This window comes from Drosophila virilis, unplaced genomic scaffold, assembly GCF_030788295.1.
Source record: "Drosophila virilis strain 15010-1051.87 unplaced genomic scaffold, Dvir_AGI_RSII-ME tig00001170, whole genome shotgun sequence".
NCBI classification, from domain to species: domain Eukaryota; kingdom Metazoa; phylum Arthropoda; class Insecta; order Diptera; family Drosophilidae; genus Drosophila; species Drosophila virilis.
The window spans coordinates 2556725-2628813 of record NW_027212828.1 but is presented as its reverse complement, the minus strand read 5'-3'; the positions used below and the strand labels follow the sequence as shown (position 1 = coordinate 2628813).

At 38.4% G+C, this 72089-nt stretch overlaps 1 protein-coding gene and 2 long non-coding RNA genes across 5 annotated transcripts; 1 reads left to right on the top strand and 2 right to left on the bottom strand.

Annotated features, from left to right (window-relative positions):
- Positions 1 to 40372: 40372 nt before the first annotated feature.
- On the bottom strand, positions 40373 to 47197 carry LOC116652332 (uncharacterized). The gene is made up of 2 exons (XR_011417119.1): positions 46794 to 47197; positions 40373 to 41197 (listed from the first exon to the last, which is right to left on the bottom strand). It is a non-coding gene; the product is annotated as an uncharacterized lncRNA (long non-coding RNA).
- Positions 47198 to 48554: 1357 nt separating this feature from the next.
- On the top strand, positions 48555 to 66652 carry Tim17b (Translocase of the inner mitochondrial membrane 17b). The gene is made up of 4 exons (XM_002058728.4): positions 48555 to 48694; positions 48755 to 48913; positions 60369 to 60546; positions 66391 to 66652. The coding sequence occupies exons 2-4, from the start codon at positions 48770 to 48772 to the stop codon at positions 66585 to 66587; spliced, it is 519 nt and encodes a 172-aa protein (XP_002058764.1). The 5' UTR covers positions 48555 to 48694; positions 48755 to 48769; the 3' UTR covers positions 66588 to 66652.
- Positions 66653 to 67904: 1252 nt separating this feature from the next.
- On the bottom strand, positions 67905 to 69115 carry LOC116652331 (uncharacterized). Of its 3 annotated transcripts, XR_004305310.2 has the most exons (4): positions 68902 to 69115; positions 68810 to 68829; positions 68360 to 68707; positions 67905 to 68225 (listed from the first exon to the last, which is right to left on the bottom strand). It is a non-coding gene; the product is annotated as an uncharacterized lncRNA (long non-coding RNA). The 3 variants fall into 3 exon arrangements; XR_004305309.2 differs by having other exon boundaries at positions 67915 to 68225; positions 68810 to 69115; XR_004305308.2 differs by having other exon boundaries at positions 67915 to 68225; positions 68360 to 68829.
- Between the last annotated feature and the right edge of the window lie 2974 nt (positions 69116 to 72089).

Genomic DNA, 72089 nt, shown 5'->3' with positions numbered 1-72089 from the left:
TGTTACCACGAAACCAAGAACACCTACGCTTTTCTTAAAAAAATGCGATTTTTCCTTGGAGATTCTTATATTTGCCAGGCTCTTTAAGACCCTCTCTACATGTTGGACATGAGAATTTTCGTCTTTTGAGTGGACGATGTGATCCTGATAATGGCCACAACTGATTTGTTATAGGGAAGTGCTTCTTCCGGATCCGCAAAGGCCTTATGTTTTGTTTTTTAGCATCTACAGGAATGCATATTTTTCAGAATCGGGCGCGTCGGCGCAGTCAACATTGGTAAAGTTAAAATCCGCACACCTGTGGAATTCGATTTGTTCAATTTCTGCGCTTCATTTGAGTTCGCCAGAAGAAAGACAAAGCGACACTCCTGCTTGCGTGAGCAAGTCGAGCTCCACGATGGGCGCCAATTAAGATGCAAATAAGACGTCCCCGCGGATTTTCGTTATAAAACTTTCTTTTGATGTTTTTATTATTTTTTATTATTTATAAAACACAGGGCCGAAACGCCGTAGTGAGTAAGTTAATTTATGCGCGAAGTCGCTGGGCCGATGTGCCTCAGTGAAAGCCGGATTAAAAACTATATTTACCAATGGTTGATCAAAAGTACCTATGCTATTGTGTGCTTTTCACAACGGCCGCTAGAACGCTAAGCTTGCGCCTCGTGCGCTGCCGTCGTGCAAGAACATCCGGTCCAGAGCTATGTCAGCATATGTGGCTGGTGTTGTATTGCATTTTGCTGACCTCTGTTAACACGTAAGAGCATCCGCCCAGTGCTATATTAGCATCTGGAACTGGTGTCGTTGGCCTCTGTTAATTTGCACACACAAGTGTGAATAGTTTGTACAACATTAAGCCTACCGATCAACAACAAAATTAACGGTGAAACGAAAGGTCAGAAGAATAGCGCAAAACTGCGATTTAAGGGCAAATGCCTTATTTGCGACAAGAATGGCCATATGGCAAGTAAATTCTGCAGAAAAGATGCTCAAAGAAACGAACATAAAAACAAAAAGTAAGAGGTTCTTGTCGGGAGCTCCCGACTAGGGAATACCCTGAACCCTCTTACTCCAACACCAAATAAATTATAAAAAGAAGTTCCGTTGGCAGGGTTCGAACTCGCAAATGACCGCATTACTTGCTGTCGACTCAACAGACACAAAAGCAGGAAGCAAAAAAAAATATTTTCCCCGTTAGGGCTCGAACTCGCGACAGACCGCACCACTTGCTATGCCTCTACTCAGCAGCCACCCCAATAATTAAGTACTTATGATAAGAAAAGGAACTAAAATAGCATTACAGAAAAAAGTCGCAATTACCATGCTGTTAGAATGCGAAGCAGACGCGCATGAATGTGTGTGTGTACATGTATACAGATATTCTTAAAGCTGCTGCCCCATTCAATTGCGAGGCTACATATAACTTTGGTTTTTTCTTAACCGATCTTTATAAAATTTTCTACAGTATATTTTATTGTTCCATAGAATATTTGTGTATTCTGAAAAAGTCAATTGTATTTAAATTGTAGCCTAAATTGGTTGCCAATAAAAGTTGGGTTATTTACTTGATTTATAGCTCTCCGGTGGTAGCGGGAACGTGGCGATAGGTAAAAAATGCAAAATACTTGACAATTATATAATATTCTAGAAGCAACAGATCATATTTGGTGGCTCTAGCTCTTATTATTCACACAATTTGCTCAAAAAAACAGGATGTCGATATTAATTTTTATGGATTGCTTGGAAACGGAGTAAGTTATCGACTATCGGAAACAAACTCTAGTCAAGTTAAGTTAAGTCTCTAGCTCTTATAGGTTCTTCGATCATTGCGTTCAATCTTTACGTGTCTAGAATGTCACATTGGACAAAGTTTTGAAGAGTACTGGTTTTTACAGATGTGAAAATGGAGTTTGCTTAACAGTTAAGCAGCATCATTGGTTTTAGGCATTGCAGTTTTTATGCCAAAAGTTTGTTTGGCTATTGAGTAGGGATAGTGGCAAAAAGTGTGGTCTACCGTATGTTCGAGTCCTATTGCGGGATCTTTATTTATACCCTGAACCTATACAAAATAGGTAAACGCCTCTTTACAAATCAAAGCACAAATCCGTGGACTGCACCCGGCCCGACTCAATTCGAGCGGCCTGTGGCAACTGCAAGGGCTGTGAGGCCTATCAGTATTTTGCCAAACGAAACCAACCCTTTAATCCCGAGCAGCACACAAGTATTTCGGCAATCACACAGCTACCGCACCCACGGCCATCAACCAGCCTTTTTACGTCCTCTGGCCCTTAACCTGCACCTCCACAACAGGCCACACAAACGCCCAAGTCGCCGGTGGGAAATGCTCCATGCAAGACGAGTGACCCACTGTTGGACGGTTCATCGCATCATCACAGCACCCTCGATTACGACAACAATAGCAGCAATACCAAGGCCAACAACAAACGCTCGCTTCCGCCAACGTGGTGTTCAACAACAGCCTGGTCCACAAGAGCCATCCACAAACCTCATCGAAAACTATTCTCCTATAGATCGAGTTTTCGAAGCAATCGAGATGCAGAGCTCTTTCAAGAAACAAGAGGCGAACATGCAGATGCAGAATCGCATGATCGAGCTCCCCAGCGCGCTTCTCTCAAAATGAGCACCCTCAGGGTGCTGTGCTGGAATGCGGCCGTCCATCCCTAGGGCGACGCGGCCGCCTCCTCTCAGGCCGACAACCTGATAAATAATAATATTGTAAACCTGACAGTATAACAAATTTAAACTAATGGTGCAAAAAGCAATTAGAAACCTTAAAAGCTGTTTATTAAATTTAATAATATAAAAAAAGGTGCCAATGTGTGTTACAGGCAGAAGAAATCATCTACGACCCCAAAAAATAATATTTATTCTTGATCAACATCAATAACCGAGTTGATCGAGTTGTTCGTCTACCTTTCCCTCACCGCGTACCGTCAGCTGTTAGTGGTCCTATATGTGTATCAGTTAGTATGTATTTATATAGATGTGTATTACTGAACATGAATGTGCAGCATATCTAATAAATGTACGCTTAATTTATATATAAATATTTTTATTAATCTCTGAGCATACGTTCTAGGCTTAGGCCTACCATATGCATATAACTAAACGAATAATCCTCGCGTAGTTGTTAAAGTAACCCTCATGTGTTGACACACAATATTTGAGTTCAGCGTACAGCGGTGATAATCTTTGTTATGACCAGAATACAGTATTTTGTAACCAAATTGCAATTTGACACTAATGTGTAAGGTTAGGTATTCTTGATGGCTGAAAATCTCATGTATTTAACGTTTGAGCAAACTGCACTGTTAACCTCGTTAGATAAATCACTGAATAAACACAAGGTTGATGAATCGGTACATACGGAAACTCAGCTCGAAGCCAGGCTCGAATCGCTGGTAGAAATAAACGCAGAATTTAAACGCAACCATCAGCATCTTATACGAGTGCAAGATATCGAGGAGATTAGAACAAAGTATTTTGATACGGCAGTCAGGGACGTGTTTGAAGAGACCTACATCGTGGGAGTAGCTGAGTTACGTAATGAGTTGTATAAGCACAAGGAACACTTACATCCGGCATCTACCGCATTCAATGAGACGTGTTTGCATCAGACTTGGAATGAATATTGTATAGCCCCAATGGACGAAATGAAGATGCCCACGGTTAGGCTGCCAAATTTCAGTGGTAAAGATTGGCCGGCATTTAAGGAGGTGTTCCTATACATCACTGTCAGAGACTTATTGACTTACATCGCTCCCATTATTTAAAGGATTGGCTATCAGAGGAAGCTGCTAAAGATATAGAGGACTTGACTTTGATAGAATCGAATTACCCAGTAACATGGAAAGTTCTGGTGAATTAATATGCCAATAAACGAGTTTTGTTTTTACATTACATGGATATTTTTGATCATCAATTAGCTGTTCAACATGGAGACGCCGAGTGTCTAAGGCGGTTTGTGCAGACCTGTCGCTCATGTGTGAATTCTTTGGAGAAAGCTGAAGTTGATATAAAGCAGCAATCTCAACTTTTGATATATTATATGATGAAAAAGCTGCCTAAGCTATTTAGAGTAGAATGGGAACGCTCATTATCGTCGTCGCCAGATCTACCTACATTTGAAGAGCTTTGGGTTCACCTCGAGTCCCAATATCGAAAGATGATTACGGCATCGTAGGGAAGTTGCATGGAAACGCAGCTAATAGATAGCCGCAGGAATAAAAAGCAAGGCGTATATGGGTTACGTGCAAGCCAAAAAGACGCAAAAGCTTCATTTATTACTCGATAAGCGGATATATGCATCGTCTGTGGCAAGGAGGAGCACCTCATTGGAACTGGTAATGTATTCAAGAAATTTTGTGCGTCGGATAGTAAGGCAATTGTATTGAAACATCGGTTGTATTTTAAGCAAACGGAAACAAGTGCACAGCAAGTATCTATAAATTTAATCAACGGAAAGGATGAAGGCCTATATTTTACAAGACAGGAGGTCTTGCTACCAACAGCAATGGTGCTTATCGAGTCCAAAGATAGGTACCCTTTAAAGTTTCGAGCCTTTTTGGATCAGGGCTCCCAAGCGTCGTTCATTTCGGAGAATGAAGCTCAACAACTGCGACTTACACGTAAACGGGTTCATATAAAAATCAATGGTTTAGCGAATGAAAGAATTACCGAAGCGTCTACGGGAATTGAGTTAAAAATTTGATCGCTATATGATCCACAGGTAAAGCATAAGATATTTGCGTATGTCCTACCCAAGGTGAGTCAAAGAATGCCTAATGGAAGAATATCTTCTACGAAGTGGCCAAGGATTTCCGTTTAGCCGATACTAATTCTTGTATTCCGCAAGGTGGTTATGATGATAAAGGAAACATTATCAACTACGAAGGTCCGAGTTGTGTTCGATGGCTCGAGTAAGACAAGCAATGGGAAGTCATTGAATGATATCTTAGCAACTGGGCCAAAATTACACTTGCAGCTGCCTGGAGTTATTTTCAATTGGTGTGGTCTAAGATTCATGTTTGCGGCTGATGTAGCAAAACTGTACAGGTGCATCAATATTCCAAGGGAAGATGCTTAGTATCAGCGCATATTATGGAAACTCGATAAGATCGATGAAATCGAGGAGTATGCATGCTTAACAGTCATGTTTGGAACTAGTTCAGCACCATATTTAGCTCTGCAAGTCATGCAACAGTTAGCTGTGGACGAGAAGGAGACATCTCATTGGCAGTAGATGTGGTGAAACATCAGATGTATGTTGATGACATATTTTCTGAAGCGAATAGTGTTGCAGAGGCGGCAGCTATCCAGAGTCATGTCATGGGTATGTTACGCAGTGGCACATTTGAGTTGAGAAAGTGGGCAAGTAATTGCCCAACATTATTAGAAAAGATACCTATCGAATTTCGAGAAACGAAGGGATTGTTGCCCTTGATGGCGGACACAATTCGTACGCTGGGTATACATTAGAGTGGAGGATGAATTTCGATTTCATTTAAATTTTGATTTATCAGTAGACTTACCGATGAAACGGTCAATACTGTAGACAGTTGCGAGGTTATTCGATCCTATGGGATGGCTGAGTCCGGTTGTTGTAACCGGGAAAATACTAATGCAGCGTCTATGGAAGGATAAGACTGGCTGGGATGACGTAGTGCCGTCAGAACAGAATGGGAGAAGTTTTTAACGGACTTGCCCAATATTTCAAACATTCGCATACCACAATATATAACATGGGGATTATACAACGCAGCAGCAGAACTACATATCTTTTGTGATGCATCAACTCAAGCCTAAGGAGCGGTTACATATTTATGTGTTCCAACCGGGGATCACGCATTTCTTACAGAGTTGCTGCTGTCAAAATGTAAGGTCTCGCCTGTTAAGCCACAATTAACCATACCCAGAGCCAAGTTGTGTGCTGCTCTTGAAGCTGCAAAAATGTATAAGTATTTAAAACAGAATTTGCGAATTAATATAAACTTCTGCATTACTACTTTTGATCCGACTTAATGATAGCCATCCGCGGAGGAGGTGCAAACTGGCAGGTATTTGTTTCAAATCGCATAAACAAAATTTTAGAGATATCTGAGTCGGGGAATTAGCGTATCTAAGTTGACGGCATGTGAAATGTGGTGGCATGGACTTCAGTGGTTACAAGGTCCGGAAGAAGGATGGCCTTGCAATAACATTGATCAACAGTCTCTCTCACATGTGTGTATTGAGACAAGCTTGACTTGCCACAAAATATCATTGGAAGAGGTGCCTAGCTCGATGTTCATAAGTCATTATTCATTGTATACCCGACTTCTTGGAGTATGTTAAACGTTTTATTCGAAACTGTCGCATAATAGAGTCTGAGCGCAAGCGAAGTGAGTTATCAGTAGATGAACTAGAGGAAAACCTCAAAGCAGTAATAAGATTGGTGCAAAAGGACTGTTTTGAAAACGAATGGAAGGCACTCTCTTCTAGCAAGCCGGTCCCAAGAGATAGCAGTTTATTACCTCTCAACCCATATTTTGATTTGGGGGAGCTCGTCTTACGGCTCGGAGGAAGATTACGCGATGTCTTGTTGCCAGTGAATGAGAAACATCCAAATATATTGCCCTATAAACATAATTTCACGAGTCTTGTCGTTAAGTATAGTCATGCTTGCACCTTGCATGGAGGCTCATCGCTCACACTCAATTATATAAGAAAGAAATTTTGAATCATCAATGGGCGTAACGCAGATCGTTTTGGTGTACATAAATGTGTTAAGTGTTTTAAAATGAAGCCTAAGTTTGCAAGTCATCAAATGGGAAATTTGACAGCGGTGCGTTTGCGGCCCTCAAGAGCTTTCTCATCTACCGGAGTTGACTATGCTGGACCTATTAATATTTCGCTATCTAAGGGAAGAGGACGTGTAGCACAAAAGGGATATGTTGCTGTGTTTATATGTTTGGTAACCAAGGCTTTACATTTAGAGCCAGTTGGAGATTTAACTTCAGATTCGTTTTTAGAAGCCTTACATCGATTCATGGGCAGACGTGGTCTATGTACCGATATTTACAGTGTCTGTGGTACAAATTTTATATGAGCCAACAAAAAACGACAAGCTGATAGGGAGGCATACTTCTCATACATTTCTAGATTAATCGCGCCAAAATTGCTAAATAAGGGAATCACTTGGCATTTCAACCCTCCATCAGCTCCACTCATTGGTGGATTATGGGAAGCCGGAGTTAAGGCCATAAAGTATCATCTCAAGAGAACCATCGGAGAGCCTGTGTTAACATTTATGGAAATGGCGACAGAATTAGCACAAATTGAGTCTTGTCTTAATTCTAGGCCTTTATGTCCCATTTCGAATGATCCTGAGAATTTAATGGTGTTAACCCCTGGTCACTTGCTCACTGGTTTTGCGCTGTTGTCGCCTCCTACATCTGAAGTACCTCAACTGAGTTTAGTGCATCGGTGGAGAAACTGTCAATACTATTCACAACAATTTTGGAAAAGGTGGAACGCTGAATCCTTGACACGGTTGCAGAGAAGACTAAAATGGCTGCAGATGAAGAGAAACCTAGATGTTGGATGCATGCTCTTAATTAAGGATGAACGATTCCCTTCCCATCGGTGGCCTTTGGGTCGGATTACAAGCACTCATGCTGGTGCAGATGGATTAGTTAGAGTTGTGACTCTAAAAACAAGCAGTAGTGTTATCAAACGGCCAGTAACAAAGCTCTGTCCGTTACCCATAGAAGAGAATTGGCTTGATAATAACACCTAACCATTACGTAAATGTTAAATTGCACTATTTTCAAAGAATCTGACAGTTGGCGGACGTAAATTTTATGATGAATGCTGCAATCATCAAAGGGGGACAATGTTTGGGCTACAGCCTATCAGCAAGAGCAATCGCACCAGCCTGATAGCGGATATTATAAGAGAGCGCATGAAAAGAGCGATTAACGAAAATGCATCTGCGCTTAGATTAGCCGCATTTCAGTTATGTCTTATCACTCAATAGATCACGCGCTATCACGGTTGAGTTGAGTTGAATTTAATGGTTCTCTCAAGCGCTCGAGCATTCAGTCCTGTTACTTTAAGTTATCTAATTATCTTGTATTTCGTAATTCTATTGAGCTTTGAATTTGCACGTTTAGTAACAGCGAAATTTGCGACATAAGTTGAAGTCTGTGCGCGTCAGTCCAAGTCAACGGACGTATGCGGCAATCAGCCACTGAGGCATACGAACTGTTCAGGCCATTTAACGGCAGCAGTACACATGAACGAAGTCAGAGGGTCCGACGCATTGCATGCATTTATCTCAGGCCTCTAAAAGTCTCTAAAGTTAATCGTATGTACGGCACAGCCGAAAGGCTTGCCATCCGCACTAGCTCTAGCTGGCATGTTTTCGACTTCGTACGCCACAGAATACAACAAAAATAGCCCACAAAATAGGCAGGGAAAAAACAACAGGAAGGAACGATTCTTGAAGGAAACCCTCATTTCGCGTAGCGGCAGCATAAAATTACTAGCCAAGAACAAAATAATGGAGAACAGCAAAGTCAGGCCCCGGAACCTATGAAAGAAGATTCCTCATCAAAATACAAGCAACGCACAGAGCTCGGGAAACCTCAGACTAATAATGCGCCCTCGCAAAAACGACAGAACACGTCTGAACGTATGACAGGCCCAAGGCGGCAGCGCCTTAGCAACGTTCTTCAGAACGCTTCTGACACTCAAGAAGTTAATTATGACAAGGCAGCTACATCTGAGGCTAACGAAGTAGATGATCATAGCAATTCGCCATGTGTCAACGAGCTATTAAATTTTTTAGAAAACACTCACGGCTTCCGGCCAACAAACTGGCTGGGAGAACTTTAAAAATCCTAATAGACACAGTAGCAGATAATTATGTGAAGCCCGTAAAGGAGCTAAGAACATATATCCTGTCGACAACCCTTCAATGTGAGTTCGATACATGGCTTCAGTAAAATCCAAGGCAAATGCCTAATGAAAAGTTTCCGACAAGTTTCTCTCAAGCTTAACAAGACCAGACATACTGAAAGGCGAAAATGGGTAAGTCAGCCAGCATATTTTGGCATCAGAAGATGTCTTATGGACCCAGATTTCAAACAGCCTTTTGAGTTAACCACCGAAACCTCCGCAAATGGCATTGACACGGTTTTATTTCAAGGAGGCCTACCAATGGCCATGATTCTTAAAACTCTTAAACAATGCGAAAGTACGAAAGAAATAAAGATCTTTTGTGACCATCAACCCCTCACCTTTACAGTCTTGGACAGAAACACAAATGCCAAAATAAAGAGGTGGCATGTGGTGGCTTGTTCTACCATCCAGGTGAAGAAAATTTTTTAGCTGACGCTTTATCATGGCAGAACTTAAATGTTCTAGATAACGAGCCTCAGTCAGAGACTGAAAACATTCATAGCGAGGTTTTACTGACCTACTCGGTCGAAACCACGGGCAAACCCGTAAATAGTTTCAGGAACAAAATAGTCCTAGAAGAGGCACGCTATCCGTTAAAACGAAACCTCATACTTTTCGGCAGCAAGACTCGTTCTTTAATTTTTGTCACTGACAAAAACACTGATTTTGAGACTCTTAAAGAGGTTATTTACCAAGATATTGTAAATGCTATACATTGCGATTTACCACCTCTGGTTAGTTTTCAACACACTTAAGCGTTGAACTTAACAGCAACCAAATTTTGGCATTGCAAGAATGTCGTATCAAACATTACAGACATAAACGAGCAGTTAGAAATTATAATGTTAGAAATAGAAATTATAATGTTATATGTTCGATTCGGGCACATCAGGCCGCTCAAGAGAAAGTGAAACAAGTCGTCCGTTGTTTTTGGGCAATTTTGGCAAATAATAAGAGAGTGAACTAAGTCTATCATTGAGTTCATTCGTTCAACTATTCAAACAGTTATGAACACTGTATTCCATACTCGTTCAGTCGAAGTAGTTCAGCCGTTCATGAACGCTACATACCTTTTTGGATGTTCAGTTATTAATAAACAAAAAAGAAATCGGGATTTTATGATCACTTTTAATTTGTTTAGTTGTAACTTACAGCTTGTTAATATTTATTTGTTTAGTTGTAACTTACAGCTTGTAAATATTTATTATCACAGGTACAGTATAATAAGTAAAAAGTATAACATTTTCAAATGTATTTGATTGCAATTAAAAACATGAAAAATAACGGAACAGAAAATTAAATCGTTCATGATCGATTGCATAAATGAACTAAGCGAATAGTTCATGACTGACTGAATAGCTTGACAGAATTCGTCGTTCATGCCCGACTGAATAACTGAACGAGTGAACTAAATGAACGATTTAGTCACGACCAGAAAATTAATGTGTGAACTTTCTCAACAAATTGAACTAAAAATCGCCAATTAATAGAATAATCAAAGCGAAATAAAAGTAAGTTGGGCGACACTCCACATTTATACGAAGCGTTATTAGCAAGAAACAAAATGTTAATAAGAGAAATACAAAATGTGATACTCACAATCACTCTCGCGAAGTCTAGCATTATAAACTCAACTGTTTTCGACTACAACGATTTAAAGTCGCTGGTTGAACACAACAGAAACGTTCCCATAGTTAGTCTAATGGAGGCAGCCACCATTAAAATCTTTCAGTCTCAGAAAATAATTTACATATATTTATCGCATACCCCAGTATTTGGTTTATTTGTAAGAAAGTCAGCGCGTATCCGGTACACTATGAGGACGAGGACGACACCTTAGCAGTTACGGAGTGCACCACGACCACCTATGCAACATTCTTCAAGCTGGCCAACCAAGACACTTGCACGCGGGCCCTGCACGTCAGGGCCACAGCCCTTTGTCACTTGGAACCCAGTCATCTACCACCGATTGTACTGGTGGACGACGGCGTCATAGTCATCAACGAGAGTTCTGCCAGAATCAGCTCTTTCGACGGCGCCAAAATTGTGACAAATGGCACACATCTGTAATCAACGGCGCAAAATGTGAACCAACGCGAAGCTCTAAGTAAAGCTCCGGGCATTGCAGGATCACCATTGTTGAGCATCATAGGCCACGCCCCAGTCTTGAGCATGCCGGTCCTCCATAGGATGAACAGTCATAACTTGCACGCCATCCCAGAGTTCACGGATGAAATGGCGTCGGATATGTCACCCAAGGTTTGCTTCACTGCTGGAGTAGGAGTCAGCTTAAGCTAAAACTACATTTCACTTTACTTTATATGTACGTAATACATAAAATAGCCAACATTGCCTTCCTAAGAATGTTGTTAAGACGTCAATGAAGGCGACGCTGATGGTGGTCTAACTAGTTCGCTGGTTACAAAGATTAGGTAGGAAGAACGACTGTTTCTCCTTAACCACTGGCCTTTTGGCTCAGTAATGTAATGATTATAATTATCAATTTATACAGCCAATTAGGGTGCGATATATTTTTGAAGCGCAATCAGTGCTGCCGAGGAGCCGCCGTCGCTGCCCCAAAAGTGCATAGTTAGAGCTTCGTGCATGGTGTCGGATGACCTTTCTCTTTGCTTTGATGGCCCTTCATAATTTCTGCGAGTTTTTGGGCGTTTCGATGTTTCCTTGAAAGCCGAAAGATCCAGTAGACTATCGTACCACCCACCTAGACCGAGAGCTATCATCGATCTTACCCACGACTGCGGAACTTTCTCTGACTACTCTTATGAAGTGCAGATTTACCTCGCTCAACCGGTGGTGATACTTCGCGATGATGGCTTGGTTGAGTCAGGCAATTCGTCGTGCATCTCTTACTTGCTTGCCTGCAGAACATGGGAGTTGCCATCTGTGAGCAGTTCGCTACGGCCAACAGTTGGCCGCCGAAATCGGCCACCATGTTTAACATGAAAAGCCGCTTATTTTCCTGCACAGTTTACTTATAATAGGATGTTGGATTACAAAATGTATTACATGATTCTTGCCTTAATACTAGACACTTTCACTGTTGGTAATTGAAGTCCCTGTGACTTGGTCAGTAAGGATGGTTGTAAAATCAGAGGGATCTATAATTGCTGGATTAATTACGTTAACTTCTTAAAAGTTTAAACTGAGAATAAAATTTCGTATCTGTGGCTAACATTCTATTGCGAGTTACAATAGTTTCAAAAATGTGGCCGGTATCGGTCAATTTGTTTTTCGAAATTTGGGAGATCTTATTCTGAAAGGTTCTATCAACGGTCTCGGTAAGCTGATAGATTTTCAACTGGGTCTTTGAGCTTATGGCAATTTATTTATTGCTTGCATCGTTCAGTTCTGGGTTCATAAAGTGTTGTGCGTCCGGAGTATCCGCCACAATCTTAAGGACTGTTGCCATAAAGTCAAGGTTTCTCACTTTTCGATGGTGCATATCCAAAAGTTTCCACATGTGGGTCTGCGAGAACATTTCCTTCATTGTCGCGTTGGTTATTGTCCAGTAATACGTGAGGTTAGTCGTGTGTTCAAAGTATTGTGAGCGTAATCCTAAAACGATGAAAAAATATCAACTGACGTTTCTCTTGTGGGTGCCCCCCTGCCCTCATTGAAGACCGTTGTCCTCAGTAGGGATGAGAGATTTTTACTCAACCAATTACATGTAAGAAGTTTTCAAAAGTACCTAGTTACTGCTGCAACAGCGACAAAAATCATCCTATGACATCCACAGATAGTAAAGCAAGGGTCTGCCTTTTGGTCATTGTTTACTCAAAATATTGACACCGAACATTTCCCTAAGAGATTACTACGACGATATAACAAATGACTGGCTGAGTCTTGATGGCTACATTTGTATACACTTTACATGAGTATATACTTTTTATACCCTGAACCCATTAAAAATGGTTATAGGGGAATATTGTATTTGTGCAAAATCCAAATGAATGTATGATGATCAGCACTAATAGCCGAGTCGATCTAGCCGTGTCCGTCTGTCTGTGTGTCCGTCTCTCCGTCCGTCCGTCTCTCCGTATGAATGAACGCAAGGATCTCAGAAACTATAAGAGCTTGAGACTTGACTTGACTTGATTACATGTAGGTGCTCCTAGTGCCTGCGCAGATCGAGTTTGTTTCCGATAATCGATAACTTACTCCGTTTCCAAACAATCGATTAAAATCGATATCGATATCCTGGTTTTTGGGAAATGTTGGTAAATAATAATAGCTAGAGTCACCAGTCTTGACATATAGCTTCCAAAATATAATATATATATGCATTTGATGTTGGAGGAAGAGGGTTCAGGGTATCCCTTAGTCGGCAGCTCCCGACAAGAACCTCTTACTTATTTTTTTTGGGGATCTTCAAAACCTTTAACAATGAAGATCATGGCTGTTCCAGATTTTGTTCTGCGGAGTATAGCTTCTAAATTTATTTTCTGAAGGAATCCTAAAATAGAATTGTGCATGCAGGTATGATACTTCCGTACTCGACGAAGAGCTGAGTACTCTGCCACAGGCCTGTACTCAGGTTAATACTTTCGTACTCGACGATGAGCTGACTACTGTGTCACAGGCCTGTACTCAGGTTGTTACTTTCATACCCGATGAAGAGTTGAGTACTTTTTCACAGGCCTGTACTTAGACCGTTACATTCTAACTCTACGGAGAGTTGAGTACTGCGTCAAAGGCCTGTGCTTAGGTTGTGACTTTCGTACTCTTTGAAGAGCTGAGAACCGTGTCACCAGCGTGTACTTAAGCTGTTCCTTTCGTACTCGACGAAGAGCTGAATACTGTGTCATAGGCCTGTATTCAGACTGTTATGTTTGTGCTCGACTAAGAGTTGACTTCTGTGTCACAGGCCTATATTCGGCCTGTTCCTTTCGTACTCTTTGAAGAGTATTGTGTCAGAGGCCTATACTCAGGTTGTTACTTTCGTACTCTTTGAAGAGCTGAGAACCGTGTCACCAGCGTGTACTTAAGCTGATCCTTTCGTACTCGACGTACAGCTTAGTATTGTATCACAGGCCTGGACTTAGGTTGATATTTTCTTACTCGACGAAGGAGCTGAGTACTGTGTCATACGCCTGTACTTAGGTTGTTACCTTCATACTCGACAAAGAGCTGAGTACTGTGTCATAGGCTTGTATTCAGGCTGTTATGTTTGTGCTCGACTAAGAGTTGACTACTGTGTCAGAGGCCTTTATTCGGCCTGTTTCTTTCGTACTCTTTTAAAAGTATTGTGTCACTGGCCTGTACTCAGGCTGTTACTTTCATACTCGACGAAGAGCTGAGTACTATGTCACAGGCCTGTACTCAGCCTGTTACGTTCGTGCTCGACGAAGTTGACTACTGTGTCGCAGGCCTATATTCGGCCTGTTTTTTTCGTACTCTTTGTAGAGAACAAGCAGAAGGGAAGCAAATGTGTCGTCAACCAACAATCAAAACTCTATTTGGTGCTCAAGAGCTTCCTCCAATGAGAAATGTTTTTCAAAGACTTGCAGCCATTTAATATTTTGGACGACCAACGATTTCGCAAACTTATTGCTGTGCTTAATCCAAAATATGAGCTGCCAAGTCGCCAAGGCTGTTTATGAAGAGTGTAAGCTAAGATTCCAGAAATTACTTTCCAATGAGGAGTTTTTTTACCTGACTACAGTTTACTGGACATCACGTAGTAATCAGAATTTTATTTGAATCACTGTTCACTTTTTAAATACAAGTTTTGAATTAAAATCAGTTTTGCTTGAATGTAGCCCGTTAACTTAAGCACATACTGCAATCAATCTGACTGAAGAGTCGGAAAATGTTACCAAACTTGGAATATTTTCGATAAAATTGTATTTGCTGTATCGGACAATGCTTCAAATATAAATAAGTTGTATTATTAATTAATGCAATTGTTTACCATGTAAAATGGAAACATTTTGGTTGTTTGGCGCGCTCACTCAACTTGGGGGTAAAGGACGCACTAAGAAATGAGACTGTGCAAGACATTATTGATTATGTTAAACGCATCGTAAGCTATTTTATAAAAAAAAACACTAAAGCAAACTAAACATTTTTGGCGCACCAGCACAACGATGGAATCTAGCCTATGTGCTTGATTGAGAGCATTGAAACCAGTTGGAATTCCACATATTATATTCTGGAACGTTTATTAAAGGTATATTATTATTTTATTTTTAATTTAGTTTTATGTATTATTATCTTATCTTTATTATATTAATAACTTACATTTTCGTCCTAAGGACTGAGGATGGTGTGAAAAGCAATATGCTAAGTATTAAAAGCAGTGACTGGGCTATTATTAAACATCTTGTTTTTGTTTAGCGGCCTTTTGAAAAAGCAACTTAAAAGAAAACTGACCAAAAATACTGCTCTGGATCTCTGGAATTTCCAATCACTGCTGAAATTTTCAAAGTAATGAATAATTTTACGAAGCTGGACTTCCCTAATAGCATAGTAAAGGTATGTTTGTATGGTACTTTTTTTATAAATATGTACATATATGCTTAGATTTTTTAATTGAAGAAAAGGCGACTGGGTAGCTTTTGAGCAAAGCTACACGTTAGCGGCTGCAACATTTTTAGATCCAAGATATAAAACTATTAATTTCAAGGATACAACACGGCCAAGAGATTTAAATCTACTCTTGCAAAACTTTTAATTTCTTCCTTTAAGGGAATAATGCAACACCTGCTATCGAACAGAGCCAGATTGTAACCAACTCAGCGCATTTCTACGGAGCCCTGTCCAGAAATACCACCTCCTTCAAAATTGGTTATTGAAATTTATCGTTATTTGGAAAATGCTTTTTTGGCCACGAGGAAGGACCCTATGGAATGGTGGAAACATAATGGATACCAATTTACCAGTCGCGCGGCAAAAACATTGCTGCTTAGGCTCAAGTGACGATAAGGTCCAAATGCTTATTTTTCTAAATGCCAACGAAAACATTTTTTAACTTTATATATACAGTTATAATATTTAAATTTAATATAATATAAAAATAAATTCTTATAGAGCATAACAATATTAAATTTGGATCACTTATATATATTTTTTTAATAACAATCGGCGTGCCTAATAGTCAAGTAATAGTCGCTGTCACTGCTATTTTTCGTAACTGTCACATTTGTCACAATGAAATGACACTATCGAATATCCCTAGTTCCCAGGTCCACTTGAACCTTTTTTCAATGTTACAATATTTAAATTTAATATAATATAAAAATAAATTGTTATAGAGCATAACAATATTAAATTTGGGTCATTTATATACATATTTTTTTAATAAGAAACGGCGCGCCTAATAGTCAAGTAAAAGTCGCTGTCACTGCTATTTTTTGTAAATGTCACATTTGTCACTATGAAATGACACTATCGAATACTCCTAGTCTCAAGGTCTGCTTTAACCTTTTTTCAATGCAAATCTTATTGTGCTTTAGAATATTTGTATATTGAAACAGTCAATTGCCCTTTAATTGTAGTTATATTGGTAGGCAGTATAAATTGGTTTATTTACTTAATTTATGGCTATGCGGTAGTAGCGGGGAGGTAGCGATGATATATCAGCATCTGGAGCTGGAGTCCCTGGCCTCTGTTAACCGCTCCCCTCTTAAGTTAAGGCCGCCCTCGGCCGCTCCTATCTCGGCTATCACCTTCTTAATCTCCTTGTCCGATGCCATGTTTTCGTTGAACCGACGGTAGGTGACGCCGATGCAAATTATGGTGCAACACACAGCACCCAACAAGAAGCCTATGACCAAGCTGTCGACCCTTCCAATTTCGTCCTTAAATTCCTTGATGGTCTCCAGGTTACGTTCATTCAAGCGATGAAGGTAAGGGAGACTCAGCACATCTTGGTGTCCGGTGACGATCAGAATGGGAGATGCCGCGATGCCGGGGAACTTACTCTGGACGTTGTTGCGATGCAAGTACTTAGTTTCGTTTATCACAGCCCAATTATTGAGCCTGATTAGATTTGTTCCGTGAACCCGTCTCAGTACCTTTGTCAGTGAAAGCTTTAGCAGGCCGGTTATTATTGATCAGAATTCCGTCATCGACCCTAAGTGACTCGGCTGTATTTGGCAGTTTGCCAAGCCACCAGCATACAGCTCTCTAGCACAAGAGCTGGTCGGTAAAAGTTGACAAAAGGTACCTCCCGGCGTGGAAGCGCAATTCTTAAGGGTTTGATTTTCGAACTCAGCTATAATGTTGTCGTCAATTTGAAGGACAGCATTCTCATGTGCAACTGGATACAGCATCACTTTCCTGCAAGCCATTTTGATTTTCGGGAACTTGATGATAAAGTGAAGGGCATACACAAATTGTAATACTTTCACGGACGCAACGGAAATAAGGTCAGCTATTGAAGTACCTGTGGGTTCATCGATCCAAAGAGATTTCAAATCTGCGTTATCTAATATATTTGGGCTAATGATATTAACTTTTGCAAGGGTAACAGCGAGCATCAAATTCTGCATTTCCAACAACATTTTACTCCGAGCTAAAAGAGTTTCGTATAAATGCCCGGAATCTTTTATATTTTTGTTTGCAGCTTTAAGTAATGTGTTGACACTTGTAGTGAGTTGATTAATTTGTTCCTGAGCTTTTGTGTTGATAGCTACCTGTCTGTTGTTAACGTTCACCAACTCACTGGCGTCAGGAGTTCCCGAAACTACTGTGAGAGGTGTGCCCAAGAATTCTAAGCTTCTTGCCACCCTGTCGTGCACGCCAAAAGCTTCTAATAGATCTCTGAGGTGGGACGCATCTACGCTTAGAAACTTTCTCATGTATGACTGCGGAACCATTTCACATAGCTCGATTGTTTCGTTTACCATTTTTTCGTAATCAGAGATGTTTGCAGTGTGCCTGACGAAATCGCATTCCTCCCGTTGTGTCTTTCTAAAGGTAATGTCAAGTGGCGTAAATATTTAAACTTAAAGGTGAAGCCGAGTGCCTCAAGTATTGAAACTTATAGTTAAATTCAAGATGCATAGAATCGATGTTTTACTTGAGCTCTCGCCCTACTTAAGGTTGTCCTTGTGGACCACCATCCCTCCAATGAGAACGGTCGTCCCGATCCGTTTATTGCCAAGCCTGTGGTTTATTTTCGCCTACTTCAAGGACTCTATTCTGTCGCTGGTCGTTCAGCCTAGCCCAGAGCGCATCTTGCGCGCTCCTTAACTTTGCTGATATTTCGCCTGAGGGCACATGGAGGGCATCAACAGGTCTCTTGATGATGATGATGACCGAATGATTGTCTCGTTATAATCAATCGTGGCTAGCATTATGACTTCGACTGACTCACTGATGTTTCTCTCGAGCTTGAGGCAACGTGCAAACTCGGCTATGGAAGCGCTCATTTGGCCATTGGAGGTGCTATGCTGTGGCGGTGCATTAACAATACGGACTCCGTAGCTGTTTAACAACATGGTCTATATCTTTTGAGAAGTCATCGAACGCTCGTTGTCGCAATAAATTGTTTTGGCTCGTGGAAAGAAATTCATGAGCCGCAGTAGTGGATCTTTTAAGTCCCCGATAGTGCGCGACTGAATTGGTTGTACGGCTCAAACTCAGAGAACCTATCAACACAGGTCAAAAAAAAATGTTCTGTCCGTGGAAAATATATCAATGTGTAGAAATTCCCCAGGAGTCTCAGGGATCGGATTTTCCCCAAGCTCCTGTCTTTTTGAGTGCCTATCGTATTTGGCTGCTGAGCAGATTCTACAACTTTCCGCAATTTCCTTAGCCAACTTCGCCATTTTAGGGAAATAGTATTCTGAAAACACTCGCCCAACATTTTCTTGAGCTGAGTATCTTCGGCAACGAGAATTTCCCTCCTCTCGTCAACGTTTATGACATCTGCAACTCGGTTTTGCAGTGCCAGAATTTGGTGCCTAGAAACATGCGAACTAAGGCATCCTGTACCTGTGCTAGTGTGTGCAGGTTGCAATAGAGGGCATTAACTGCATTTGGATTAATCAAGTCAAGGAGTTCATCTAGAAGGGATGTGCGATCAGTGAAGCTCACTTCTTGACGCCTCTTGTCACCGAAAAGGACAAGTGGGGGGGGGACGCGTGCCTCTTCAATGACAATGAGGAGCGCTAGAGATAACGAAGGCTGGTGCCTGCGATGGTTGTAGAATTTTTGACACAGATGGATCGACGTCCATTGGTTCCTGTGACCCGCCACTGTTGCTGAAATAGATTTTGTTGGTGTTACTGTTGTTTAGCGAAGTGTGGATTTTTGAAGCCGCTGGGTTGCGGATCACCCTGCTGGTGACCCCTATCTTGCTGTCGTACCTGCGGCCTCGGGGTTACTTTTAGGCCTGACACAAAAACCCGCAACGCTTCATCTCTGAACTTCGTATAGAGCCCGTGTGCCATGCTTGGTTCAAAGGATATGTTGACCTTATTGGTAAGAAGAGTAAGCTTTTTCTCAACCTTGTTATAGTATTGTAAATTTGTTAATGAGCCCTGTCTTAGTGAGCTCATCTCTTGCTCTATGACGTGAATGCCTCTCTTATCCCTGTATGTGAAATCGAGACGGTTTATTATGGCACCAAAATTCAATACTGTGCCAAACTGACCCAAAACGCCGTCAGCTGGCCCTCTAATTTGCTCTTAATAATAATGACCGCCTGGTAGTGGCGTGAGCTGCCATCGTATGGCTTGTAAATTTTATATGCCGCTATCGCAGCTTGTCTCCAAAAGGCGTACGTCTCTGGCATCACCGTAAATTCAGGTAAGTATTTGACGGCGTCCAATGGTTCATTACATTGGATGTTGTTTCTGATTTCCACCGGCGCAAATGCCTGGACCGGCGGTGCCTTTATACTACTGGTAGATATTCCGCCTGCCAATTCTTGTATCCGAGCATTTAAGGAAGCCCTCAGTTCTGCATCTCTTTGATTCAATACTGCGCTCTGTGGCTAAGGCGGAGACCACTGACACCAAGGCCCTAAGATGCTCATGCTCCATTCCCATTTAACACCTGTTGTCAGCGATTTCTTGTGGGACGACTTCCCTATCTAAGGTGCTGGAGTCGTCTGACTCACATCTCCTTGCAGAACGCTCTGTACCTGAAAAACGATCTGTTCAACAATAATAAAAACATAATTTCAAGGGTAAATCAACAACAGTAAATGAAATGAATGCTGACAGAGAGGAGTTTACTGAAAATTGCTGATGGATGCAAAATTGTGTTACTCAAAGTAAGTTGGAAGCACAATTACTGCAATTTTTAATATTTCTCACTTATATATTTTTGGATTTTAATTAACAATTAACACAAATTGAAAAATGTTTGTGCCCAATAATGGTCCACTCATATTTGTTTTGATCCTACAAGGATTTGCTGAAGTCTATGGGTGTTGGCTTACTTCGCTACCCAAACCCGCTTGTGCGCTGGTTTGGTGACAAATCGCTGCCCGGAGAGCTCTAGCGGCTTCGGCGTATCAAATGGCTTTTTAATGGGCTTGTGCCGTTTACTTAAGAAGTTCGACTTGGCTATGGAATATTTAGCCAAGTCTGTACACGAACCAGACTTTTTAAACTTTTTAAAATATTTGGATTTTACATTTTTTAGATGTGATAATCTGGGATTAAGCCAGGGTGGTTTTGAAAAAGTAGTCGAAGGAATTGACTTAGGAATACACACATCTAAGAGGGAGTTTAGGGTGATGTAAAAAAATTAATGGCTGTATTCATATCAACTGAGTCATATAAGAAAGACCAATCGGTTGAATAAATAAGCTGATTCAGCAAGGAATAATTTCCTTTGCGAACGCAATAGCGGGGCTTATTGGCTGATGAGCACGAAATGAAAGGATTACAATTTAGCATTGCAATCTCTAAAGTTGGATGATAGACATCCTCAGGAAGAGATAAAGGAGGGGACCTAGACACATTAGAAATAAGGTAGTCGTTAACAAATACAAGGTCAAGTGTTCTATTCATATGATTAGAAATTGAATTGATTTGAAACAACGAAAGATCAAGCATGCAGTGTGTAAAACCGTGCTGTGCTGAGGGCACTAGATAATTTTCAGCAGTGAATAATGACCAAGAAATGTTCGGCAAATTAAAATCACCCAACACCATTAATAGGTCATTATCACGCACGTGTGAAGAAACTTCTTTAATACAAGTAATATGATTCATATAAACTTGAATATCAGAAGAAGGTGGGACATAAGAGCATGTTACATAGATATTCCGTGTAGGAAAAGACACCTTAACTGAGACAATCTCAGCGTCAGTAGGCGTACTAAAACAGAATGGTTCAGACTGGAGAGTGGATTTAACGGCAATTAACACCCGACCACCTCGAGTCGGCCGAGCATTTCTAGACAAAATAAAGTTATTTGGTAAAATCTCAAAATCAGATATGGTTGAGTTTAACAATGTTTCTGAAAATGCTATAAGGAAGTGCTGGCCATGAAAAGATTTTTAAGCTTTGAAATGAGACCTCTGACAATCTGATAATGAATAAAGATTTTGTCAGAAGGTGAAGCTATTTTTTTGGGGCAGAAATGGTACCCTGTATTGAAGGGACCGAAAGGGTGACAGGCTGGTTACGCTTTTTAGGCTTGAACTCATGAACAATCATGTGTGGTGGCCAAAATTTGGGATCACAAATGATGGGGAACATATCATGTGAAACATTTATTTTGAATGATGATATTTCACGAGGGATGGAGAAATTAAATTTGGTTATTGACACGCTAGCAGAAGATTTGCTAGCAATATAGGCTGCCAATGACTTAGAAGTGGTGTCCGACGAAAGTCGGAGTTGAGGCTCTAACCGGCGATTGGTTGGGGACTCGAATTTATATTTGCCAAGCAACTTAAAACTCAAGTCAAAATTACTCGAGAGCTGCTTAGCCACATTATTTAATTTTAAAAATTGATGTCTCACAGAATTATACATTCTGGAGAAATCAATTTGCTTGTCGATGCATTCTGGGCACGACCAACGCAAGCCACCGCAGCCCTTCTTGGCAATAGCAGCGATCTTCTCGCAATCACGCCCAGGGAGACCTGCACATTTAGCATATCATCATATTCTCACACAGCCAGCAATTTACAAATTGCGGCAGTGCAGAATCGTTAGCCTGCTTGAACGTACACGGTTTCTTGCAGCACGACTTAATTATTAAATGCGTATGCAAGTTGCGAAAGCGCAGAACAAAACAAATACGGTGCACAAGATAGAGCAACTAAACACTCAAAAAACAATTATTTGTACACAAACCAATTGTTTGGAGCGAAAAGCAATAGAAAAAATCGCGGGAGCGCGATGCACAAGCAGAAAGTATGCAGCGAACACACGCACAAACAAGTGTATGCACAGGGGAGCACCAAGGCAAAAGAATCAAAACAGGCAATAACAACAAACACGGAACTGACGCTGCGTTTTATAAAATGCAATAATAAACAGACTTACGCTGCACAACAGATAACACTTTGCACAGTTTATAAAATTTTTTTAAATAAAGGTCCGAAAAATGCAAAATTTGAAAATAAAAAGCAGGATAAAAGCGCAAAAATATATAAAAATCTTGGAGCACAAGTAAAACACGTCAATCACTCTCAATTGAGAACTCTCTCTGAGTCAGCCTTTCAGCTTCCTTTGCACGAACCCAGGTCCGCTTTTAATTTTGTTTTGGTTCCTGTTTTATTATATGGTTGTTAAGGCCGGTATTGGAACTGGAGTTTTTGATATACCAAAAGAAGAGGAATGCCGTCGATATTGCGTTGCTCGTGACGAAAATCATTTGCGTCATTCTTGTTGTGGTTAGTGTGTCACTCATTTTATTTCTTTAGATTTGGTGTTCAATATTGAATTTACCGTTCCTAACAAACAATGGATTCTACCCGTAAATAATTTGTAAGGGACTAAGTCTGTTGTTGTAGCGTCATTGTAAGCGATACATGTATCTTTCGGTTGATATTTCCTCATGTAAAATGGGATGCTCTATCGTTTTTTTTCTGCCCAAAGTTAATCTATATGTGTTATTTCCGTAAAGGGTGAATGCTATCTTTGCCGTTAAAAGTTTTTGCATAATATACTATATAACTCACAGAAGTCTTTATTTTCTTTAGAATGTCATAAGCGGATATGAAATTTGTAATAGAACGTACAATATTAATTGTGTATCTAATCAAAATGTTATAAATGTTGTATTTTCTGATTGTATATAAGTATAAATGATGTTTGAGGGTATATTAGAGGTTAGTGGGTGTTTGAAATTTTAATTTTTGGGGATTTAGACCTATTTGAGAACTGGGCAGATTGATTTATTTTCTGCGGACTTTTGTGTTTCATGTAAAGCAATTTTTTCCTTTTAAATGAGCTTTCATTTCGTCGATACTCCTGTGTATGAGTTATCGATAATATATTTATATTCTGAACCCATTGAAAATGGAAAAATCGCGTGTAATGGTTTTGTGTAGGTGTATATAACAGGCAGAGGGATGCATCTCCACCTCATAAAGTATATGTAATCATACTCAGGACCAGAAGTAACTGGCAGCCCTAGGTGAGTGATAGTCTAGCTTATTGCTCTATATTTCACTTGTGGCATTATATGGGCTGGGTCAACGTCTCGTTGAAGAAAAAGATTTATTACATTCCCTCTTTGGTGAATGTACTCCCAATTCGATTCCTTCGGCTGGTTCTTCTAGACCAAATTAAAAAATATTAAGTCTAATTATTTTAAAAACGTTAAGAAGTCTGGTTCGAGTATTGATTTCGTCAAATGCTCCTTAGCCAAGTCAAACATATTATTCTGAATTGTCTAGTCCGAGAATTATTTTACTCGTAAAGTTAATTTGATCAAAGCCCGAGACAGTTTTACAGATTTGTAAGCTTAAAGCGCTATTCTTCAACTTTGCCATCCTCTTTTTTTGGGAACGATAAGGAAAGCAATGGCTCTGATTCTGCTAACCTCTTTGCAGAACTTTTTCAATTAACTTACTCCTCTCTTTTCCCAGACAACATGTCTTACTCTTATATTATTACTTTCGCTTATTTTTTCTTTTCAGCTATAAAACAAGAAAGCCGCAACTAAAACAAATTACAAGTATTTCTGTTTACATATAAATAAATATTTAAATAAGAAGTCCTCGCGGATTTTCGTTATAAGACTTTATTTTGATTATTTTAATTTTTGGGTAACACAAAATTAATAAATGTTTTATGGTTTATAAAACACTAGGCCGATACGCCGTAGCGAGTGAGTTAATGTATGCGCGAAGTCGCTGGACAGATGTGCCTCAGTGAAAGCCGAATTAAAAATTAAATTTACAAAAGATTGATCAACATTCCCTAAGCTATTGTGTGCTTTTCACAAACGCCGCTAGAATGGTTAGCTTGCGCCTCGTGCGCTGCCGTCGCGCACGAACATCCGGCCAGAGCTATGTCAGCATCTGTGGTTGGTGTTATATTACATTTTCCTGACCTATGTTAACTCGTAAGAACATTCGGCCCAGTAATATATCAGCATCTGGAGCTGGTCTCGTTGGTCCCCTCTTAAGTTAAGGCCGCCCTCGGCCGCTCCTATCTCGGCGATCACTTTCTTGGCCGATGTCATGTTTTTGGTGAGCCGACGGTAGGTGACCACGCTGTCGACCCTTCCAATTTCGTCCTTGACTTCCTTGATGATCTCCAGGTTACGTTCATTCAACCGATTAAGGTAAGGGAGACTCAGCACGTCTTGGCGGTAGGTGACGTTCAGAAGGGGAGATGCCGCGATGCCGGGGAACTTACTCTGGACGTTGTTGCGAGTAGTGTCAAGTACTTAGTTCATTGATCAGCGCCTAATTACTGAACGTGATTAGATTCGTACTGTGAACCCAAGTCTCAGTAAGTGACTCGGCTGCATTTGGCAGATTGCCAAGCCATCAGCATGCAGCTCTCTGGCAAAATAGCTGGTCGGTGAAAGTTGACAAAAGGTTCCTCCCGGCGTGGAAGCGCAATTCATACGCATTTGATCTCCGCATTGATCTATAATGTTGTCGTCAATTTGTAGCACAGCATTCTCATGTGCAACTGGATACAGCATCACTTTCCTGCAAGCCATTTTGATTTACGGGCACTTGATGATAAAGTGAAGGGCATACACAGATTGTAATACTTTAACAGACGCAACGGACATAAGGTCAGCTATCGGGAACTTGATGATAAAGTGAAAGGCATTAACAGATTGTAATACTTTCACGGACGCAACGGAGGTCAAGGTCAGCTATTGACCTGTGGGCTCATCGATCCAAACTGATAATAAACCTGCGTGATCTAATATATTTGGGCTTATGATATTAATTTTTACAAGGATAACAGCGAGCATCAAATTCTGCATTTCCAACAACATTTTACTCCGAGCTAAAAGAGTTTCGTATATATGCCCGGAATCATTCTGATTATTTTTTGCAGCTTTTAGTAATGTGTTGACACTTGTAGTGAGTTGATTAATTTGTTCCTGAGCTTTTGTGTTGATAGCTACCTGTCTGTTGTTAGAGTTAACCAACTTATTGGAGTCAGGAGTTCCCGAAACTACTGTGAGGGGTGTGCTCAAGAAATCTAAGCTTCTTGCCACCCTGTCGTGCACGCCAAAAGCCTCTAATAGATCTCTGAGGTGGGACGCATCTACGCTTAGAAACTTTCTCATGTGTGACTGTGGAAACATTTCACATAGCTCGATTGTTCCGTACTCAGAGTTGTTTGCTGTGTGCCTGACGAAATCGCATTCCTCCCAGACCAGAACTTGGCAGTCAACAATGGGCTTATACTTTGCGTATGAGTAATTAGTCACACGCGCTGCTGAACTTGCATAAAAAAGAAATAGCAGAAACGCGAACTTGCGGATAACGGACCAAACAATTACTACGTGTCTTTCTAAAGGTAATGTCAAGTGGCGTAAATATTTAAACTTAAAGGTGAAGCCTAGTGGCTCAAATGTTGAAACTTATAATTAAATTCAAGATGCATAGAATCGATGTTTCATTTGAGCTCTCACCCTACTTAAGGTTGTCCTTGTGGACCACCATCCCTCCAATGAGAACGGTCGTCGCGATCCGTTTATTGCCAAGCCTGCGGTTTCTTTTTATTAGGACTTTTTCGCCTACTTCAAAGACTCTATTCTGTCGCTGGTCGTTCTGCCTAACCCATTTAGTGCATCTTGTGAACTTCTTAACTTTGCTGATATTTCCCCTTCAGGTTCGCCTGAGGGCACATGGAGGGTATAAACAGGTCTCTTGTTGATGACCGAATATATTGTCTTGTTATAATCAATCGAGGCTAGCATTATGACTTCGACTGAGTCACTGATGTTTTTCTCCAGCTTGAGGCAACGTGCAGGCTCGGCTAGGGTGCTATGGAAACGCTCGACTTGGCCATTGGATATGCTATGCAGCTGCGGCGCATTCACAATATATACTTCGTAGTTGTTTAACAACAGGGTTTTTATCTTTTGAGAATTCATCAAAGAGTCGTTGTCGCTATAAATTGTTCTGGCTCGTGGAAAGAAATTTATGAGCTACAGTAGTGGAGCTTTTAATTCCCCGATAGTGCGCGATTGAATTGGTTGTACGACTCAAATTTAGTGAACCTATCAACACAGGTCAAAAAAATTTGTTTGTCCCTGGAAAATATATCAATGTGTAGAAATTCCCCAGGAGTCTCAGAGATCGGAGTTACTCCCTACTCCTGTCTTTTCGGGTGCCTACGTTTTTGGCTGCTGAGCAGATTCTATAACTTTCCGCAATTTCCTTAGCCAACTTCGCTATTTTATGGAAATAGTATTCTGATAACAATTGCTTAACATTTTCTTCAGCTGCTCTGTGCGCTCTATTATGTTCGGCAACGAATTTCTCTCCTCTCGTCAACGATGAAGCACTAACCAAACAACATATAGACTGGACATGAGTACCGGATAGTAGACACAAAATGTATTGGAGACATCTGGTCCAAACTCGTGAGTAAGGGAGTAAGATATACATATGATATATTTTTAAACCGCTAACTCTACACGAAAGTGCTTGGCGCACTCTCTTCCATATGATTTGTGCGATAGAACGGCAACGCTGTTAACTTTTATCTCGCTCGCACATACTCTCAGCTCTCGATGCTCTCTCTTTATGTTTAGGGATCGTTTCAATGTGTGTGTGTATGTGTCCGACAAGCAAAACTGCGCAAAACTTCAGTTTTTCCAAATGCTGAGGCATTTCTACCCTTTTGAAGTGACGGCTAATATGAAATAGAAAAAGGGTTTGCCACGTCGATGCGAAATTCTTTCATTTTAGCTCGCTAATATTTTGGACTCGCTATTCACGCATACTTGCATATTTTGTATATGAATAGACGCATTTATGCGCTTGTGTGCCTGTTGCTTGCCTGCCTGCCTGTCCCCGATGCAAATTTAACAAGATTTTACGATTTCTTATTTTCGACCTCTACACATAGACACACACATACAAGTGTTTGTGAATGGGCTGATCATGGGCGCAAAAGAAAATACATTATTGGCACGCGTCTGATAAGAAATCCTAAAATCTTGTAAAAATTGCATAGCTGTGGATTGTGGCTGCGCAGGAATCAGTATTCAGCTCGTCAAGAGCGTTGAGCTGTTGTCCCGATAGCGCATCAGCAACTAAATTCTCCTTGCCTGGTTTATAAAATATTCGCGCATTCGTTTCAAACTATAGCCACAAGTTCCCGCTCGTTGGTGGCGTTGTTCACCTCCGGGGGTTTCAATGTTCTGGAAATCATTGAGATGGGGCGACCCTCTTGAGAAAGCACTGCCCCTATGCCGTAAGCTGAAGCGTCGGTCGTTAGATCAAACGGCTTCTTAAAGTCAGGGTATCTGAGCATGACGTTTTCTGATGACAAAATGTTGCGAAGCTTTTGGGATGCGTGACGCTGAAGCTCAGAGAATTCTAACGGGATATTTCACGATCTGTGTTTACTTTCTGACCCATTCACGCCCTTTAGAAGATCAGAAATAGGTTTGCTATTGAAGAAAAGTCTTTGATGAAAAACCTTAAGTAACTCGCCAGTCCTAAAAATGATCTGATCTCGAATATATTCATTGATTCTGGGAACTCCTGAATCGCTTTTACACGAAACCAAGAAAAGAAAAAGAAGAAGCAAACTTGACATATAGTGTATCCCCTAGTCGGGAGCTCCCGACTAGAACCTCTTCCTTGTTTAATATTATTTTTGAGAATTTTTCCCAATTAGTGTCAGAGAGTTTAAGTACTCACAATCTTAAAAGCCTCATGTGCCAAAATAAATAATCAAAACAATTTAAAGCCCCACAGAAAATTAAAGAAAAAAATGTTAAAAAACACGAACCTCAAAAAACAAAAATTTGCTGAAAACTCTCCGCTGGAAGGCCTTTCATCAAGGAATACTTGTAAGTCTGTCCCTTTTGTTTTGATTATATTTTCGTATTTTTGGCATAGATAAGCACAGCCAGAGAATTCTATTTCACGATCTGTGTTTACTTACTGACCCATTCACGCCCTTTAGAAGATCAGAAATGGCTTTGATTTTTGATAAAAATGATCTGATCTTGTATATATTCTTTGGTTCTGGGAACTCCTGAATCGCTTTGACTTTTTCAGGGTCCGTTGTAGCTCCCTTACTGGTTACCACGAAACCAAGACAACCTACGCCTTTCTTAAAAAAATGCGATTTTTCCTTGGAGATTCTCATATTTTCTTCGTACAGGCTTTTTAAGACCCATTCTACATGTTGGATATGAGAATTTTCGTCTTTTGAGAAGACGATGACATCGTCAACATAGACATAGCAAGATTTGCCAAGTTGCTTACGCAGTACGCTGTCAACAGTTCTTTGGAAGCTGCTGGCCGCATTCTTCAACCCAAGAGGAAGTCGACAAAATCCGTTCTTCCCCCCGTTAACTGCAAAGACTGTTTTTTTACGGTCACGCTCTGCTAGCGTGATCTATTGATAGACGGATTTTAGGTCAAATGTTAAAAAGTATTTAGCTTTGCCAAGATTCCCCAAAATCATTGGAATGTTAGGCATAGGGTATCTGTCTGTGAAGGTTTTCTCGCTAAGTTTACGAAAATCAATAACGAGGCGCATATTCTTGTTACCCAACTCGTCCGTCCCCTTCTTGTCCACCGCCCAAATGGGGTTGTAGGGGGAAACAGATTGGTTAATGATACCGTTCTTCAGAAGGCTTTGAATTTCTTTATTAACGAATTCCGCTGGTCTAATGGGAAAGGAATATAGTCGGACATAAGCTTGTGGTTCATCAGTGGTCCTCATAGTGTCCACCACTGATGTGTTATAGGGAAGTACTTCTTCCGGATCCGCAAAGACCTTATGTTTACTTTGTAGGCGAGAAGAAAGACAAAGTGACACTCCTGCTTGCGTGAGCAAGTCGAGGCCCACAATTCCATCAAATGTGAACAGGTCTGGGAGTAAGAAAAATATGGCAGTTTTGCCGAACTGAGATATAAGGCACTTATGAGTAATCGTCGCGGTGCCTTGTATAGAATGGGTAGAGAAGAAAGAACTAACGGCACATACCGTTTAGATTTTTATATGGCCTGATATAATGCTTGAAACCGATCGTGTTGATGAGAAATCTCATCTGGATCCCTGCTACTGTCCTACTGATGTAGGGCAGCAGGAAGCTTCCACTAAAAAATTGAGCGTGTCTAAGTCATATTTGCTGTTCTGCTGCTGCTGCAGGCTCGTGAGCTGTGTGATTGACTCTCTGCCTCCTTTGTCAGCTTAAGCGCCCAGACGTGGCCGTTTTTTTAGCCTTGAGGAGCGCTACAGTTAACGTAGGCTGGTGCCTGCGATTGATGTGGAATTTTTGACATAGATGGATCGACGTCCATTGGTTCCTGTGACCTGCCACCTTTGTTCCACCTGCCACTCTGTTCCTGAAATTGACTTTGTTGGTGTTGCTATTGTTTAGTCAAGTAAGGATTTTTGAAACCGCTGGGTTGCGGATCCCCCTGCTGTTGACCCCTATCTAGCTGACGGACCTGCGGCCTCGGGGTCACTTTTCATGCCCTATCTTCTTGCCCTTTAGCGAAGCTAGCGGCAAAGGCGTACCTCTTGCGCTGGTGCTAGGTGCCGACGGTAAGTCCTTAGGCTTTGCCGCAAACAGGACTTTCGTCAGGCTACGTTTTAGGCCTGAGACAAAAGCACGCAACGCATCATCACTGAACTTCGTACATAGCGCTTGTGCCATGCTTGGTTCAAATCATATGTTGACCTTATTGGTAAGAAGAGTAGGCTTTTTCTCAACCTCGTTATAGTATTGTAAAATTGTTAATGAGCTTAGTGTGCTCATCTCTTTCTCTATGACGTGAATGCCTCTCTTATCCCTGTATGTGAAATAGAGATGGTTTATTATGGCATCCAAATTCATTACTGTGCCAAACTGACCCAAAACACCATCAGCTGTCCGTCTAATTTTTCTCTTAATAATTATGACCGCCTGGTAGTGGCGTGAGCTGCCGTCGTATGGCTTGTAAATTTTATCGCAGGTTGTCTCCAAGAGGCACACCAGTAAATTTTGGTCAATTGCCTGGACCGGATGTGTTTCTATACTACTGGCAGATATTCTGTCTGTCAATTCTTGTATCCGAGTGCCTAACGAAGCCCTCAGTTCTGTCTCTCTTTTCTTCACAAATGCGCTCCGTGCAGTTAAGGCGGAGGTCACTGCGGCCTGCACCAAAGCCCTAAGCTACTCATGCTCCATTCCCATTTTACACCTATCGTCAGCGATTTCTTGCGGGACGGCTTTCCTACCTAAGGTGGTTGAGGCGTCTGACTCAGATCCCCTCGCAGAGCGGTCTCTATACCTGATAAACGAACTGTTCATTGACTATACTGTCAACAATAATAAAAACACAGTTTCAAGGGCCAATCAACAACAGTAAATTAAATGAATGCTTACAGAGGAGAGTTCATTAAAAATTGCTGATGGATGCAAAATTGTGTTGCACAAAGTAAGTTGGAATAAAAATTACTGCAATTTTTTATATTTCTCACTTAAGTATTTTTGGATTTTATTTTAAATAAATCACGAAAAAAGAAAAATAGTAAAAAAAAAAATGGTCCACTTATATTTTATTTGATCCTACAAGGGTTGTATACTCTACGTCTAAAACTACTGCTACCCACGCTGCAGTCGCGAATGCTTTTTATGATTCCTCGCTGAGGTCTATGGGTGTTGGTTTACTTCGCTGCCCAAACCCGCTTGCGCGTTGGTTTGGTGACAAATCGCTGCCCGAAGAGCTCCAGCGGCTTCGGCGTATCAAATGGCTTTTCATTGGGCTTGTGCCGCTGACGTAAATCTATATAGGTCAGCTTTTATTGTCTGCACTGGTAGGTTGGGTATTGCTATTACACGGCGCGAAGTATCTTGTACTGGTAAATTAGTTCTTAACACTGCACAGCACTCTAAATAATTATAACACAAAATGATCCGAAAACGTTGGGCGCCAACCAAGATTGAAACAAGAAGTCTTTGCGGATTTTCGTTATAAGACTTTATTTTGATTATTTTATTATTTGGGTAACACAAAATTAATAAATGATATATGGTTTATAAAACACTAGGCCGATACGCCGTAACGAGTGAATTAATGTATGCGCGAAGTCGCTGGGCCGATCTGCCTTGGTGAAAGCCGGATTAAAAACTAAAATTACAAAAGATTGATCAAAATTACCTAAGCTATTGTGTGCTTAACATCCGGCCCAGAGCTATGTTAGCATCTGTGGCTGGAGTTTTATTGCATTTTGCTGACCTATGTTAACTCGTAAGAGCATCCGGCCCTGTGCTATATCAGCATCTGGAGTTGGTGTCGTTGGCCTCTGTTAACTTGTACACGCACACATTCATGTGCATCTGTGCATATGGGCCAGTGTCAGTTGAAAGAAAATTATTTTTCAAATTGTTGTTTTATTGCTTGACGAAACGAGTTCATTCCTACATGTTTGTAAAAATTAATTTCATTAATTCAAGTATTCCTGAATAGAGTACCTGGACTTATTTATAAAAGTTTTAATTATATTTTTTTATTTTAGTTGGAGCCCATTAGAAGACAGGCACATAGCTGAAACAAGATTAAATCATATATTCATGTTATTTGGAAAAATTCAGTGCTTTTCAATGGATGTTATCGGAAAACAGGTTATTTTTTTAGTGATATCGAAAAAAATCGGTTGATATTTATATTATTTTGCAGATAGGACCCGCCTACGTTCATCTCGTTTTGCACTCCCCCACATTTGGAAATTTTCAAATATTTCAAACCATTACTCCAGTAGAACCACTATTACAAAAAGTAGTACACAGATTTTACGCTTCCCGATTCATGGCACCAATTATGAAGTTTATAATTTTTGGAGAAACCGTTATGGTATGTAAATTATTTCCAAATTTTAAACTACATAATAAAATTACAACTTTTTTTTTTAAATCAAGTTTGAGCGGGATTTGAATATATGGAATCATAAAATGTACCGGAACAACCCTATGCTTCTAATGGAAGAATCCTCACTAAAAAAATTTAGGAAATGGTATGCACAGTTCTACACGGTAAACAGTAAATCATTTCAATTAGAAACCAATACAAATTGGTAGCAAACAAAAAAAAAACAACAATTATACCGACTATGTCAATATCTTAAAATAAATTCAAAACTATTGGATTACAAAAATATCTGTTTTGGTTGAAGTAAGCATGACGAAAAAATTAAAACGGATCCTAAGCGGATCAACAGACAATCCCCAAGCGAAGTCTCATAAAATTCAACAGCATCACGTATGGAAGAGAGAGCGGAAAAGTAGGAAGGAGATACTTAAGATAATCCGTGCCTTTGGTTAATGATTATATATCGATTCGTAAAAATTCCTTGATTTAGTGGTTGAGATTTTCCTTGAACTTTTTTCTTTTGTTCTCCAAAGCTAACAGATGCGTGCCTTCAAGTGATATAAATTGCAAATAAATTTGAAAATAAAATAAAGTAATAAGTAAATCAATAGACAAGTAAGTAATGAAAAGAGTTTGTTTATATTTGGAAGGTTTTTTTTTATTAATACTTTTCTGTGCCTCCTCAGTAATAAAGTAGGTTTTTTGAGTAGGAAAAATAGAGAGTAAAGATTTCGGATTACTAACTTCTATAAAAATAGAAAAACGTCTTTGAAATGAAGAAGCCGCCAATATATTTGCTAGGCTCTGCATGTAAGACGATGCGCAGATAAAAATTATAGCGTTAATAAAATTAGTACAAAAAATGAAGTAGAATATAAAACACAATTAAATTGTTGTCTGTTATCTTGAAGAATTATTCAAGGATGCTATATCACCAGAAGATATTAACAAGTACGGGGTTCTAGTCGGGAGCTCCCGAAATTTTTTACAGTACATCTTATTATGCCATTGAATATTTGGGTATTCAAATTCAATTGCATTAAAATTGTGGCTCAAATTGGGCAATACAAATTGGATTCGTAACTTGATTTATAGCTCTGCGATGGTATCGGGGAGGTGGCAATAGGTGTAAAATTAAGGATACTTAATATACTTATTTATAGTATTCTAGAAGCAACATATCAAGTTTGGTGACTCTTGCTCTTAATATTTAACCAATTTGCTCAAAAAACAGGGTGTCGATATCGATTTTTATCGATTGCTTAGAAACGAAGTAAGTTACTAGATACTAGATCGGAAACAAACTCGATCTGCGCAGGCGCTCGGAGGACCTCCAGCTAAAAATTTCTATAGCTCTTATAGATTCTGATGTCTTTGCCTTCGTACATACGAGCAGACGGGTGGATGGTCAAATGGCCGGACGGACATACGGACGGACAGACAGACGGACATGGCAAGATCGACTGGCTATTAATGCTCCAATAATATATATACTTTATGGGGCGGAGATACTTTCTTCTGGATGTTACATATATTCGCACATAAACATAATACGTTTTTACCCATTTTCAATGGGCTCAAGGTATACAAATAAGACTCATTTACCATTGGAAGCAGCAACAAATCAACTGCAAAACAATAACAGTGCGCAGGAAACCCAATCTTTTTCTCGACGTCTGTTTTGCTTAACATTTTCTTCTGCTGCTCGGTGCTCTCTATTATGTTCGGCAACGAATTTCTCTCCTCTCGTCATCGTTGAAGACAACTGCAACCCGGTTTTTACAGTGCCAGAACTTGGTGCCTGGAAACATGCGAACTAAGGCATCCTGCACCTGTTCTAGTGTTTGCAGATTGCAATAGAGGGCATTAACTGCATTTGGATTAATCAAGTCAAGGAGTTCATCTAGAAGGGATGTGCGATCAGTGAAGCTCACTTCATGACGCCTCTTGTCCCCGAAAAGGATAAAGTTGCTTTGGTGGGGACGCGTGCCTCTTCAAAAACAATTTGATTTTGAAAACAATTAAGTGGCTTTTCTCATTAATTGACGCAATTGTATAGGTCAAGGATAGCTCGCTGTGGGCTGTGGCTACGCAGGAATCAGTATTCAGCTCGTCAAGAGCGTTGAGCTATTGTAGCGATAGCGCATCAGCAACTAAATTCTCCTTGCCTGGCTTGTAAAATAATCGCTCATTCGTTTCCTCAATGCGCGCCTTCCATCTTTTAATTTTGGCATTCGGGTTTGACCCAGAAACGGCAAAAATTAACGGTTGGTGGTCCGTGAAAATGTTAATGTGTTTTATCCCATATAGGTAGTGGCGTAGCTTGCTAAGGGCCCAAACTATAGCCAAAAGTTTCCGCTCGTTGGTGGCGTTGTTCACCTCCGGGGGTTTCAATGTTCTGGAAATCATTGAGATGGGGCGACCCTTTTGAGAAAGCACTGCCCCTATACACTAACTTTGCAAAAGGTTGATCAAGACTACCTAATCAATTGTGTGCTTTTCACAAACGCCGCTGGAATGCTTAGCTTGCGCCTCGTGCGCTGCCGTCGTCCAAAAACATCCGGCCCAGAGCTATGTCAGCATCTGTGGCTGGTGTTATATTGCATTTCGCTGACCCCTGTTAACTCGTAAGAACATCCGACCTAGTGCTATATCAGCATCTGGGGCTGGTGTCGTTGGCCTCTGTTAACTTATATGTTGTGGTAACTTATAAGTATATTCTAGCCATGTCCACCTGTCTGTTCGTCCGTCCGAGACTTAAGATTTTGAATGTTTTCTAGTGTTCGCGCAGTACGAGGTTGGTTGCGGTAGTCAATAACTTGCTCAGTTTCCAGGAAACCGCTATCGAAATAGTTCTTTTGAGCGTCTTTAATTTTTTAGCTATTGCCACTAGCCCTCTACCACCACATTGCTATAAATCATGTGAAATTACCATTTTGTATTGTCACCAATTTAATGCACAATTTTAATGCAATTGTCTTTTTGAGAATACACGAATATTCTATAGTACAATAAGATCTACTACAAAAAGATCGTTTGAGACACACTAAAGGTGTTGAAGAAAATGTGTTTTGGCTGCCCATAAGGTTGGGGCAGCTAGTGCAAAGAGTAAGAATATCTGTATTTACCCACATAGATTCACCAACGTATTTATTGAATTCTATCAACAGCATTGCAATTGTGATTTTATTTTAATTCCTTTTTTTTTCTCAATAAAAACTAATTGTTTCTTTTTGGCTGTTGAGTAGGAGTGGTGGCAAGAAGTGTGGCATGTTCGAGTCCTATTGCTTTATCTTTTTTTATACCCTGAACCTATACAAAATAGGTAAACGCCACTACGCAGTTATAAGACGACTACATGAACCTATTTGAACTACAGAACTTAAATTTCAACTTTAAAACAATTAAGAGGATTGGCATGAGGTGCGAACTGTTACCTGTTCGAATTGTTACCTTGTTACCTTGTTGAAGGAACTAATTTTTTATACCCATTCATATATTCCATTCAAACTGATTAACAAAGTTTTTATGGAGGTGCCAAATTATGTACGAGGTAGAAGGAATCATCTACGACTCCAAAAAATAATATTTATTGTTGATCAGCATCAATAGCCGAGTTGATCTAGTCATATCCGTCTATCTGTCCCTCCACGCGTAATGCCAGCTGTTAGTGGTAGTATTTGTATATCTTTTAGTATGTATTTATCACATCAGTTGCGAGGTTACTTTTGCCCTGGTTCGGAGTACGCCTTTTGGAATGCTGCTGAAGCAGCGTTAAGTATTCTTCACGCCAGCGGGATCAAAATAATAGTTGGAGATATTTTACGCGTTGCCAGCGATCCAGACGATTGAAGACTCAACGAACGATGAGCTGGGTCCACCAATCCAGAAATGAGCTGGAGTGAGGACCTCCATATCTGCTGGATCTTCTGAAAGAGAAAACAATGGCCTGGAGTTAATTATTGATGCTATGTGGCTGACTAGAGTGCGAAGCTCTTCGGAGTTGAAAACCCAAGAGCCAACAGCACGATAAAATGATGCTTCTCTGTCTTCACTGCTGGGTATAAATTTCCAATCAATGGATTCATCAGATTGCGACTGAATAGACGCTTGAACCTCAGAATCTTGTTCCTGGCGCCGATAAAGTTGGTAGAGTTATCCAACCATACCTGAGATGGGCTGCCTCGAGTTGACGTAAACCTCTATTTCAAAAGCTCGAGATTTCAAAAGGACGAGTCTTAGTAAGAGTTGGGTCCCATGTTGTATATCACATAATATTAGTCCAAGATGCCATATGTATATGGATTTATTAATATTATTAATATACGCTGCATTATATCAAATTAGTTGACGTATTTACAAGTTGCAGTTATATCAACGGAGGGAGATGACGCAATAACTTTTTTCTTTATTCTATGTTTGAGTTCTTTCTTTTTTGACAAGCGAGAAACAGGCCAGTCCAATTTGTTTCCAACTAGAAATTCTGGGCCGTTAAACCATTGTGGGGATTGATGTAATTCACTGGGTGTAGATTCTATCGAGAGTATATTTGCCGGGTTGAGCGAAGTAAGAACGTAGCGCCATTCTATGGCATTCGTTAGCTCTTGAACTGCAGTGACGCGATTAGCTACAAACACATTGAGCTTGCAGGGCTCGGTCTTTATCCAGGAAAGGCATACAGAAGAATCTGACCAACAGTAGAATTTTCCATCGAAGAGATTGATTTTAGATATCTCACGCATGAGATTAGATAGTAAGACGGCGCCACAGAGATCTAGCTTTGGAGAGGAGCTATACGCGATTTGGAACACAACAGCTGAAAACTGGCTAATGGTCGTCGAGAAACGACGAAGACACATGATCCATATAATTCAATGCTGGCGTCGCAAAAACCGTGAACTTCTAACTCTGCTGCAGATTAACACGAGACGAGCAAATTTAAGAAACTGTGCCTTTTCAAAACTGCAGCAAAGGTGTTCCCAGTGATGATGGCAGGCTCTCTTCCCACGCAAGTTTCTCATTCCAGATCTGCTGCAAAAAGTTTTTAGCCTTGGCGATTACCGGCCCTATGAGTCCAAGCGAGTCATATAAGCGAGCTATGATCGCCAGTATTGATCTTCTGGATGGTTTGGATCTCTACTGAATGGACTAAAAAGAAAACAACCTATCCGACGCTGAGTCCCAAGCGATTCCTAGAGTTTTGGTGATGTCGCTACCATCATCAAACTTTAGAGAAGATTCTCTTTCCTTCGGGAATCCCTTCCAGTACAACAGCATTGTTTGGGCACTACTTTCGGAACTTGAAGCGCCCACTTGCCACGATTCCAGCTGTCTGATTAAGAATTTCCTTCGCTTTTTGAGTTGAGTCACCCCCTGAAATGAGGTCATCAACGTAGAAGAAGCCGAGATCCAATTGAAAAGTTAGTTTCCTCATCCATGATAAGCTGATGCATAATACGACATATGACCAAGATCCAAGTATTCCTATAGAAAGTTTGAATATTGAATCTTCAGGTCTTGACGATTTTGTAGTTTGAGTTCCAGAGTCAGAAATCGATGAAAAGATATGACGTCCCACGATATTCCAAACTTCTCTTGAAGGGTAAACGAACTGAATATTGAAAACTAGGCTGACATGAGTCCTTACGAAATGTTCTTCACATATATTTTCTTCCTTTGAAGTGGTAGGTGTAATTTCCAAGCAGGATTCTATCTCCCAAAACCTTCGCACCCATTCATCAACACGTTCTTCAGGACTTGATTCGAGTTTTCCCACAGTGTGGTTTCCCATCAACGTAGAGACACCCAAGCGCGGTCCGCCTCCAGAAACTACCCAACCAAGCCGTGGTTTTTGAAGACACGGTAGCCCTGAGGGAAGCCCTATCTGGCCGACGCTGAGAAGATCGTAAAACAGGATAGCTCCAAGCAGCAAGTCCACGCATTGAAGTTTAAAGAAAGACGGATCTGCAAGTTTTATGTTATCGGGAATGTTTTAACTCGTCGTGTAAATAGTAAAACTCGGTTGACTATCAGTTATGTAAGGCACTACCTAAGCTCTGAGGCATGTTGAGCATTCAGAGACTTGAGATTGTATTGTGATAGTGACCGTATTTCCTGTTCTTTATTTCTGTTTCAAAACGAGAATCTCCTAAACTAGACAATGGTGTCTTAAACTGAAGCTGTTGAGCAAGGCGCGATGTTATAAAGTGAAGCTGAGAACCGGAATCCAAAAGACACGACAAGGTGTCAAAGCGCCGCAGTGATTTTTAAAGAAGACCGTAAATACTGGGCAACACGTGGAGGTTGATGGCGACGACTTAGCGAAAGAGGCATGGGCTATCGACGATGAATCAGCATGCACAGTTAGCTGACCAGACGGATATACAGAATTATTAGATTTTTTCACCCCGCAGGTGCGACAGCATCCAGAGCTGCATGATCGCAATTGATGGCCTTTCTTTGGGAATAGTCATTTTGCCTCTTCAAGCCGTAATGCTGTGGTCAATTTGCAAATCGGGAACAATTATATATACCATGACCAAGGCTGTCACAAAAGACGCAGACAGGGGTGTGGTGGTTAGTGGCGATAAATGACGATCTACTTGTGTTAATTGCTCTAGTTTTTTCCACCTGATGGCTAGGGCATAGCTTGCCATAGCAAAATTTACGGTTTCCATTGTTCGGCATCTCTGTAGCCATATGCTCCCACGATTGTATTAAGTTGACCAACGACGAATCTTCTAGCCACTTGGCTTGTGATATTGGGTCCAGTTTTTTTTCAATAAATTAAGTGCTATGACATAATTATCGTTTGTTATTTCCAATGATCGAACCTCGCCCAGCGCTGAATCCGATATCTGCTTGATCAGGATGATTTTCTATGACGGTTGTGTACATAGCATAAAATTCGGCCCATTCTGTGCAACCATCACTGAACGTAGGCAACTTTAGGGTAGTGCCGGCTGTGCCTTAGCTGTCGCTAACTGTCTGTCAGGCAACACAGATTGGTCGTGAAATGTTGAGTAATGCAATATTGAGACAGGTTTTGTGATTTCACTTCGAGCCGAAATTTCCACAGAAACTGCCAACTCGTCGAAGTCCTCATGCAATTGGTTACCAATTTCATCAGTCTAGTTCTTCGAGGCTAATGTGAGAAATATCAAATGTGGTCTAAAGTCGCTCAATTTGTTTCTGCCTAACACTAACACCGCATTCATCAATTGCGCTTTTTTGAGCTTCAGAAAAGTCACCCTGTTTGCAGAGGGGACTGCACTAGAGGCATTATTTTCGGTTGCCATTAGAAGCGTTAATAGAAAGCGTGTGCAAAACTAGCTGAGTGACTAACAACGGTGATCGCTAGTACATGCAAACCGTTCAAAGAACAATAGCTGTAAGAACTACGGCGAAAGCAAGTGTCAAGCTTTATAACGAAGCAACGGCAATAGCTTGTACATAAGTACCGCACGAATGAGCAAAAATTTTAAGCGACCGAAAGAGTAGGTAAAGCGACGGCTATCGCTTATAAGTATGCATATGAACTGCACAAAACGAAATGTCAGGATGTGATCTTTTAAGATTATTGCTTCGGGGTCACCAACTATTGCGCTATTGAGCTTTTTCAATACCTTTCACAAATAGATATAAATAACATTAATTTTTTTCTTGTGTTCCAATTTGTTTTTATATTAGTTAAAAGTTACGAAAAGCAGATAGCCCCGAATCGGTATGTGCTTAATATTTAAGAACAATGATTTTGCATAGGCGAGCGAGCCCGAATTGGTGCGTGCCAATTTGAGCGAAGCGACAATTGAGTAGTTATAGTTTTGAGTAATGCGATGTGGCGATGGGGCGATGTGTACCAAATGCATGAAGCGAACGAACTTAACTAACTCGCAGCATCGAGGCCTTCGCATAAGTAATGCAAGGGCAATAAAACGATCGTTACAGTGAAGAGCACAAGCTTAATGTAAATGAAATCTTAAGAGCGATCTCAGTTGCGAGATCGCTCAAGCAGTTTTGGCTGCGTAGCCAGACACGTATCCCTTAAGTGAAACACACATTTACAAAAAATAAAAGAAAAAATATAAAATTAAACATAAGTGAACATATTGCATTGAATAACACGAAAAATCTTTAAGAATAAAACTTAACGAATCACTTTGAAAGAATTTAACAAAAAATAAACTATAATATAATATCAGCGAACATATTTCATATAAGGATACAAATTTATTTTACGGAAACTAACCAACTTTTATAACTTATTAATTCAACTTCCTTTTTCGAATAATTCTGATATTTAACTGCTTTTTTAAATTGATTATCATTGTCACATTTTACATTTTTGTGTTAATATTTTAAACATCCCTATATCAGTAGAAAATAAATTAAAGAAGTATACCCTATAAGTAGTCGGTAAAGAATTCTTTGTATGGTTCACAATAAAACACTAAATACCGAAAAAGATGCAAGACGAATTGTCCAAAGCTATCAACTGCCTTTCCCTTGGGCCAAGCGCGGCCCACCGCGAGGGCAACCAGCTAGCAGCATTCCTATTGCTAAACCAGAACTAGGAGATGTTATAGTTGGTGTAATCCGAGAGACCCTCGAAGGAGGCGATCTGATAAGACAAGCTACGGACAACTCTGACATGGTAGATGTGTTGTCCGAAATCCAATCGCAAGGCCAGGTCCTGGAAGCGAACACGAGACCGTCCCAGAGATAACGCGATTAATTACGGAATTCTCCGGGAAAAGAACTATATTTAACTCCTGAAAGAAATATGTAGATCGCATAATGAGTTTATATGAGGGACGAGAGAGACTTATAAATATTAGTAAGTTACTCTACCTATACGAAACAAAATAGTCGGAGAAGCCGACGTAGTACTAGAATCATATATTACTCCCATGAACTGGTGGGCAATATCTGTCTGAATACCAAATGTTCTTTTTGGTACAAGGTCGAAAAATCAGGCAGTCCACTATCAGCTGTCTCTGATACTCAACCAAATAAGCTCGTAGGAAGAATCAGTGGAAACCGTGAGAGCTTTAGCAAAAAATGATCGAAATAAAGCCATGGATACCTTTGTACGTCGGCTAAATGGCGATTTACCCCACTTATTAGCTATTAAAAAACCGAGAGACTTGAGCCACGCACTTCATTTGTATGGATAAGTGAAAATCAGGAGGATAGGAACGCATTCATTCTGATATATAAACAGTAGGCGCCACCCTTGCCACCTAGGCAAGTCCCAAATCCAATAGTCACAAGACACCAAGGGCAAAGACCAGTGTTAGGGCAAGAATATGGTGTCCTACAACACAGCACAGAACTTCCGGAGCCACCGCGCCCACAGGCTCAAAACCCCAAGCCTAGATCGATTCCCATGGAAATCGATCCGTCTATTAGTTCCAAACATTTAAATGATATGAACAAATCTGAGAATAATGATCTAGCAGGAAAACGACCACCTACCGCAGCCTACACAGGACCCCCACAGAAATTCCAAAGGCAATTTAACATTGCCACTGGCAATAAGGAGCCGACCACAGACGGAAACGAGGTAGAATCACCTTATGCATTTGGTGTGAAGGAACAGGGATACTTCGAAACTATAGGACAAGAGGCACCTGGAGAACTGCCTAGTCAATATCAAGAGGACAATAAACATGCCCGTACCGGCAGATGCCTCAGACGTTGATTTCTTTGTTTTAATAGTCTCTTAGTTAAATAATCGCACATTTAGGCGAAATAAAGTATTTCTAAGTCATCGATTTAAAGAGCGGTTTCCATCAAATCCCACTCAATGAAAGGGATATTGAGAAAACGGCTTTGGCCGTAAACGGAGGAAAATTCGTATTCACTAGACTGCACTTCGGTCTAAGGAACTCGCCGTCCATATTTCAGCGCTGGCATAAAGTTAACATGAGAATTCAAATCGATAAATGCGAATACTTCAAAATTGATATATTGGGCTTCACTGTTTCAGAAAATGGCATTAAAAGAAAGTGAAAGCCATCAAGGCGTTCCCTGTACTTAAAACTCTGAAAGATTTACCATTTTTCTGGGTTTATCGAGCTATTATCGCAGATTCAACAACGGTAGATCTTCAAAGGACATCACAGCTAAAATAAAAATCACTCTGGATAATAAAGCGTTAGACTCGTTTGATAAGATTAAAAGAACACTAGCCTCCCAAGACGTGATACTCCGACTTTGGTAAAGAATTCCAATTGACAAGCGATGCTTCGAACTTCGCTATTAGAGCAGTACAGTACAGCAAACTGATCACTTTTATTTCCCGTACTTTTTCAAAAGCGGAAGAAAAAGAAATGCTGGCCATAGTTTGAGCTCTCCAGGGCTGGCGAATATATCTATACCGTACCGCTAAAGTAGTCATACATACTGACCAACAGCCTTTGAGCTTTGCTCTTATTAGCAAAAAACATTATGGTAAACTCATGAGTTGAAAAATTGTGAACGGGTTGTTCACCTCAGAAGTGGTTATGGGCAAGATACAAAACATATTCCTTTCATACTTCAGTTCAGTTATAAGGTCCGATATACGCAAAACTAGAAGTAGACAGTCAAAAATGAGGGGAACAATATCTTGACGAAAGAACACACCAGAGCACATAGAATCTCCATAGAAAACAAGATACAGATATTAAGTAGATTATTTTTCCCACATATTAAAAAGGAAACAGAAGCACTGGCAAACGCATGCGAAACTTGCAAAGAAACAGAATACGATAGACGACCACCATGTGGCGCAATCCAAAAAACAGCTATACCTTCGTACCTAGGTCAGATAATCCATATCGACTTGTTCATAACTCAGAAGAATCTAGTACTTACTGCCATCGACAAATTTTCAAAATACGCTCTGGTTAAAATACTTAAATCAAAGGCAGCTGAAAATTAAAAAAACACCTTACCGGAAATCATAATGATATTCGGCATGCCGCAACTAGTTGTCATGGATAACGAAAAGTTTTTGAATGCATCATCTATTAAATTTCTGCAGCAAGACCAGCTTAAGGCAACAGTTTCTACGACGCCGCCATACACATCTACCAGTACGGGCAGGTTGAGGGATTACATTCAACACTAATCGAAAGCATACGTTGTATAAAAAAAGGCGAGGGTATCGAAAATTTTGGAGATCTAATCTAATCAAAGCAGTTCAACTATATAATCAATCAGTACACTAAACAGTAAAAGGAAAACCAATAGATATATCTTCGGCAACCAAAATATTATTGATCCCCAACAAATAGAAATGCAAGGGCAGCAGATAAGAGAAAAATCATAAGAAAGCTAGAAAAAGGTCATAAATACCAAAATGTTAAAAAAAAAAAAAAAAAAAAAAAAAAAACAATTAAAGAACTATCACATTGGAGATACCATTTACATTAAAATAGACAAATGAATAGGTTGAAAACTCAAACCAAAATACAGAAAAGAAATAGAAGCATAAAACGGAAAAACCACCATTACTACAAAAAAACGGAAGACAAGTCCATAAAAATAATATAAACATGGGGCTGTTGACAATTTTAGACTACTCACAATCACAGCTTATTCCAATAAAAATGGGTTTAGCCGCAGTGCACAACGGCACCTTCAAAATTATCCATGTATTCGACACTGAAGAATACGAAAGAGTTTTCCAGACATTGGAAGATACCCTGCATGGTGTACGCCACACACCAGATATTCTCATTGCTCGAGTACGGCACTGAAAAATAAAAAAAAATGATCTACGCAGACTCAGAACCTCGCAAAGAGCGGCAAGAACGATATATGCGTTGGGAACAGATTGGAAATGGCTGGCCGGCTCGCCGGACCACAGTGATCACGAAATAGTAACAGAAATTAATGAGCAGTTAGAAAACAACATCAAACAAGTTTTGAAAAATAAAATATTGCAAAATAAAATCAACAAGATATGCGGAGTCACGAATGAGATAATTAATATAGCTTAAAATAAATAAAAATTTTAACGAAGAAAAAATTTCGGTACTTAAATTCAATATTCGAGTTTCTAAAGACGATTTAACAAATCTAGTTCATTCAATAGATTGGGCAAAAACAGAATTAGAGTCTAAACAATAGAAACAATTTAAAAAAAAAAAGAAAAAGTAATGTTCTTAAATACAGAAGAACTATTTGAATATGTTCAAATGATAATAGCAACAAATGGCAAAAGCCTACTAGCTATATAGCAACATTCAAAAATTTAATACAATAATCAAAATAAAATACGAAAACATTGTGAAATGTGGCCAAATGATATATGCACTGAAAGACTCTTGCGAATCTCATAACATATAATCATATTTAATAAGAACAATCCAATAGACTTAAGTAACCATACATGCATTACTGCACTTCTGAAAAGCCAAGCTCAGAATTGCAAAACGATCATTAGCCAACATCTTTTATTATCAAAGAGGAAAAGTACAACCACTAACCAAACAACATATAGACTAGACATGCGTACCAGAAGTAGACACAAAATGTATCGGTGGCATCTGGTCCAAGCTCGCGAGTAAGGGAGTAAGATATACATATGATGTATTTTTGAACCACTTACTCTACAGGAAAGTGCTTGGCGCACTCTCTTCCATATGATTTGTGCGATTGAACGGCAACGCTGTTAACTTTTATCTCGCTCGCACTTACTCTCAGCTCTTAATGCTCTCTCTATGTTTAGGGATCGTTTAAATGTGTGTGTGTGTATGTGTCCGGCAAGCAAAACTGCGCAAAAATTTAATTTTTCCCAAATGCTGAGGCATTTCTACCCTTTTGAAGGCACGAGTAATATGAAATAGAGAAATGGTTTGCCACGTCGATGCGAAATTCTGGCATTTTAGTTCGCTACCGTTGGTAAGGGTATCCAAGCGTTCCCATGTGTGCGTTTAAAATATTTTGGACTCGCTATTCACGCACACTTGTATATTTTGTATATGAATAGAAGCATTTATGCGCTTGTGTGCCTGTTGCTTGCCTGCCTGCCTGTCCCCGATGAAAAATTTAACAAGATTATAGGATTTCTGATTTTGGACATCAAAAATCTTAAAAAAGAAGGGCGCGCGTCAGACGCGTGCCAATAATGATATTTTCTTTGCGCCCATGATCTGTCCATTCACAGACATTTGTATCTGTGTGTCTACGTGTAGAGGTCGAAAATAAGAAATCCCAAAATTTTGTTACATTTGCATCGGGGACAGGCTAGCAACAGGCACACAAGCGCATAAATGTTTCTATTCATATACAAAATATACAAGTATGCGTGAATAGCGAGTCCAAAATATTTTAAATGCACTCATGGGAACGCTTGGGTACCCTTACCAACGATAGCGAACTAAAATGCCAGAATTTCGCATCGACGTGGCAAACCATTTCTCTATTTCATATTACTCGTGCCTTCAAAAGGGTAGAAATGCCTCAGCATTTGGGTAAATTAAATTTTTGCGCAGTTTTGCTTGCCGGACACATACACACACACATTGAAACGATCCCTAAACATAAAGAGAGAGCATTGAGAGCTGAGAGTAAGTGCGAGCGAGATAAAAGTTAGCCACGTTGCCATTCTATCGCACAAGTCATATGGAAGAGAGTGCGCCAAGCACTTTCCTGTAGAGTAAGCGGTTCAAAAATACATCATATGTATATCTTACTCCCTTACTCGCGATTTTGGACCAGATGCCTCCGATACTTTTTGTGACAACGTTGTTTGTATGTGATATCCAGTCTATATGTTGTTTGGTTAGTGGTACAACTCAATGACTTCGACGGAAAGCTGGGAATCGAAAAAGAAGAAATGGAACTCGAGCAACATATCTATTTCAGTTACAAAACTCAACCGTTGCCATAGGAGGTGAGTTGTATGAATCAACCGAGGTAGTCCTTGCAGAAGCCACACCACCCCTATTTAAAAAAATTGCACAAAAAACAGTCGACTCTCCTTGCAAATGCTAAAGGAGGTTAACATGAATAAAACCTTGAAGCTCGACACCCTGAAGAGCTACAACAACAATCAACTTTACGCTAATGAGGCGCAAGATTTTCGCTACATGACAGCAGATAACCATAGTAGTTGTGGAAGAAGAACCAGCGGCAGAAGCGAGCGTAGTTACAAATCAAAAACGCTTTTACATCGCATCCGAGGGCGTGTTTAAAGGGGGAAGTAAAATACGAAGTTAACCAAGAAGACATGCACACTCCCATATTATTACGGCCCCAATGCATGCACCTTTGACAGCGGTTTCCACAAAACAGCCCATCAGTTGGAGCGAAACATGCAATAGGACACCCTATCTAAGCTACAACGGAAACGACGACAATAACAAAGCTTACAGAAGCGACAGCGACAACTTCGGCAGCAAGAACAGCGGCAGCGGTGATACGGCAGTGGCGACAGCAGCAGCGGAGTTTTAACTTTAATATAATTTATACTTATAATTGAAAATTATTTCTTAAGTAGCACTACTAATAAACTGTTGTTTTTCAAAGACCTTAGGGAAAAAATTCCTCTTTGTATATGCAGGCTTTTGCACTATTAAATTAGCATACTTAATGAATGACGGAAACCTAATTTTTAAAACTATAAAAAAATTAATGTAGATTGTGAATAATATAATTTTTTGCAATTATGCAATAAAATTTACATGATTTTGGGGAACATAAAACATTAACAAAATCATTTAAAAGTGAGCGATTGCACGTGTTGATAATGAATTATTCGATGTGCGTCAAACTAGCGTCGGTGACTTAGTGTCGAGTTTTGGTACTTGTTATCGGAAAAGTATCTGTCATTTTTACATGCATTTATTTATGTTTTTAAGCACGCAACCAAATATATTGAAAATGAAGAATTGCAAAAAAAATTAAATTAAACCATAAAACTGGCTGGCAACATTACATATTTAACATTTGTATTCATAAATATTGCGGCAAAGTTTCATTTTGCATTTTTACATTAACATAGGGTATAATAAAAAAAAATTCGAATATCTTAATTTTCTTGATGTAAAAATCAAAATAATTGATAATTGGCGATCTATAAGTTAAGCCACCGTGCATTTGGGGCCATTATCAGAGAATTGATAAATACATTTTATTATATTACCGCCATTTTGATGTTTTGTTAAGTATGTAATGTTGTCAGCTAATTTTTTTTATTAACAAAGGGTATAATAAGAAATATGGAAAATGCAAGTAACTTCAAAACGATTTTCATGATGTGAAAGCAAATTGATTGATACTTCTCAATTTATATGTTAAACTACCGTGCATTTTTGGCCATTATCGAAGAATTTTAAAAATATGGGAAGATAAAAGTTGAAATATTGGCAGATTTTTGTAATTATACTGTGTATAATTACATAAATACATACTTGTCTTATTTAGCAGCAGTCCATTTTACCAAAGATAATGTTTTATTGTCAAATGACAATAATTTCATCTATAACTGCACTTTTTCATATACAAATATTTTGAATCAATATGTTCCCGCTCAATTCTGTATAACATGGTTCAACACTGATTTCAAGCAGCGGTTCGGGTCCCCTTGGAGCTGGTAGCTCGATAGGCCTTTTGAATGAACAACATGAGGTGTGTTAACATTGTGTTATTTTTCTAAATAACTGGCCGATCGGTTTGCTTAGAACTGATGCGTGAATCTTCCTTAAACATGTATCTACAAGTTGGTATACCGTGTATTGAGTGTCATTATCCCAGTAAACAGATATTAGGGTTCAAGTGAAAGGGTAATTTTGTACAGTCATATGGTTTGGGACTAGCAACGAGGTTGCTGCACTGTTTTACAAATATCTTATAAACGTGCTTGTCGATTTTTATAATTTATTAAGATTGGTTAGGTGAAACTACAGACTTTAATCGTGTATATGTGGTTTTCGTGGTCATAATCCCCAAATCAAGATATTTAAAAATGGCGTATACTCAATTTTCAACCCCTTGGTTCACCCATATTATAAAGTAAAGTTCAAATTCTAATGAATGTATGTATATAGGTAATAAGTTAATTTTTGCAATTCTGCATTTATATTCAATTGGCTTCGTGTTTAAAAGCATAAATTAGTGCAAATACCAAAGTTCAACGCTAAGTCAACGCCGCTAATTCGACGCACATAATTTTTCGATATACGAAATCATTTCAATTCGAGAAACCATCGATTTCTATTTTGAAATCGATGTTTATCGTGCATTCCTAATTCAGTTATATTGTAGTGTGTTAAGTAATATCTTCAATGTAGTCTTTTTTGTAAATTATATGAATAAATGGTGTGAATTTGCAGATAAGAAGCGTCATAATGGAAGAATATGCACGCGATCCATGTCCTTACCGAATTGTGGATGACTGTGGTGGTGCTTTCGCCATGGGTTGTATCGGAGGTGGTGTTTTCCAAGCAATTAAAGGTTTTCGAAACGCTCCATCAGGACTAAACAAGCGATTGGTATGCATATATATTAATTCAAAATCTACACAGTGTTAATACTTATTTAAGGCCATTTAATAAATTTCCTAAATTCTTACGAATGACCAGAAAGAAAGCTTACATGTTTATGTACATACATTGTGCAATGGGTCACTGATTACTTCCTGTAGACGAAATAATTGTTAGTAATATGAAAAAATTGTCTTATTTTGCCTACCAATATTATTTTTTGTGATATATTTGCTGGTGACAATCAAAGTTTAAGCCGATAACAAAAACGACATAAGAAACTGGCACATGCTTAGAACATCTTACTAGCCATAAGAGTTGTCGCAAACCCGGTGCAGTGTTTTACCACTAACCAAACAACATATAGACTGGAAATCAGTACAGGAAAGTAGGCACAAAAAGTATCGGTAGCATCTGGTCCAAAATCGCGAGTAAGGGTGTAAGATATACATATGATGTATTTTGACCCGCTTACTCTAGAGGAGAGTGCTTGGCGCACTCTGTTCCATATGATTTGTGTCTGCGAACGAGCTGACCATGGGCGCAAAAGAAAATATCATTATTGGCACGCGTCTGATGCGCGCCCTTCTTTTTTATGATCAGAAACCAGAAATCCCAAATCTTGTTATATTTGCATCGGGGACAGGCAGGCAGGCAAACAACAGACACACAAGCGCATAAATGATTCGATTCATATACAAAATATACAATATGCGTGAATAGCGAGGCCAAAATATTTTAAATGCACACATGGCAACGCTTGGGTACCCTTACCAACAAAAGCGAGCTAAAATGCAAGAATTTCGCATCGACGTGGCAAACCCTTTCTCTATTTCATATTACTTTGCCTATGGCTTTTGAAGGTTCGTTGTACTTTTGAGACAAACAAAAATGAAAGGTTGAAGATGTTATAGTTTGTCTAAATAACAAAAACATGTTGGATAACTCCATCAGCGTTTTGCCGATCTGGTGGTTATAATAAATCACCCGGATAATATCACTCACCAAACAAGATATAGACTTGACAACCAGTGTAATATGCTGGGGCCACGCGTTTGATATGCGGCTGGTCCCAAGTGGCCTTCGTTTTTATCGGGTTCGAGTCACGCCCGCACGCTCAGAAAGCAAGAGAGTAAAAAATATACAAAATATACATATACTCTTTATGTATATACAGAGAAATCGTTTTTGTGAAGGACTTGGCTACTGTATAATTGCAGCAAAGTCATTGACACCCCTGCCCAGAGTCCTGACTTAAACCCAATTGAAAATTTGCGGCTTTTCTAAAGAAGCGCGTAGGGAAACGGAGCCCAACTAATAAAAACGCTCTCATCAAGGCCATTCAAGAAGAATGGATAAAAATACCCGAAATCTATGACCTGAATAACCTTGTTCACTCAATGTTACGTCGTCTGCGGGCTGTAGTGGATGCTAATGGCCAATATACCAAATATTAGTACCACCATTGCCATAGTTTCCTATATTTAGTTATGTATATAGTAATATTTTACATTTTGCAAAGAATTAATTGACAGCGCAAAAATTGCCTCATTTTAGGTTTGTCTGTTTTTTTTTTTACATTTGCGTTTTGAATTTTGTTATGTTTGTGCCTTATATCTATGAAGAATACTTAGAATAATAATAATATGCAAAAAAAATTAAAAAGAAATAGTTTAATTCGGTCAAATATTAGTTTAAAAATTAATTTGTGTGCTGTTTTTCCGTTTGTAAACAATTACTTGACAAACTGTATGTATTTACATGCGCACTAAGTTGTTTTTGTTTTAATTTTTTTTTTCCTATTTTTCATTTTTATCGTTTTCTTAATGCGCGACAAGACAACAACAATTAAAAAGCGGTTGGTCATTCGAATGCATTCGAAACGGAACCTCTTATTCCAACGCATTCCCACTCATTCAATTTGTTTTCTTTCGTTTGAATGTTGTGCGTCCGAATTATACTTGACGGAATATATGACAGTTTATCAATTAAGAGCCTTGAAGATCTTAAATTTTTTTTAAATTCATACTATACACTTTTTGCAAAATCGTGCCCCTTGAATGATAAATGTGGGTCAAACGTTGAATAGGTGCAAGAAGTTTCAAGTCAAAACTCATTGGCAAAGGTCATTAAAAAAATTATTTGTGACATATATTACTCGACTCAGGCCGCTTCCCCAGTGAAAAATATGTGTCAAAGGTTGTCAGGACAACTTTTAAGTTTAGTCGGGAAATCGGTCCTCCTTAAATTCTGGACATAATATTCACAACTATGGAAAATGACGGATCGGTTTTAAGTTTAAATGAACAAAAGTTTATTTGCCGGCTCCAAGATTCTCATTAAAGGATGATAATAGATGAAAATCGTCGATGCCTATATTTAAAAGTTTAAGTTCACGATAATACGGACAGATTTTATTTGTTCAGTTAAGTTGAAAATTCAAAATTTCAAACCTGTTTGTGATTTGGGTGTTTTTTCCACGACCAAATGTAGATTAGAGTACAGTTTATTTATTTATCGATTGCCTGGTATACAGATTTCTAAACCTATTAGACTATTGAAAGAAGATGCCTTAGTGCTCTTTGGTGCAGTATAATTATTTTAACTTTTCCAAAATGTTTGTTCAAATTTTCAGGACTTGCTTAAAATTTTTTATGTATCCTCTTGATTTGTTCATTTCCGCGCGGTTCTCCGGCAGCTATTAGCTATGCATCTTGCAATATTCCAAGATTTTCAAACAGAACAGATTGGCTTTCTAAGCAATTTAATACTTTACCTGTGCTACGGTTCGGTTACCACACAAATTTAGAAAAACCTTCCATCACCACTAGGATGTGCTAATAGCGGTTAGCGCTGATAGCTCTTCGCGAAAGCTTTGATCGATAAGAAAAGTAAACAATTGCCTAACTCCCTTACCTGTTGTGGTCAGAAATTCATCTCTCTTCTTAGTACTAGAATTCATAATATTTCATTCTACAAAGCTTTGTAGATCGGGCCACCTTTTTCTATAAATCGGGAAAATTGTTTTCCTTACTAAGGTAATAAGTCTTTTATCTCATTAAAACCGACTAGGCATTTTCCTTCTCTTAGTTATAATGCCCTTTTTACTACGTACTCTAACACTGCCTGGCAGCTGTTGAAATTTGGCTGTCACATAGTTCAGTTGGTCTTTCTGTCTTATCGATTTCTAATTGTATGATTTCGATTACTATGTATGACTCACAGGTCTGTTCCGGTATATTCACTAAACCTAAGCACTAGTAAACAATGTGTAACGCATAAAGGAAGATATAAAGTATATATAATATATTCTAGATCAGCATCAACAGTCGAGATGATATAAGCGTGTCTCACCCCTTAGTTTAATAGCTGTCGTCTTGAAACTGCATGCGCTCGTCTTGCTGTTGCAGACCATACACAGTCGGAGCTGGCCATAGGAACGATCGGTCGAGAAAAAGTACTTGTATTACATTTTTTTTCAAGATATTTTGACCAAAACTATACATATATGCAAAATCGCATAAGCTTCGGAACACTATATCAACACTATATGTTTTCTCGTCACCTACTTTTTCAATAATATATCGATCACGTCTCAATTTACACATCACCTTATACGGACCCAAAAATTACCTTTTCAGCTTTAAGCCGGGTTAAATTTTTGTACCCCTAATGGCGACCATGTAATTCACATTATACTTGAATTCAGGATTCGTGGACTTGGTGAATATCTTTAGATTTGTATATAGTTTTTCCAATTCTTTCTCATATTTAACTCTTATTCTCATTCCTGAATTGGAGAGAATAAGCTCACCGCCATTGGCTGAGGCAACAACTTTTCTGTACCAGACCCTGTCCAAAAACAAAAGTAAAATCAATATACGTGTTTTTTCCCGAACATAGTTGCACTGTGATAAAATTATTATAATAATAAATAATATAATAATATATATACAATATTTTAATAATATAATAATAAATATTTATAATTGGCCTGTAAAATTTATCATTGTATCCAATATAACATCATATCTGTCTCAAACACTTGACAAATTTCATTTATCCCCTCATCTTGCTGCTGGGCTTGTTTTATTCTGTCTTAAAGAGTCTTTTAATATCAAACAATGCACTCTACTCAAAGCGACGTGATTCATCTTTAATCCAAAATGATGTTCGATCTTAGAGTCAAAGTCTTGCAAAAATATTGCCCAACGATACTCATTGACGGAAACCTCCTGCTTTGGCATCGTCATGGCCTCCACTTCTCCACACGTAGTGAAAGCTTTTGCTTTCTACACATTTTGTACAACGTTGTCTATTAATGGCATTGAAAAGTTATTATGTAAAATGTTCTAATTTAACTTCCTGTAGTCACAACAAAGTCACTTAGTACCATCATTTTTTGCAACTAGTACTGTAGGCGAAACGTATTCAGAAACACAATTCAGAAATGACAATCTATTCCCTTTGCTAACCAAACCTAGATCTGAATTATGACTTTTCATTGTACTCATACGGTCAGTGTACACTAATATTTTTTTGCCTCCTTTACTGATTTTTACTGATAATCTCAAAGCAATTGGGAACTACTGTGTATAAATACTCTCACTAATGGTACACATGTCACTACCCGAATCAAATATTGCCTTTATATGTCGTTCATCAATTTTTACATTTTTAAAAGCTCTATTAAATGTCTTTTGGCAAAGCTGTTGCATTTGTCCTTACTTCTCTTTCCATGTATCCTTCAATTCACACTGATTTGGCTTGTGTCTAACTTTATTGCATTTAACACCTGACACTACTTTCTTTAAAGTCTCTCGCTATGATTGCTGCCTATGGCATTTTTATCTAAACTGTTTTCAAAATTGAATTTTTTCTTAAATCCTTGACCCACATTTATTTTTTCACAGATCATAATTTTCTCGCAGAATTTGTGGAACTCTGTCCTGTTTTAACACCCAACTGCCGCTACATGTCGTTGTCTTCTACTCTACTCACTGGTTTTCTTTGAGCTGCTCTCACCATGCTCGCAATCCCTGCTTTCATCGAAAACGAATGGCAATTTGACGTAGCTCTGCGCTTTGCTTGCGGCACATTTCGTCGTCTTGCAAAACAGCATGTTGTTAATTTAACAATGTTGCACAAATCACAGCGGAGTTTAGCAAGTTGCTAAACCTACTTTTGCGGTCTTTTCACTATTTTACTTGAACAACACTTAATGGTTATTGCCCAATATTCGCAGGCTATTTTCGGACGAGCCCCCATAATTGTTGGGAATTCTGGAGTTATTAAATTACACTTTCAATGTGTTGTTGAATAAGGTTACATCGTCACGTAGGTAATCGGGACACTCTGGGGCGTCTCATATGCTGTGGTTGGAGGAGGTCCTTCAACTATCTTCTCTTAAGCCTCCTGACTTCACACCTCCCAGCGATGCAAACTATTTTTGTACTGGTTGCGAATGCTCCGACTTGGCTGTCTATGGTCGCCATTTTGAGGTCTCTGTGCAAGGTAGAATTTCTGACGAAACCAGTCAGCATCAGTCCTTCGGCGGAAAGCCAAATTGTAAGTAATGGCCCAAACCCGTATACCGTATCTCACAAGTTGACGCCACCACGACGTTGCGAACAGGGTAGATTGCTGCCCTAACCTTGACTTCGAACTAACGCTCTATTAGATAAGAGCGCAATAGTAGAAGAAGGGGCGGGGAGACTTATCTTAATTATTGGAACAATTCATCAACCCAAAGACCTGTTTTACGTTATTTATGCCAAGTGGTTAAGTAGGTTCAAGTCCTATTCGGGGAAGTTTTAAGTTAGTATTACTTTTTTATAATACCTATTTATAATATAATACTGAAGCAAATGAACCCGTAGTGTGAGCAGCATTTGGTGTTGGAAACAAGATCTCTTACTTGTTTATACATTTTTGTTGTAATCAAATTTTTGTATATAAAATAAAAAGTTCTTTTAGCTTCGGGTCTGTGTGGGTCGTTGTGTGTATATACAAATGATGCAGGTTGCGTCTACGATGAATCCACTAATAGTGTCGGTACTGTTGGCTGGTGTACTGTTAAACTCATTCTTGTTTTTGTCCCGGTGGCGGGCTCTAATCGTGAGTCGATGTTGGACTTCACTTGCGTAGAATGCTGTCTTTGTGCTCAGCAATGAAACAAATGATTTTACGACAAGTGCCGAAGCACTTGGGAAGTGGGAGACTCAATTCAATATTCAATATTAGGTATTTCATTAAGCTAGAATAGACTTGAAATAAGCTTGGTCTAAGATTGTTGGATTTTTCATCTTTGCTTTACCAAGAGTTATTCTAAGCATGATAGAACCTTACTTCTGTAATTAGCATTCTGTTCATATCCAACAGTGTTCCGTAAAGATGACGCTCCTTTTCAATTTATATGCAACTGCGCAATTGAATGGGGCAGCAGCTTTAAGAATTTCAGTACACATGTACACACACACACATTCATGCGCGTCTGCTTCGCATTCTAACAGCATGGTAAGCATGGTTTTTTCTGTAATGTTATTTTAGTTCCTTTTTATACCCTGAACCCATTAAAAAATGGGTATAAGGGTATATTGAATTTGTGCAAAATCCAAATGTATGTAACAGGCAGAAGGAAGCATCTCCGACCCCATATAGTATATATATTCTTAATCAGCATCAATAGCCGAGTCGATCTAGCCATGTCCGTGTGTCTGTCCATCCGTCCGTCCGTCCGTATGTATGAACGCAAGGATCTCAGAACCTATAAGAGCTAGAGACTTGATGATTTTAGATGTAGGTACTCCCGCGCAATTCAAGTTTGTTTCCGATAATCGATAACTTACTCCGTTTCCAAGCAATCGATATCGATATCCTGTTTTTTGGGCAATTTTGGTAAATAATAAGAGCTAGAGTCACCAAACTTGACATATAGCTTCTAAAATAAAATATATATATGCATTTGATGTTGGAAGAAGAGGGTTCAGGGTATCCCCTAGTCGGAAGCTCCCGACCTGAACCTCTTATCATAAGTACTTAATTTTTGGTGTGGCTGCTGAGTAGAGTCGACAGTAAGTAATGCAAGTGGTGTGGACATTACTTATGGTTTAATTTAGCATCGATTGTAGTTTGATGCTTTAAGCGTTATTTTGGCGCGTAATTAAATGCGTGCAGGAGGTGGTTCACATACCTGTGCCAATTATTGACGGAAAGCAGTAAAATATCAAGCTACTTCTAACAAATTATTGGTGTGCATTAGTTCAGGGCTGGAATCTTCGATGTTTGTATGCTCTTGCAGATCATTAAATTTATTGAGGACGAAGTATTGACGTACCGCTCCGTGCTTATAAGGCACTATTTTAAAATTAGTCCAAAAAAATGCTGGATCGACGATAGCGTAAATTAACAAATTCTCAACACTGTCGACTAAATAGTAGCGAAACACCAGTTCAAGTTTTAGGTTTACGTTGCCCCTACAACAAATTGACCTCGATGCCTATTCTGTAAGCTTTTTCAAATGCGTCAGCGAAACCACGAATTTCACAACGATTCACAATAGACATGAATGAACTCCCAAGGACTAAGGAGTCATTTATTCAAACTGCTGCAGAATGTTTTAAATTTCTCGTATATGTTCGGAACTTTTAAACATTTTTAGAAAAACACTAAAACGTCCTGTTACTACGGACGTTTTTTGAGATATCTTGATCGTTAACGATGATGAAAACTACTTTTTCAGAAGGTATTTCGATAAGAAAAGAATTAGTGCTAAATTTGTACTCTTGCCGCACTTATAGGATTCAGCAATTTGAAACAATTCTTTCATTGCAAGAAATGAAAAGCCGCATATCATTGTGTTAAGTGAACCCTTTAATTCACATAATTAGTTTAATATGCTTGGTCCTCTTTAATCGAATCTGCCCTCCATGGAATCAATTAGTGACGTCTTTCGCTGAGGCCTCAAAGATGAAGCGCAATTTTGTCGAAAAGCCCTGCGGTTAAAGAACATATTGAAAGGAGATATAGTAACGTCGCCATAAATTGTACAATGTTTGTATGCTTAAATTAATCTCTCGTTTCGTTTTAAGTTCACACGGTAATCTTATCTTCCTTAATTACTAGGATTTTGTGTCTTACAGCATCGTGTAGCATCAGTGGGCTCTGTTTACTACAAAAGCCTTAAATTTTGATTGTTTGACTTTCTTGTTCGAGCTTAGCTCATTAACAGTGTTTCTTTCAGCGTTCCAACCTTCTAATGAGCTTTTATACAAAAATCTCAACTTCGCTCCAATTATCTACACTAACAAAAAAATTGTAGGAACAAACGTACCTAAAATATCAGTATCAAAGTTGCCAAAAATGTAAACCTTCTCGGCTGGAATAATTATCAATATTTCAGCTAATTAAGGCTCATTTGCCTTAACAAATGTGGAAATACAGTTTTATACCCTGAACCCATTGAAAATTGGTAAAAAGGCTATAATGATTTTGTGCAAATGGATGTAATAGGGAAAAGGAAGCACATCCGAATCCATAAAGTATCTATTCCTGGTTAACATCGTTATAGCCATTTCTGATCAAATGCGTCCATCTCAAAGGAGATAAAGCTTTTAAAGTATGCGTTTAGAAACTTCTAATTTCAATGCAGTACGAGTTTGTTTCCGATAATCGATAACTTAACCTTACGTGATCCGGTCCAGGTCCCCTGTGGTGATTAGAATAATCATTCTTATCTTTTATAAGGTCATCTAATCTAATTTATTTAGCAACTTTTTCGCTTTTGTAATTTGCGACTCGTGTGGTATCTTACACGACTGCGCTCCCCGGTGGGCTGGAGGTGGGATTCAGCACAACTAGCACCATTACCAAATAATCATACAAAATCGATTGCAAATTTTATTTTTTTTTAGCAATTCTCTTAGGGATTATGTGTTATAGCCTCTATCCACTGGTTTACGAAATGTCCATTTTTAAATTTCACATATTGGTGTTCCACTAGTTGACGGTAACATGTGAGTGGCAAAGTACCGGTTCTTTAAGTAAACAGCTGAGTTGCTTTAATTTACATAAGCGCCGCAAAGTTTTTCCTACAGTTTTACAGCTATCTTTATGAAATTTGCAGAGGACCCTCTTTCTGTAGAACGCAGCACATATGTCAAAACCATGAAAAAACATTTTGTTTTTCAAGATATCTTTACCAAACTCGGCACTTATTAGTTTTACTATACTCCTCATATATATGCAAAATCCTATTAAGATCGGATCACTATATAATATAGCTGCTATAGAAACTATCGGTCGAAAATTAAGATGTACGAAAAAACATTTTGTTTTTCAAGATATTTTGACCAAACTTTTTTTGTCATTCAAGATATTTTGTTTAAACACGGCATTTAAAGATTCCTTCATGCTCCCTTCATGTTTGCAAAATCTTATTTACATCGGACTACTATATCATATATCTGTCATAGGAACGATCGGTCGAAAACTAGGTTTTTGATTAAAAACCTTTTTTGTTTATCAGGATATCTTGACCACACTCGGCAATAATTATTTTCCCTATGCTTCTTAGATACGGGCATAGCACTATAAAGAGGTTGGGTCTGCAAGGGTATTATATCTTCGACATGCCGAGGATAGCCTTTCTTTCTTATTTTTTATTGATATGGCATTCTTGTTATGCCTGTGATGCGGTGTAATTTGCTTGATTACGAGGGAACTTAATTTTCTTTTTAGCTTGCAGTGCGGCAAATTGTGTTTCGAATTTAGCAGAAAAATTTATAATTGCTGTGCACTTTTCCTTTTATGATGGGCTTTAAATAAATGCTTCCACACGGAAATTTTTTACATTGACGTATAATGAATAAATGTTCAAGAATAATGAAACTAGGGTTTTGAAAAAGCGAACGGTAATTGTTAATTTTAAATATATTTGACAAAGGAATGGCGTCGTTTTTTGTTTTCTTATGCAAAATGTTTTTAATTTTTATACTCTGAGCCCATTAAAAATGGCTATAAGGGTATATTCTTTTGTGCAAGATCCAAATGTATGTAACAGGCAGAAAGAAGCATCTCCGACCCCATAACGTATATATATTCTTGATCAGCATCAATAGCCGAGACGATCTAGCCATGTCCGTCTGTCTGTCCGTCCGTCCGTCCGTCCGTATGTATGAACGCAAGGATCTCAGAACCTATAAGAGCTAGAGACTTGATGTAGGTGATCCTAGTGCATGCGCAGATCGAGTTTGATTTTCCGATGATCGATTACTTACTCCGTTTCCAATCAATCGATAAAAATCGATATCGATATCTTGTTTTTTGGGCAATTTTGGTAAATAATAAGAGCTGGAGTCACCAAACTTGACATATAACTTCTAAAATAAAATATATATGCATTTGATGTTGGAAGAAGAGGGTTCAGGGTATCCCCTAGTCGAGAGCTCCCGACTAGAACCTCTTACTTGTTATACCATGAACCCATGAAAAATGGGTAAAAGGGTTTATTGTATTTGTGCAGAAAAAAGCATCTCCGACCCCATAAAGTATATATATTCTTGATCAGCATCAATAGCCGAGACGATCTAGCCATGTCCGTCTGTCTGTCCGTCCGTCCGTCCGTATGTATGAACGCAAGGATCTCAGAACCTATAAGAGCTAGAGACTTGAAATTTTAAATGTAGGTGCTCCTAGTGCCTGCGCAGATCGAGTTTGATTTTCCGATGATCGATTACTTACACCGTTTCCAAGCAATCGATAAAAATCGATATCGATATCTTGTTTTTGGGGCAATTTTGGTAAATAATAAGAGCTAGAGTACATCTTTGGAGAAGCAGATTAGTATTACAGGACAAACATTATCATTACCTTAATCAACTATCATATTTAGCCAAATAATTGACAGCACACAAGGCATAGACATACACAACAAATACACAATATTGAATTCCCCACATATATTATCACTACAAGTAGAATAATGTTACCAACGAATACTTGGTATCAACAATCATATTTAGGCTGCAGGCTTATAGTTGCAGCCAACTTTGATCACAATGAATCCAGGCACTATTTTTTATCAACATTTTTAAGTATAAAATCGTATGCGCCAGCATTGAAAAAGCCATCCATTTGATTGTGATTCCGACGACTATCTAAGCGGGTTGCATTTATATACGGAATAGTAGATGAAGAAGTGCTCAGGGGAATCAAAAAGGGATAATAATAAAGAATAGTATTGTACCTCTTCTTAACAACTCCTTCCAGGCTTACTCAAATAGTATATCTAGAAATGAACATCTATTAAACCACAAAAAAAAAAAAAGGGTTAGAGGGCACAACCGATAAGCAAAAAGTCAGGATAAGTCTCGTGTGGATTGTAAACTATAAGTAGCCGATTTGTTAATAATTCTAATCAGACAGCATATCCTCTGAGTGATTTGAATAAAAATGTTTCCTATAGATCGGCAGTGTGGCTGCAATAAAAACTCGATCACCCGTAATAGCGGGAAATTTTGCGATTTGGGGAGGAATGTTTAGTACAATTGACTGCACCTTGGTACATATCCGAAAAAAGGAAGACCCATGGAATTCAATTATAAGCGGTGCTGCAACAGGAGGAATCTTAGCAGCGAGAAACGGTAAGCTATTAACAAATTTATTAAATACAGGCTGTTCAGTTATGAATTTGTGATGTACTGCACCTCACCTCATTCGGTCGGTGATGCTATCAGAATGTTGTGTATTCTAATTAGGCTTTTAGCATTAAGTTTCAATAATTTGATTCACAGTCGTTTTTAAATATGTGATATATGAAAATTTTTTTATTATTTATAAAATTTAAAAATATAATATACCATTTTTTATTTAATTAATAGAATTGTCAGTAATTAAACTATTTTTTAAATTAATTATTTTACCAAAATATATTTTTATTAAAATTTTAAAAATTATATAAAATTATATAAATGAAAAAATGTCAGTTTTTACAGACAAGGCTTAATTTAAAGGGTAAGCAAGAGCTAGGGACAGGAATCAAAGGTTACAGGTTAGAGAAATTCCAACACAAGTGCAAGGCAAAGTGCTCGAATTCAAGCACGTAAGGACATTTTTGACGCCAATAGATGTTGTCAGGTTATTGAAAGCAAGTGTAGTGCAGAAGTAAGCTCAGATATTTTATATATATCCTCTATTTTTTTAATATCAATAATATTTATAACTTTAACACAAAAAAAGTAGTCGTTGCATTAAATTAGGCAACAATCAAAGATTTTTATTACTAATGGAATAGATTTTCCCGATCTGATAGATGGTTTAAAGGGCTTTAGATGATCGGCCCATTTCCCAACGCCTTCGTTTTATGATTATTAGGTGACTACGATATGGTCGGCAAAATGAAATTATTATTATGACTCTTAAAGTTGCTGATGCAATCAAACGCCGGGCTTTACAGAAACCATTAAATTACTATTAACGAACAGCGATTGTCGTCCTTTTAATTTACCTGCCCTTTTGGGCAGCAGAAAGATGAGAGTCAGATGATTAGATGGATTGGTCTTCCAACTTATTTCTGCAGCAGAAACTAAGAGATTAGTGCTCTTAGTTACCTTCTTAGAATGTAGATTGGTTAGAATTTTTTTGAGAATTGGCTGCTACTTAACGTTTTGACATTAAAGTGGATGACCCTGTAGCTTGCGCTAGGTATTTTGATTTTCGTAACAGGCAGGCGGTGATTTTGGCAGTCACAAGGTTATTAAGTATTGTTGGCGATTTGAGTTTCAGCAAAGAGGCTCCCCGCACATTCATGGCATGTTTTGTCTGAAAGATGCGCAGACGGTCGTCTGTGTAATCTATTATTGATTCAGTTTATTATAACTGCAAAATTAACCCGGAATGGTTATTTTTTGAGTATCAAACTCACAACCGCGCGCACTCACTTAGAGAGAATTTAGTTCACAAAAAATATGAAAATTTGGTATTCCATACCCTCCCATGCCCCAAACAGAAAATCTATTCCCAATAGAATACGATGCTGACAATAAAGAAGCAATTTTGAAAACATTTAGGGCATATTAGAATATCCGTTTGATCCTGGAGATAACCTTAGAAATTTTAATAAAGTATGAATGCTATATAATTGAACTACGGCCTTGCACTAAGAAGCCCAAAATATATTAAAAGCAGCATTTAGCATTAAAGCATCATTCATTCGCTGCAATTAAGCGTAACGTTTATAATACTCACCTTCTACTGCAGCGAGCCAATGTAGATATACCGCTTTTATTAGTTCCCTATGCTTACTTCAGTTTTGTCATAAGTTTATTTAGGGTACGGAAATATCCACCTAGGAAGTCATTTACTGCTGTCATATTACAGATATTCGATCAGACAGGCGTATGCTTCAGTCGTCTGTTCAATGTTTCGTTGAAGCCTCAACATACTCAAATGAAAATATTGATATTCCAGGGTTTATTGTTGTCCATCTTGATCGCGAGGTAATACCTAATACGCTGCGACCTAAGAAGGGAATTGCCAGTTATGTTAAGAATGCAATTTTAAACAATATATCCAATTGCTTAAGCGGTAGGAAAATATCTGAGTTTGTCGTGCTTGAGTATGCAATATTTCGTCTATAGGTGTTTCAGTTTTTTTTTAATAAAAGTCCGTCATATCCACCTGGTTTTTTTTTTAAGAGAATTTAAGGATCTATTCTTGTAACATTTTTTTTAAAGGAACAGTGGCATTATTTTAGCAGATTTAGCAGAAAATTTGATTGATGTTGGTGCCTTTACGATGAGTTGCTCAGCAAGGGAATTAGGTGTCCATTACATTAAACAAGAGGAGTAAGAGTCAGGATTTCACGAGTAGGGGACACCCTGAACCCTCCTCTACAACACCTAAAGCAGTTCGCACAACACGAGCTCGTTTGCTTTAGCAGACAATAAAAATAATTACTTGACAATCGCATGAATGTGTCTGTGTACGTATATGTGGCCAGCCAAAGTACTTTTTTTTAATAACTTTTGTGAATTTAACCAATCTTGATAATATTTTCAACAGTACATCTTATATTACTACAAAATATTTGTTTATTCTTAAAATTACAATTGCATTCAAATTGTGGTTAAAGTTTGTGGGTAGTTCAAATTGGTTTATTTATTTGATTTGTAGTTATGTGGTGGTAGTGGGGAGATGGCGAAAGCTATAAAATGAAAGATACTTTGTATAAATTCATGACAACTCAAAATCAGGATTTTGGTATCGATTATTTTTATCGATTACCTGGAAACGGGAAAAGTTAGCGAATATTGGAAACAAACTCGTACTGCGTAGGCACAGATGTTATTAAAGAAAACAAAAATATTGAAAAAGGTTCAAATCGAAATGTATATCTATTACTGCTACAGTACATAAGCTCGTTGCGTGACCTGTATTTGATGTTTATTGAAGGGGGTTCAGGCTATCCCCTAGTCGGGAACTCCCATCTCGAAACTCTTGTTTTATTTTTGTTTTTGACGTTTTCGATGTGCTGCCTTAGAAATAGCTCGATAACCTGTCGAAACATTGGCACTTACATCCAATAATCCCTTTTTATTTTGGATACAGATTCATGGGAGTTAGAAATTTCTCTTTTATTATCCAGTAGAACTACGCTGAATTTGTATCCCTTTATATTATTTCTACAAACATATGGATTCCATAACAAACTGAAACATTTTATTCATGGAATTGGTCAAAGAGAAGCAAAATGCTAATTAAATTTGACAACAAAGTGAATTAATCTGTTCACTATTCGCATTGGAGCGCTATGTATAGCATGTTTTTGTTTAATCTTATAGCCTCTGTCTACTGAACATATTTCTGAAAATGTCACATTTCTGCAAAATGTGTGAAATGCGCCCTGTGCCTAAGAAAAAACACATTTTTGAAAAATGTTTAAATTCGCCCCGAACATTTCGTGTATTTTACGATGATTAATCGAGATTTCGAGATGTTGTGCAAAATTTGAAAGTATCGTAAATATAAACAGCTGTTTTTCAATGAAGGCAAGCGGCAACTTTAAATAAGAAATTTAATATTAAATAACCCCACATTTTTTATACCCTGAACCTACTGAAAATAGGTAAAAAGAGTATATTGTATTTGTCGAAAATGCAAATGTTTGTAACAGGCAGAAGGAAGCATCTCCAACCCCATAAAGTACATATATTCTTGATCACCATCAGTAGCCGAGTCAATCTGTCCGTCTGTCTGTCCGTCCGTCCGTATCTATAAACGGAAGGTTCTCTGAATCTCTGAGCTAGCGCCTGCGCAGATAATCGATAATCGATAACTTTCTCCGTTTCCAAGCAATCGATAAAAATCGATAGCGATACCTGGTTTTCGAGCAAATTGGGTAAATAATAAGAGCTAGACTCACCAAACATGATATGTTGCTTCTAGAATATTATATATATGTCAAGTAACTTTCATTTTATACCTATCGCCACCTCCCCGCTACCACCACAGAGCTATAAATCAAGTTAATAAAAGCAATTGACTTTTTCAGAATACACAAATATTCTATAGTACAATAAGATATACTGTAGTAAATTTTATAAAGATCGGTTAAGAAAAAACCAAAGTTATATACAGCTGCGCAATTGGATGGGGCAGCAGCTTTAAGAATTTCTGAATACATGTACACACGCACATTCATTCGGTTCTGCTTCGCATTCTAATAGCATGGTAATTGCGAATTTTTTCTGTAATGCTATTTAAGTTCCTTTTTCTTATCATAAGTACTTAATTATTGGTGTGACTGCTGAGTAGAGGCATAGCAAGTGGTGAGATCTGTCGCGAGTTCGAGCCCTAAAGAAAGAGAGTCTTTTTTTTTTTGGCAGATGCGATTGTTGAGTAGAGTCGACAGCAAGTAATGCGGTCAGTTGCGAGTTCGAACCCTGCCTTATTTGCTGTTAGAATAAGAGGGTTCAGGGTATTCCCTAGTCGGGAGCTTCCTACCAGAACCTCTTAATTGTTAGAATTCAAACATGGCGAATTCTCGCAAAGAGTACCTAAAATGGAGCCTTTACTTCGATAGTGCAATTTTTGAGTTTTGGAAAAAAAAACTTTACAGACTTGACTTCTATTCACTGATCACTTCGTTAGTAATTGCGGGTTAAGAGAAAAACATACAGACTGACGTCACCTATACTGATTTCAGTAAGGCTTTCAACTCTGTTAAGTACAACTAACTGCTACATAAATTATGCCCTCTCGTCCTCCCAGTCCATCTTTTAACTGGTTCTCAAAATATTTGCTAACAAAACCCAAAAGGTTCTTTCGTCTTCTAAACATATTCTGGCGACTTCCGGTGTTCCTCAAGGTAGTCATATTGGCGCTCTACTCTTTCATCGTCCCTTGATTGCGTATCACTTTTGAGTTTTAATGTGTGCTGATGATGTGAAAGTATGCCTTGTATATAAAGATATGGTATAATGTTATCTTTTACAAGCCGACATTGATGCCTTTTAGTCTGGGTGTATAGCCAACCTCCTAAATTTAAACTACTCTAAATGTAAGGTAATGACTTTCTATAGAAGCACGCAATTGATTTCTTACATCATTGTTAGGTTATCACTCGAGCGTATCAACAGTACTTGTAATGAAGTAAATGATCTAGGTGTCATTCTTAATCATTAATTTAAATTCTACTCTCATGCACCGTGGTCAATAAGGGTTCATCAAGCGATGGGCCGAAGGAATTTGACGATCCGTATACGACAAAGACCTTAACAAAACTTTGGTACGATCCATATTTGAGTATGTCTCATGTCAAGACATCAAGGCAGAATTGAATCTGTACATCAACAATTCTTACTGTTTGCCGTTCGTGGTTTAAATTGGGACCCTCGTGTGCAGTAACTGTCATACTCCAGCAGAATTTGAATGATTATCCGTTTTTCTTTTATTTATAGTAGAACCATATTAGTTGTAATAATTATTCATAAATTATTTACTGGTGAAATTGACTGTTCTGTGTTGACTTACCAATTTAATTTATCAATACCTACTAGACTAACATGTAATTTTACACCTGTATCGCTTTAATTTTGTTCATCTAATTATGCCTTGTAAGAACCATTCAGAGTTATCTGTGATGCTTATAACAAGCATTACAGGAACTCTTCTCTTCGCATAAGTTCTTCTATTCTAAACTAGTTTGCAAGTCCGAGCATAAAGTCGTTGCCCCCTCTGTCGGTTGGGTGAGAAGTGGGATAGGACATTTATTATTGGAGCGCAAGCTCCAATTATCGAAGTTATTAAATAGTGTAACAACCCGGTCGCTTTACAGCTTGCGTCGGTTGTGTTATTGTACTTTATAACCATAAATTCGATTAAAATATAAAAGCCTTAATACTTAAAATGTAAAAAAGGTATCTATCTGTTATCCGCTGTTTAATACGAATTTGAAAATAAATAAATATTATTAATTTTATTTTCAGGTATTCCTGCAATGGCTGGAAGTGCCATTATAGGAGGAGTTTTATTGGCTCTTATTGAAGGTGTTGGAATATTATTTACAAGAATATCTGCTGACCAATTCAAAAATCCGTCGCCACCAACTGAAGATCCAGCTGCACTTGGAGATCCAGTAAATAACTTCACGTTTGGCCCTTCCAACAATAAACATTATCAATAAAATAAAATGTTGTCCATAATAAAAAAAAAAAAATATTTTTATGCATAAAAGCATAATAAAAAACCGATTACCACTTTGTTATACAGTTACAGGCAAATACATTTCATTTTAGTCTAATGCAAACTACTTGCTTAGTATTTAGTAGTGTGGGGCTTTCAAGTTCAATTTGCTGAATAAGTTCATTCGTCCAGTTTCTCATCACTGAATAAGTTCAGTAGTTCATTTTAATGAGCCGTTCCATCAAATCGTATTTAGATGCTGGTATCTTTGAACCTTGGTTCAACGTGTCATTAGCCGTGGCCAAGTCTCATCTCTATATAAAACTGTTTGCTCTCACAGACACAGATTTCCACAGCTCCTTACTAAAAACATTTGAGACCTGTTTCAAACTTTTTTTTTTTAATCGTGCTTCCTCTGTGGAATATGCGATTATGAGATTATTTTGGCGAAGTTTTGTCCGTTCTGCTTAAAACTTACTTTGAAAGCCTATTATATAAGAACTAAATGAATGCGTGTTTCAGCGATTTTGGAAATTCCACCCGCTACTGTGGTAATTTGTCGGAAAAATGATTACTTTTTTTTAACAACCGCGCTAGATGGTAAACAGGGGGTAAAAGTTACTTTTTTGGCATCAAGATTCTTACCACAAGACTAATAGGGGCGGAATGCATTATTTCCAACTTATGGTTCTTTATTCGGTGGACTGAAACCATATTTTTAACTAAACGTTGGGTTCAAGATAGCATTAGACGACTTAAATTTTACACCGCCTGGAACTGATTAAGAATGTATATCTAAAATTGTAATATCTATTCATTAGCAGACAGGCGGCGTTCAGAGCTGACACGATTTCATCCAGTTTGCTTCTTGCAAAACAATACTCTTACTGTATGAGGGTTTCCAGACATAATGGTCATGCCGAAAACAAATACACCATCAATCGGCCCTGGATCTTTCTGGGGATTCTCTTAAGGATAAAAATGGATCTATTCAGAAACTGGGAAAAGAAAGAACTAAACAAACTCTGGGCCGCCAGAGTTGGGCACGACAAGCCAAATGTTTCGGTCGAGGTACATGCAATGTCGTGATAATAGCGTTGGCTACATTTAAAATTAGAAGTAGAATACCCTGTTCCTATTAAAATAGGCAGATATAATATAGTTGTTCAAATAAATCTCAACAAGCACAAGATGTTCTCCATTACAGTCTTATATCCACTTACATATTCGTATTTTCCTTCTATAAATATGTCCCAATGACTGAATGGCCGTGCGCAGTAATTAATTAAAAATAAATCAACTGTTCATAAACAAAAAAAAATTAAAGGATGACCTGCAGAAGGAAAGGAAACGACACAATCACTTGGCCAATACGCTTAAGCGCGAGAGCAGTGTAGAGAGAAAATTGATGAAAAGTTTTTATGTCTGCTGATATAATCGAAAATAAAATTAGGTACTAGTTGATCAAATTGGTCAAATATAAAATCTATTAAATTTAATTTAAGAAAAATCAATCCCTTGATCCTTTTTGTCATTTTGTGTTGGCGATTCCATAGTCGCAATGTAGTTGATAACAGAGAGTAATGGTAATACAATGTCGCTTGAATTGCCAAATATGATGCGTTTTAGCGTACAACACCTAGAGTTTTTAAAATAATAAATTATGAATACGTCGACAAGTGTGGTTATATGATTTGTTTCAGTAGGAAATTGTTTATGCTGTTTGTAAACATTCTAAGAAACAAAAATTGCTTGTTATAATTATATACCTACACCTTTTAACGTCCAGTATAGATTTCAGCAGGGAACCAATCCAAGCATGCATATATAAATCCATGTAACAAAAAAAATGCCTTTCGAAAAGCAACGAATTCATACTGTCTACAATTATTACAGTGTCGTCATAATCTCAACTCGATATTGCGCTTGGGCCTTTGGTGGGATTAACGATTGTGGTGGGTGTTTATGCCTACTGGTTTTTGATTTAATGATCGATCTCACGCCAGAATTGTTATTTTTACCAAGAATTCATGATTTTGGGCTTCTAGGGCTTGTTGTTACAAATTGGGGAGTATCATATTTCATATGTGGTGCGCTTGGCATAATTATGCAGTGTTCTTACTGTTACAATTTGAAAGGTATTGTACATTTATGTGTGATCTTTTACGATTTCTTTAGCTTGAATGTATGACATGGTTCTATTTTGGTTACATTATTACTTACATAAATCGTTTGTGTATAATCTAGTAGTGTGCTTGTGATTATTATTTCATCTAGTTGGATTGAACAGCTTGGCGCTTTTATAAGGTTATTACCTTCTATTATTATTTCTCTATTGATGCAATTTTGTCTCAAAAGTGTTTCTGGTAGGTTCCAAGTAATGAGCATATTAGGCTCGATGTAATTGATTTCAAAATTGTTTCTTGTTTTTGTATAACTTAATTCGGTTTTGGCTTGAGTCAAATTCCTGTTATGCATTTATTCGTAATTAATTATTTTAAATTTGACGTGTAGGCTTGTTCGTTTTGTATGAAGTATCTGTCGTTGGTGACTTTATTTATGTTAATATATTATATATATTATGTTAATATATAATTATCATTATCTGGATAAGGTAATATTTCAAAGATTGGCGTTTTGATTATCTCTCGCGGAATATGGGTAATGATTAAAATTTCGTTGATGTCTGTTTTTAAGCAAGTTGAAGTTTTGATAATTAATAATTTTTCTGAATTAACATGCTGTAAGGTGTCATGTTTTAGTAATTTTGTATTAAAAATTACGTCTAGTTAGTTGCATACCTAACTCAATGTCTTCTATGGAGTCGGTGTATTTCTGGAGGTTAAATATGAGGAGTGCTAACCTTTGGCCTTCCTCGCCTACTTGATTTAAATAATTTATGGTCTCTATGCCTGTATTGACTGCTTCTATTTCTCGATTTAGTTCGTTTGCTTGTACGCTATTTTCTGCTATATTATTCATTTGGCTTTCTAATTCCTCTTTATCTTGTTGGTCTAATGTGCCGAACAGATGTAAATTGTGCCCATAAAGTTAGCACGACGGCGTTTGCTGCGTTTTGCTATTATTATGCCATTCATTTCATTTTCTAATTTTTTTTAAAGGTATTTTATTTGTCGATATGTAATTCTAAACTTCAGCTTGTTTAATTGATTTGTTATAAGTTTGTTGTGTTTTAAGTATATTAACGGGTAGATAATGGTATTCGCAGCTTACAGGTAAGTGTAAGTATTACTCCTGTCTTAAAAATTAAGTAGCCGTTTTTACCTTGGGTCGGGTTGATTTCGAAGCTTTGGGCTTGGACTTTTCGGACGAAAGTGTTTATGAGGAATAACATTAAATATGGTGTCAGTTTGAGTTGGGCTTTCTTGGCCTGTTATAATAATTAGTAGGTCTTTCTGTGATAGGAATATGGTTTCTATTGTCTTCCTGTGCACAGTGAATTGTTGCGGCTACGCTATATGGAGTTGCGCCTAATAGATTTTCCTCTGTGTTAATTCGGGTTAAAGCATCTGCTACATAATTTTCCTGTCCAGGGACATATTTGATGTGGTAATCAAACTCATTTAGCTTGCATTCCTTCTTTATAGCTTCATATTAGGTTTTTTCATGCTATTTAACCAAACTAGAGGCTTGTGATTCCTAAGGATCTCGAATTTTCTATCGAATAGATATGACCTATATTATTTGGTGGCCCAGACATTAGTTAAAAGCTCTTTTTTTTAAATTAATTTCATGTTCGTTAAGTATTTTGCTTGCATAGCAGATCGGTTTATGCTCTTGTGATAATACTGCTCCTATGGCAATATTACTGGCATCTGTGGTTAGTGAGAATTGTTTTTCGAAATTAGGATATACAAGTATCGGATCGGACATTATAAGTAATTTTAACTTCTCAAATAATTCTATGTTATTCTGTAGTCCTTTATGTTCATTGATTTTTGCTATATTTGCAAAATTTGGGAATGCATTTTCGGTAAAAGCCGCAAAGTCCTAAAAATGATTTGATTCCCTTCGTTGTTTTGGGTATTGGGAATTTTTGAATTGCCTCTATTTTGGAAGGTTTAGGTCTTATACCTTCGGTTGTCATTATAGGAATTCCGTTTGTTTTTTGATTAATTCATATTTGTCTGATTGCAATTTTAGATTTACCTACCTTAATTACGTAAATACCCACCTCAATGACGTTATGTGTTCCTCCAATGAAGTGGAGTATACAATAATGTCGTCCATATAGACAAGGTAATCTGTGTAGATTAAGTCTTCAAGCAGATTGTTCACGCAGCGTTGGAAAGTTTTGAAGTGCGTTTTTCAACCCAAACGGCATTCGAGTGTGTTCGTAATATCCATTTTTAGTTGAAAGGGCTGTCTTAGGTATTGAACTTTCATCCGTTTAAATTTGTTGAAAGCCATTAGTGAAGTTAATGGTAGTAAAATACTGACATTTTTCAAGTTTGTCTGGTATACTGTCTATTGCTGGTATGGGGTATTCGACATCAACTGTGACTTAATTTTTGTCGGATGCATACCTCTTTTGAGTAGATTCAAATTGGCGAACAGTAAGGGGATTTTGACTTGCGAATTATCCCTAGTATGATCATATATTTGGTCTGGTTTTCGACTTCTCGAATGTTTGGGCATATTTGTATGGTTTTTTATAAACCGGGACTTCATGTTTGGTTTGGATAACTGTTTTACTGTGCTCGTGAAGGTCAAATTTTCATTATCTCGGTATTGGATATCTCCTAATTCATGTAAAATTTATGTTAATTGCCTTTGTCTTCATCGTTTAGATGATCTAGGCGGAATTCGTTGATGATGGCGAACACAAATTGTTCGTCATCTAATGTGGGCGGTATGAGATACTCAATTTTTGACTCATTCGCTGGCAATCCGATTTCCGAATCCTATGGTTTTATCTTTATAATCTATTAGGGCTCGAGTACTCTCTGAGAAATCTCGACCTAATCGTACGTCTTAATTTTTTGAAAAATGATGTAAGAAAAATTTCTGATGAGTGGGCAAAGTTTGCTGGGTTTTAGGGAAATATTTTTATTTAATACTATTGGATTTTTAGTTTTTGTGTAGTATTACCATAATTTTGTTGTTTTGTTGTTTGACTGTAATTTGGAGTTTTATTGAAATTAGCTGGGTTGTTTTGATTGATTGGGTTTTTACTTCAATCGGACAATTCTTGATCATAGACGCCTTTTCTTTCAGCTACCTGTTTTAACTTTGCAACTGTTGTTATATCATGACGGGCTAATGTCATGAATAATCTATCGGGCAACTTCCTCATAAAAACGTCTTAGCTGTGTTCTCTAATGCATTTGTATATAACATGGTATTCATCTGATTGTCTTCTAGTCTTAACTTATTGGGTATGACAAATGATTTATATTTTAGTTCTTCTACAAACTTACGAATACTTCCGGGGAGTGGAGTATTGAAAATTTTTTCTCAGCGCTCTTCGCATAGCGTCTAC

What these genes read in the sequence shown, in the direction of transcription:
- Tim17b (XM_002058728.4), top strand. Translation starts at nt 48,770, where the DNA reads ATGGAAGAATATGCACGCGATCCATGTCCTTACCGAATTGTGGATGAC. An exon ending in CAGGACTAAACAAGCGATTG is followed by an intron (nt 48,914 to 60,368) that starts GTATGCATATAT and finishes TGTTTCCTATAG; the next exon opens with ATCGGCAGTGTGGCTGCAAT. An exon ending in AATCTTAGCAGCGAGAAACG is followed by an intron (nt 60,547 to 66,390) that starts GTAAGCTATTAA and finishes TTTTATTTTCAG; the next exon opens with GTATTCCTGCAATGGCTGGA.